The sequence below is a fragment of the Aplidium turbinatum genome, chromosome 7 (assembly GCF_918807975.1).
Source record: "Aplidium turbinatum chromosome 7, kaAplTurb1.1, whole genome shotgun sequence".
NCBI lineage: Eukaryota > Metazoa > Chordata > Ascidiacea > Aplousobranchia > Polyclinidae > Aplidium > Aplidium turbinatum.
In genome coordinates, this window is record NC_137478.1 from 28342639 (window position 1) to 28414165 (window position 71527).

General features: G+C 37.2%; 4 protein-coding genes across 5 annotated transcripts; 1 reads left to right on the forward strand and 3 right to left on the reverse strand.

Annotated features, from left to right (window-relative positions):
• Positions 1-2749: 2749 nt before the first annotated feature.
• LOC145774730 (uncharacterized) lies at positions 2750-12737 on the forward strand. The gene is made up of 12 exons (XM_082586028.1): positions 2750-2883; positions 3638-3828; positions 4504-4679; positions 4904-5025; positions 5354-5544; positions 7218-7299; positions 8596-8686; positions 9043-9114; positions 9493-9583; positions 10299-10353; positions 11361-11545; positions 12214-12737. Exons 1-12 carry the CDS (start codon positions 2752-2754, stop codon positions 12386-12388), a joined length of 1563 nt encoding a protein of 520 aa, XP_082442154.1. The 5' UTR covers positions 2750-2751; the 3' UTR covers positions 12389-12737.
• A 1571-nt stretch (positions 12738-14308) lies between these two features.
• LOC145774066 (trans-L-3-hydroxyproline dehydratase-like) lies at positions 14309-24938 on the reverse strand. 2 transcript variants are annotated; one of them, XM_082585214.1, is made up of 8 exons: positions 24898-24938; positions 22605-22710; positions 22259-22408; positions 21719-21876; positions 20715-20884; positions 17278-17391; positions 16925-17040; positions 14309-15480 (listed from the first exon to the last, which is right to left on the reverse strand). In XM_082585214.1, the coding sequence occupies exons 2-8, from the start codon at positions 22649-22651 to the stop codon at positions 15333-15335; spliced, it is 903 nt and encodes a 300-aa protein (XP_082441340.1). In that variant the 5' UTR covers positions 22652-22710; positions 24898-24938; the 3' UTR covers positions 14309-15332. The 2 variants fall into 2 exon arrangements, with proteins under 2 accessions (XP_082441340.1, XP_082441339.1); XM_082585213.1 differs by lacking the exon at positions 24898-24938 and having other exon boundaries at positions 22605-24713.
• Positions 22782-30016, reverse strand: LOC145774065 (trans-L-3-hydroxyproline dehydratase-like). Its single transcript, XM_082585212.1, has 7 exons — positions 29832-30016; positions 29304-29453; positions 28668-28825; positions 27868-28037; positions 26612-26731; positions 25642-25757; positions 22782-25041 (listed from the first exon to the last, which is right to left on the reverse strand). The coding sequence occupies exons 1-7, from the start codon at positions 29978-29980 to the stop codon at positions 24894-24896; spliced, it is 1011 nt and encodes a 336-aa protein (XP_082441338.1). The 5' UTR covers positions 29981-30016; the 3' UTR covers positions 22782-24893.
• A 14729-nt stretch (positions 30017-44745) lies between these two features.
• Positions 44746-63465, reverse strand: LOC145774097 (ubiquitin carboxyl-terminal hydrolase 2-like). The gene is made up of 17 exons (XM_082585246.1): positions 63331-63465; positions 60747-60824; positions 60497-60553; positions 58070-58139; positions 57163-57466; positions 56782-56877; positions 55244-55344; positions 54188-54241; positions 53653-53776; positions 52533-52641; positions 52002-52112; positions 50755-50923; positions 50389-50475; positions 50178-50256; positions 49169-49282; positions 48523-48649; positions 44746-47643 (listed from the first exon to the last, which is right to left on the reverse strand). The coding sequence occupies exons 1-17, from the start codon at positions 63372-63374 to the stop codon at positions 47532-47534; spliced, it is 1836 nt and encodes a 611-aa protein (XP_082441372.1). The 5' UTR covers positions 63375-63465; the 3' UTR covers positions 44746-47531.
• Between the last annotated feature and the right edge of the window lie 8062 nt (positions 63466-71527).

A 71527-nucleotide genomic window follows, 5' to 3' on the forward strand; every position in this document is an offset into this window, starting at 1 on the left:
ATGACAAACTATTTCTGACTGTGCTATTTTAATGAAATACTTTATTGGTTAAGTGCAATTTAAGTTAAAGCAGCTTAACTTTTTGCATTCGTAAAAGTTATATCGCCATCGGCAAGAAGTAAACAATCAAGAAAAACGTATGCAGATAACAAGATGTTTAAGGAAATACCAAAAGCTAGTCTTATATACTTTTCTACTGATCTATTAGTAGAGTGTGCTTGCCATCGCCTACACAAACGCCATGCCGGATTGCCATAACTAGCCGATCAAAATAATCTCAATCCTTGGATGTAAAAATGAAGGAATCGTCTTTTTTTCTGTTTGGAGACAAACACGTTGCCTTGATTTTGTCTTTCTTAGATAAATTTTTTTTTGATCAAAAACCAAACAACTACACGTTCATATGAACCTTGAAACCAGCTCAGTGGCCAAGTAGTTATCATATTCGGCTTAGTCTCTAACGCTGGTAGATCTGAAATAGATTCCAAGTCAGGTCACCGAAGACTTTAAAAACGGTGCAGATTGTATTCTTTCTTGCATAACGCAGTAAGGATGAGTAGGGTAATTATGTGATTTTTGACATCATAAACCTGATATAAAATCAAAATTGAGCCCTGTCGCTAAAAAACCGTAGTAGTTGTAGAGCGACAATAAATAAAACCATAACATTATTAATTTATTATTATGATTATATGAACCTTAAAGCATTCGTAAAGTTGAGCAAAACTCAAAACATGTTCATTATAAGACACCGCTAACACCAAATATTGAAATTAGAAATGTAGGCTATTTACTTTTCTAGCAATATTTACGACTGCACAAAGAGCTAGAAGGGTTAAGAGCAAAAATGTAAATAAATTTCTGTAGATATAGATGAGAACTTGGTATTTCCAATATTTTAAACTAACTAGACATGTTTGACGTCATTCCCTAGCAAACAGTGTAAATGCAACTTTCCATGACCTGTTAAGATCAAACCATCATTTTTGTTGTTGTTCATGTTAAACTTGTTATGAATTTGTGGGATTACTTCTCATTAGTTTTGAAAGTTTCTAAAGTGCTGACTTAGAGACTAACGTAGGTTTCCAACGAATCGATTGACAAACAGAAACCTTTCTTTTTTCTTTTTTTCTTTTTCGCCAAACAGAAACCAAGTAACGAAAGACAGAATCCAGCTGTCACAAAAATTCAGGTAATTTGTGATGTAAGGATAAAACTAGTTAGTCTATGTGGAACTGTTCTAAATTGAGAAGATATAAATTTTCTTCGAAAGAGAAAAGAGAAGATATCTCAGAAACTTAATGTAAGAAGAAGAAACTACTTGCTCAGTCTTTTTCAGTTGCGAAAGCTACTAATTTTGTTGAAAGGACTTGAAAAGCCACTGGTCCCTAATATGTTTTGAAGTAGCCTACTGAAGCCTGCAAATTATATTTCTAGGGCAATGTTACGGTACTCATATGACGTGGCCTATACATTTGATTGTTTTAAGCATAATCTCTTTCGTATGGTGTTGGAATCCTAGTCTGTTCTGTGAGTTGTGACCAACTTATAAGAAATGGTTGTTAACAAATAAAAACAGATGTTTTTAAAAATTTACGGTTTTATAAAACTTTGTAGAAAATGTTTGGTCTCTCCTTGCACAAAAACGCACTCAGGTGATAATTAAAGGGAAGAGCACAAAACACCATATCTATAATCTGTAAGGAAAAGTTTGTTCTGGCAGGTGTCCCATCCACAACTGTGCGCTTGTTATAGGCAAACCGTTAAACCGCATGTCTTGTGTAAAATGATTTATTTTCAGTCAACTAAGCCATAGTAAACTAGAAACCGATCTCTATGCATACGATATCTTCAGCCAAGTTTGAAGCAAATAATGTTGCTGAGGAAGAGATTTTGGAAACGCTTTAATCAGAGTCTCTCTTAAAAATGTAGTGGTCCGTAAGCGTAATAAATCTGCAAAGGAGATCTATGACGTCAAAACCTTTGCGAGCGACTCTTTACGAAAGTTTTGCAATTGATCTCAGTTAACAAATAAATAGTTAGGCTTAATAGTTAATAGAATGCACGTTTAGATATCCCGTAAATACCGGCAATTATTTTTTAAAAGTCTACTTTTATTCTAATTCTGAGAGGTATTGCAAAAAATGAAATTCTACTCCAAAGTTAACGGCTATGAATAGAAATGTAGCCTACTGTCTGGCAAACGTTAAGTATTTTTTTTTAGTTTAGCTAAATTTGTTAAATACGTCAAATTGTTCGATTGTGTGTAAGAATCTAAAAATAAATTGGAAACTACTCTTCAAAAACATCGTTTTTGAAAAGGAAGCACCATAGGTTAATAATTTACGCTTATTACCTGATGACGTCAACGATTTTGTAATTTTTTAAAACATGTCAAATGACACTTGGTGAAAACGGATTAACAGTTTACTTTTGGAGAATGTGTCTATGAATGCATGTCATTGACAGTTGTAAATTATCTTGTGCATTATCTTTCCAGCTCTGTTGCGAAATTTAAAGGTATACGGACAGTCCATCACGTTGCTTATGAACGAATACACTTTTGAAAAGGAATAAAGAAAGAAAAAATGCATTTGACATTTTGAAAAGCGAATATAAGACGATTATTTTCGTTCATTAAGCTTGTTTAGATTATATAGCTTACAATCAGTTTATTTTTCATTTCACATAAATCATCGTAACTTAAGTTCTACTTAAAGCTCAAATTTTTCGTGGCAGATTATAACAAAGATGTATACAACAAGTAACGATGCATTTACAATACTTTATATTGTTCTTGAAGTGTTGATAGCGTTGATTGTGGTTGCGGGCAACACTGCAGTATGTTACGTGGTTCTACACAGCAGCGTGCTACGCAACAAAGTAAGTAAACCGAAAAAGTTGTTTTCTTATGTTAACCCAGACAGCAAATCTGTCGATTTTTACGTTGATTCAACGTTTGATTTGCTGTCTGGGAAGGGATTTGCAGACTATTTTTTTTATTTATCAGCCAATCCAGAGTTTAATGACTAACTCTTCGGATTTTAGGTTGAGAAAAAATTTGGATTAACTTTGAGTTTTTAAGAACTTTTTAAGTCCATTCTCGTCGTGGGGATGAAAATGGGCTTGTACCCCAAAATATAGGTCTACTTTCAACTCTGGGGTGTGTTGGCTTTTTTAAACTTGCATACAGCAGTTAAGTGTTTCATTAAAGCAAGTACAGGTTTCAGATAGACTTCATTTTCCCTCTCAGCATTGATCTGTAGCCTACATGAATGTCAGTTACTTGCTTGTAAAAGAAAAATTGTTTTTGTGCCTGAGCAAATGTCGTAATTTTATTGGCAGAAATTTACGTGGTGTGCATTAATAATTTAATATTAACGAGCAAAAAAGATGTTTTTCTGTTTTAATTTAACAGAAAATGTAGGGTATGTTATGGTAATCATATTTTCGTAGTCACAAATTCAACATGGCTTGTGGGAGTAAACAGCATTTTATGGATAAATATTTTAGCTATTTTCTTGAATGAATCATTCCCATTACTCTAAAATCCCTTCATTACCGCAACCAAACACATGACCTAATTTTACTGACGTCGGAATATTGTTCATCAAACTTAATTAACTATGTTTTCCAGATCATGTACATGTTTGTGACGTCATTGGCAATGGCTGACCTCAGCGTCGGAGTGATCGTAATTCCCTTAGCAATCCTTACAAAGTTCGGCTTACCCCTCAACTCTCCGAAGCTGTGTATTGTCATGCTGTCCTTCATTGTCATACCAACCCAGATTTCCATATTTAATCTGATGGCGATTTCAGTTGAAAGGTCTTTATAAGGTTTTTGTTACTAAATATATCTTCTTTCTGTGATTTGTGGCCACCTCACAGTCGAAATGTGTCTTTTTTCATATTGATATAACACCTGCAGATGTTGGATCAATGTAAAGAAAGGCTGCTTTGCTGGCTGGGTTATTATCAGAAGACATCGCCACGTTTGTGTAGAATAAAGTAATATATAGTGTACATAGATGAGTTTGTTTGAACTTAAGCTAACTAATGAAGGTACGTTTGCAGCACCGGTTATTTTGGACCCATTTTGCATTGCAGATCAAACGGAGGTTTAGAGATATGTTCCGATATCTTTAACAAAACTGTAAAGAAAAGTTTAAATGGTTAAATCTTGAAGCTTGAATAATTATTATTGACAAATCGTTTAAAACAAAAACTTATAAATTCAAACGGAGATTTAGAGATATGTTCCGATATCTTTAACAAAACTGTAAAGAAAAGTTTAAATGGATAAATCTTGAAGCTTGAATAATTATTATTGACAAATCGTTTAAAACAAAAACAAGAATTTTGATTCAAATAGAAACGATATAATTTCGAAATTGTGAGATATTTTTGTTTCAACCAGCCCTAAAAAAATAGCTGTTGTTTTAACTGCTGTTTTAACCACCAGTTAGTCATTTAAAACTTTTTTTAATCTTGTCTTAAACAGATACCTAGCAATCCGCCATCCAAGAATCCACTATATGAAATTAACCGCGAAACGAGCGTGTACAATTATCGTATTCACCTGGATTGTGTCTGTTCTGATTGGTCTGTTGCCAATGTTGGGTTGGAACGATGTACATGAAGTCTTGTTGAACTACACCGGTGATCACGTGACCCCAGGTTGATACTTTGTCTGTTAGTTTTACGCTGTTTTATTGTTAAAAATGTTGAATTTATATAAATGCTCATAGTACCTGAAACGATGTTTAGTTTAAAGCCACCAGAATTTACAAAAAGCTATTGTTGATCGTAATTTTGTAAACAAACTTTTCTTACGCGTTGGTAAACACTTAGGCCTACGCGCTTTAACAGCGTATCAACAAAGCCGTTTGATCTATTTGCAGATCCCGACAATAAAAACGCTACTACGCCTATGACATCACCAATGGAAATAGCAGATGGTTCGAGTGCATTGGCAACGACACCCTCAACAGATAACACCATGTTGGCGTGCAAATTTGTTGAAGTAAGAATAAAGGAAATATAGACAATAGAATAGTAAAGATTGAATGTAAAAAAACGTTTAGTTTATTAAATGCTTCGCAGTTAAAATGATCTTAAACGCTTGAGATTCATGTCAAAATAATTTCGAAAATATTTTTTTCAACAAATTTATTTTGGTTTTGGGCTGATTAAGCCTATATTTATTGACGGCCATATTTTTCATATTATGCCATATTTTGCTTCGTCAGAAGCAGAGGCAAATAAAATATAGCCGGTAAATTTATTATTACATTTCATGTTTATGAATTTTTTCTGTGAATTAAGACAAATACTTAAAGATTTTTTTACAGGTTATGGATGAGGACTACTTGTTTTTCAACTTTGCCACTTGCGTTTTACCTCCTTTGATAATTTCCGCCATCTTGTATTTTATCATTTTTCTACGATTAACAAAGAGCCCATCTCCCTCGTCAAGTCCTTTGCTGGCTTTGAAGAATCCTGAAAACAACAAAACAAATAAAAACTCTCCTTATCTGAAGAGGTATGAATTATCCACTGTGTAACTTTGAGTGAAATATTCAAGTAGAAATTAAATTAGTCAGCATCTTGAATAGAAAATTGGAATATTTAGGCTAATTATGGAAATTAATGAATACCGTAGGCCGCTTAATTTTGGAATATACTGCTTTCTGAAGAAGTCTTCTATCTAACGTTATACCTTAAATGTCGACTCGAAAATAGAACATAGAATACAAAAAATAAATTATTCTGGATACAAATTCAAAAGTTCCGTATGCAAAGTAAAAAGTCCGGGCTATAAATTCATAACTTTGAGTTTGGCGTTCGGGTTACTCCTTTCGAATTTGAGCTTTTCAGTTTTCATACCGCGCTTGGCAAAGCTACACAGGATATTTCTTTTGCAAAAAAAGGGCTTTTACTTTTGCTGCTTAAAATGTATTTTTACAAAAACCAAACAATGTTACCTTTTCAACGAGGAAATGTGGTTTATTTTGACTTTTTAAATATAGTACATTTAATAAATACTTTTTGTGCACTCAGTTTGTGAATAAATTGTTATAAACTAAAAGAATGTAGTTTTAGATGGCCCAAACACAACTTTACATTTTTTTTTATAAACAACCAACACTTAGTATAGACAAAGTAACATTAAACAACTACTCGAGGTTTTAAATGAAATCATTCTTTAACCAATTTTCCAAGGAACCAACTGGTCTTGCAAAATAATTTTAGAATTCTAGCAAATGCATTGCAACCTTCGAGTTTAGATGCTATAGGATCAATTTTAAGTAGTTTAGTTTTGCTTTTAGCCTACATTTACCGCATCTGGCATTTTACGACATTAATTTTTTGAAGAAATCAAATTTAACTCATTTCGTTGTTTTAAAATGCAACTAATTTTTTAAGTAGAAACATAAATGGAACCTAGAACTTCAAATTTGGTCAACCTCCACACACAGAACTGGAAACACTTCTTACATAATACAGAAAAAATTTTTTTTCTCAGGTTGCAAATCTTCATTTTGTTTCCCCCAACCGTCTTTTGTCAAACAGCAAAATTCGTCATTTTTATAAATATAATATAACGTCTTAATTTTTTTTTTAAATGACGGATTTTGATGTCTTGCTCATAGCTTGTCCGTCCCTTCGCAATACAAATCGATGTCATCTACTCAAGATGCTCGGCCACATAGGCCACACTAAACATTTTAAACCATGTTTGTTTTAATTGATACACTTTTGTCGCGCTCTCAATATATCAAAATATTTTTTGTAAGAAGATTACAAATTCAACAAGTCATAGTTTTGTCAAAAAACACAAACATGTCAAAGTTCACTGTTACCAAAAGATTACACTATTATTGTTATTACAATCTCTGAAGATACAAGAGAATAGATTATGCCTTTTGATAGTGTGTTGAGCAAGTTATCGACATGGTGATGTCAGCTGACAGAACCGTTTGACAGGGTTTTGGCTACTGAGGTGACTTCTCCACTTGAAATTAATTTACAGTGTCTTTTAAGAAGGTTAAAAGTTTAATGGCTTGTTTGAAGTCGTTGGCTGTGTGTGGCTGAATTAGCCAGACAGCAAATCAGTTATTTTTTATATTGATTCAACGTCTGCAGACGTTGAATCATTGTAAAAATGGCTCATTAGGGGAACGGTACCTTATAGTTTAACGTTCTTTTTTTTAGAAAAACAAACTTCATTCAATCAGTCATCAACAATGGGAATAAACAAAACGAAATAATGGATCACGGAAAATCCAATCATCAGGTGAAACGTTATACCCAGTAGCGTTGATGGGAGATTGGGGTCCGGGGGTACTTTTGGACGCGCACCAGGGATATTTTAGGAGTTCCTACCCTTTTGCAAGGGGCCAGAGAACTTGACAAAACCACCGCGTATTGTTTGGATATGGTGCAGTGTTTTTAGAAATGTCTTCATTGGATGCACAAGGATCGTATTGGTACGGGCCCTAATCATCCTCTCAACGGCCCTGAGTATACCTGACCTTAAAATATCTTTATCGTTTTGTTTTGTCGTTTGAGTAAACTTGTCTCAAACAGTTTATCAACATAAACCTGGTTTGTCAATGCAAATGAAAATCGACTTAAATTATTAAGCGTCCGTGTAAATATTAATTTTATTGCTTTACTCGAATTCTCGGAAAGGATCCTTGTCTGAATATAGTATCTTTGTATTGTACTAGTAGGCTACTCTAAGAGGCCTAATAAAAAAATTGACAATAATTTGCTGGAGCCCAAAAAAGTTGAGGCTTGCTTTAATGAATTCAGATTCGATCGACATTTCCTGCTCTATGTGCACATTTTGTCAACCGTATAGGTAGATGTGTTTTCACTCATTGCAGAACAATGTAATGTAGGCGTACCTGCTACTAATATTGTCTTGCATCTGCGTCTAGCGAGACGCCCTAGTTTGAGTAATCTATTTTGTATTGATTTTTTTTATCATTATGTCGTTAGTTTGGGTATTTTTATAACACTAGCAGGAACATTAATTGAATGTTTCTTGTACCGTAAAAAGATAATATATTTCAAATACCGTATGTAGGTTATGTTAAATGCGTTGACTAAATCAAATAGACGACTGTTATGTGGAAATATTTTCAATAAACGAAAAAAGTCAGCAGAAAGTTTTGTAAAAATTGATGGAAAAATGATGAAATTGTTTGTGTAGCGTTTGCCACAGGGTTTCTTATTGCTGCATTTCTGTTTGTATTTTAAGTTGTCATTGAACGTCATGAAGCTAACAGTTTGAAGCAAATATTTATATTCTTGTAGTGAGTTTTAAAAGTGCTATTGAATACGTCTTAAATAATGTATTCTGCTTTAGCAGCAACTCCACACGGCGTAGATGAAGGAAAAATATGTATAGAATGTTGCTTGGATACGTGTTTTTTGCAGTAAAACTTCAACAGCGGATTTTTCAAAATTTGTTGATAAAAACAATATATAAAACAGACTTGTTTTGAAAATTAAAAGCATTACAAAGTATTGAAATAACAGAGGCTGTTAAAAAAAGCGTAAAAACTTCTATTGTTTGCTATAGACATCATTGCTTATCCCTCGTAAGGAAGCATCCACAAATAAAAAAAGAGTCGAGAGTTCAAATGGAGAAGTGCTGGGGAAAGAAATTCTTGGTAATTACTAACTTTTCTTGCCATGCTGTTAGATACATGACACAGGGGGCATGTTTAGGGCAACAAGGAGAAAAATTGTAAGATGGCACATTCTTTATGGAGCTGCATTAACTTAAGAAATGAAAACAAGCCTTTTTTTCTGTACAAAAACTAATGAAGAGTTTGGTCAACCTGTGTCCAATCGAAATGAAAAAGTTAAGATATTTCTCTAAATTCAAACTTAAAAATCTAAAAAAATAAGCCTAAATAGTGGCAAATGCAGCAAAATAACACGTAGCCTATTGCCAATGTGTAGAATTACAGATATCTGTTACTTTTGTTTGTCTCTAAAAACGTAAAAATGCTTTATTTTGAAGATACATCCTCAATACCAACAGTGAATGGCCTGCTTCAGCATACTGACTCTGTTGCAAGACTCAACCAACAGCGTAAGCGAAAAATGAAATAGCCTATGAGCGCGCATGCTGATTAGCAACGCCCGCTACCACTACTTAAGATATTAAGACATCTACAAGGCTTAGGCTACTTCATTTTGGATCGTCGGTTTTAGTTTGTTACATTATGTCAAAGAATGTCAAACTGTACCATCTGAAATGGATCAAAATAGAATATTAAACACTTGGATCTATTTAAACTTAAATTTTTTTTAATTTTGTCAGATTTTTAAGAGTTCCTGTAACCAATCTTTTGGACCGGTCTGCCACCGTATAATGTAGGCTCGTGCAACAACTATAGCTTATGTTTACTATATAAAACTACCACACTACTGCCTGTTATGAAGTAAACTAAATATAATTTACTTGCAGATGGATTTGATGAAAAAGTGCTTCGGGCTAAGCTCAGCATTCTTGCTAACAAGGGAAAATGTGAAAGTAATTCATGTCCATCTCATAACGGGTAAGAAACAATATCAAAATAATTCTATTCTTTCACTTAGAAATGAATAAGTACCAGGCGTGTTGATCCACATGCTATAAGAGCAGCCAAATAACCTACTTTACTAACTTGTGAATATCAATCGCTTTTTGCTTATGATTATGCCAAAGGGTGGGAATACTAATTAGGTCCAAGAAAAACCATTGAGAACATAATTTGAGCCCGGTACTAATAAAATACTCGGGCCTCAAATCAAAGCACTTGTAGAAAAACACGCTAGGCTATATCTAAAGGATATGAGGTGATTTCTTTAAGTTCCCATCCCATTGGAAAGAGGACTAGTCACTAAAATTCTCCCGGGCCCCTGGTCCATAATTACCTCCCCTGTTAACTCTTCTGGGTCCAGGTCTACTTAACTATTCAAGAAGGCAGAAGATCACAAACACTAGACCGACGAGAAAACGACTCCTAAGTTTGCTTGCTAGGTTTGAAGGAGGATTTATGAGTAAAACTTAATTTTATGGAATGAAGAACAGCTTTAATTAGAAATGTCTGACATAATGTTGGGCAAGTGAATACAAAATAACTAAAATGTGACACCTGAGAAAAGCATTTTATCACTGCGCCATTATTTTGCATGGTCCCTATCTCAAACTTAGTTAAATACAGGCCTGCGAATTTTGTTTGTCTAAAAACATATTTTATCACGTAGTAACGAAGGCCTATTTACAATTAGGTCAAAGTTCTCAAAAGAACGGAATACTTGCAGTTCTACCGGGTCTTCCCATTTGGTGAGTCTGGTTAAAGCTATCATGAAAATGCAAGCAACTCCACAATTTTGGTAGAACAAACTTATGCAATTGTACACAATCTGTAATTTGTGTATCAGAAAAGATTATATCTTGTTTGCAATGCTATAGCTATAAGGCTATATGCTATAGTATTGTGGTTTTACTAGCTCAATGTAGGATGTAGTAAATATATTTTTATCTGCGAATTTGTTACAAAGCCTAAGACTTTTTACGGCTTATTTTGTATTGTGACCAAAGCAAAATTTTTTCGTTATCTAAATTTCCGGTCAACATTATTTAACAACGTTGGCGTTGCATCGCTTTTAAGGTTTTCTGATGGTCTGCCACGCATTAGTTTTGCTGTTAGTGTTTAGAAAGTAAAACCAACTGAACTGGGATAGATTTGTTTTATATAATCACACAATGATGTTCATAAAGTGCGCAGTAATATTCAGCAAATGTGAAATTAAACTTGGACATACAAAAAAGGTGACATTAAAAAAATAAAAAGTTTTGAAACGTGGTGTCACCGGAGATGATTACGCATTAGCTGGATGGAAAGAAAAACAATTGAATTTGTTTCCCAACAAATAGACGATAACTGGAATCTAGTTCATAACATCAACCTTGGGAAACCATAATATTTCGAACTCATTGCAAGAAGAACCTCATTAGAAAATATAGTGATGAGTGGGATGGTGCAAGGACAACAAACAAAAGACGACAGAAAATAAAATATTTTGACAACATCAATCAAATTGAGGGAGTGGAAAGCATGCCGAAATTTTTAACAAAAATAAAAGATAGAACCTAAGCCATGGATAGAACCAAAGCAAAGACAGATCATGAGAAAGGTCACAGCTGATCAATCTACTAAAGAATAAGAATATCAATTCCGTTTTGGACTGACCGATACTCGATAAAACCGATTCTCATTAATCTTTTATCGATACTTTTCCTCAAAGCTCATTGTAACCATTTGAAAACACAATTTTACTTTGTTTCAGTCGACGCCCCAACTAATACGGTCAAGGACAGGCACTGATTTGAGTCTGGCCACCAAACGTCGCCTTCACGAAGCACGTCATCTTAAAAGAAAGAAGGAGATGAGAGCGGCAGCTGTCCTTGGCTTAATAGTGCTCGCGTTCGCCATCTGCTGGCTGCCTATTAACATACTGAACACCATAGCGAGGTAAAAGTATGACAAACAAAAAGTTAACCGATGTACGTTCAGCATGAAAACATTCTTTGGACTTATTAATGCAATTGAAGTAAAATTTTAAAGTTTCATTGGTTAATTTCCAAGAATACTGAACGTTTAGCATACCTAAGTAGGCAAGGTTGTTTCAAAATGTCTCAGTGTAAATTTGTAAAATCAACTTGGGCTATTCTCGACTTAATCTTATAATTATGTAAATCAGCTGCTTTTGAAATGAAACTAAAAAATTCGATTTTTCTAGTTACGGCACCTAAAAACTGAATGAACCCAAACAGTTTGGTAACCTAAAGTTTTAAATTTCCTCCCCGTTTGCAAAACTTCATTTCTACCCGGTCTAGCAATGTAAAAATAAGAAACCTTTCTATTTGGGTTGAAAGCTACCACAGCAGTACAAGTGGCTACTTTTGGAGGTGAGATCATTATAGGGGCTTCGAATATTTCCAAGAGGTCTCAAAACTAAAAACAACAACGCATGTTCTTTGCAATTGTTTTGCATTTTTATATGGGAGTCTTGGGCCTCTCATTAGTAAACTACTAGGCCTAAATTGACCTCTTAACGGCATTGGTTAATGCATGCAAACATCTTCTAAACTATAAATAATAGCCTATCTTTGTCACCAGTGCACTTTTCTATGCTTTAGGTTCAACACTGTGACGGAAATTCCAACCTACGCGTATGATATCACAATCCTTTTGTCGCACGCTAACAGCGCTGTCAACTTTATCCTTTATTCATGGAGACTGAAAGCGTTCCGTGATCAACTACACAAAGTTTTTAAGAGAGTGGTTTTATTTAACTGCGTCAACAAGAATTGAAACACTGCATATTTGGTGAAAGAAAGAGGTGATTATAACATTCCACGACATTGAATTTACTGTGGGCCCAAAACCATTGTAGGTCATTTTCAAAACGAGAACAGTCTTTTGTTGTTTTGGCTGATTTTAGGCCTATCAGCCTACGACTTACGTTTGTGATTCTTCTCTCAAATGCTCTACTCCTGCCAGCGATATTTACGTGGAAAGGTATTTTACACCAAACAAAATGTGTTAAAATAGTTCTTTAACGGCTATACGAGCTCCCACGGACAGCAAAAGTTTATCGCCAGTAGCCTAACCACTGTTTCTATTTATAATGCATTATGTATTTTTTTTAATAAAAGCTTTATTGTAAGACGTGGTCACTTTGCACTAAGGGATGTAAGCCAGTAAACTACTAGGCTACTGATCATGCAAGTATGCTATAGTGCATTTAAAGAGGCGAAGGTACGGTAGCTATATAATATTGGACTGCTGACTTTTTTTTCGTTTTATTTTTTATCAATAGACTAAAGAAAATCCCTAAGTTGTATTTCCCGTTCTCCACAAGTTGTGAGGCGATGGAAGTTGCTGAAATGGGACATTGTTGACGAAAGGCACGTGATCTGCCAGTTAAGTTGTTCACTGTAGGCCTTCTCCGTGTTTGCGGCTGGAATCGATTGATTCAACGGCTTCTGTCCAGCGCTCCTTCCTGTTTGAGTCCAGCTTTGCCGAACTGTTGGTGTCATTGCCCTGAGGGGCGTGGAGGAAGTCGAAATAGAGGCCTTTGCACTCCTTATCCCAGCACGGCATGTAGTTCTTTCGCCGGCCGCGGGGATGGAGTAGGCTATTTTGCCGTTGATGCTATTGCATCAGAAAAGTTCTGGTAGGCTTCTTCCACGTTGTTGGTGTGTAGGAATGGGAGATACTGCGTGGCTTCGTTGGTGAGGAGGCTGTAGTATTAGTGAGCCCCGATAGCTCAGTTGGTTAGAGCGTGACTTCGTGCACGAAGAAGCTTCAAGACCAAGCGGCGCTGGTTCGAGTCTCGGGGTGTGCGCTTGAGCAACGCATTTCAGGACTGCTCTCTATTCAGCGGCACCTAATGGATGGATTGGTATCAGCTGCAATGACTATTATTGGCTGACCATGAAGCCAGGATACATGTAAAGGCTTTTGACGGCCGATTACCGAGGTTGGCAGAATGAAGTTTCCGATTGTTGAAATGTTATTGCCGGGAAGTCATTCCATCCACTAGGTGGTGCACTGGTGCTGAATGGAGAGTCCTGAAATGCGTTGCTCAAGCGCACACACCGAGAGCCGCTTGATCTTGAGTCGGGCGCTCAACCACCGAGCTAACGGCTGCACAAAAAAATGCAAACTTTTGCGAAAAGCCTTAAGCGCGGTTTACAGTTCATGCGGCAAACGATAACAGTTTGTCAATAAACAGTAGATTTTACTTGTGCGTTTGGTCGGGCTGCAAGTAGATTTTCTCGTCTCCAACGGCAAACGTTGGAGTTGAAATAGGCCTATTTCAACTTTAGCCTACCGTTTTCTTGGTAATCAGCAAGATAACCTGTCGTTGCCGGCCGGTTGCAGGTCTTCGCCATTAACAAAATTATCGCCATATTACTGAAATTCAAAAATGTACTTTTTGACTCTATAAATGAAAATTCCGTTTTTCTTAAACCGGAAGCTTTTATCACACGAAACTTTACACAAGTCAGTTGGACCAAAATCTTGATCTAAAACCACAAAAACTGAAAGCATGGATTATAAAGGGAAGTAGGCTATAGCGCTGTGGTAGAGGTTCTGCATCTCTCCTCCGTGTGTTGTCCTGACCTCTCTATTCTTCACCTCCGAGATTGAATGTCTTCTTTTTTGTTAGGAAAATTATTTACAAACAGAACTGACTATAAATCACTACACTGGTGCAGAATTCAGTTCTTCCAAGCCTTTACTTCAGTTAAAACATTTCTGTAGGCTCCCACACAAATATGTTAACAGCACAACAGCATTAGAATAGCGAGGTATCTAGAAGGCTACCAATAACAACTGATATGGGTTGCATAACATTGCTCAAATTACACGGCAACCAGAATAAAACCAATGCAAACGTTTTAGGAGCAGCACTGTGACATCATCAAGTAAAATAGGCAAGATGGCTTACAACTGAAGAGCAAGTGGTTAATAAAACCCTTTTTTTACTTAAGACGTCCGGTTTCTGCTTTTTGCTCTATCTTTTAAATGATGCTTTTAGAATTAATTAATTTGTTGTCTATGATCTGTTCACGGCAGCCTACAATTAGTGATTATCTTTCCTTTTCTGCCGGTTACTAGTTAGGCTACAACAGAAATTGTTTTAACAAACCCAAAGCAAGAATAACGAAAATAACTAAGAGTGAAAGAGATTCAGATACGCATGTAGTATAAATGTTAATAATACATTGAGCTTACTAACAAATTAACAACGGACAGCCTGCAAAAACAAACGCAGAGGAAAGCCAAAAATGAGATGGAGAGACGAGATTGACAAAGAATGTGCAACAACAAACTGGTAGGCTACATAAAAACACACGATCGGCTGGATTGGCAAGAAAAGGGGAAGGCCTTCGCTCAGCAGTGGGCTACCACAGGTTAAAAATGATGATGTTGATCACAGATAGGCCTACTGCATACTAAACGTGTGGCAACTGTGGCATGCCGTATTGATAACGTCATCAGGTAAAATCTTTAAAATAAACGAGCAAAAAAGGCAAGTCTTGGTACTTTAGGTAACACACAACGACTGTCCAAATGTAGCGGGAATCTTAAATCGTACCCAGACGACAACACAGGACAAAAGCACATAACTGACAGCAAACGTATGGAACCTATTAACGGCAAGAATGATTTTAAAACAATTTGCGCAAAAGAAATAAGTAGAATTTTCCACGATACATTGAAAAGTATTGAGAATACTGATCATTCACTTTATCTTGAAACCTTCTCGCAATGGATCATGTTTTTCTTGAGTAAATGTAGCGGTTCCCGTGTAATAAGGGTTCCCTTCAACTTCAACAATCACAGAATCGTAATCTCCACATTTGGTGTCTTTGACGACTTTTGCCTTGAATCTGTAGTCATAATTTTAGTAACCAGCTGGGTAGCAGTTCAGGGTATAACACATTTCTCTGGGCAAGAAACTTAACGATAATTGCCTCTACCTAGTGATCGATTTCGAGTAATGGGTAGTAACAAATTTAAGTGATAAGTAAAGTAGACAACCGGAAACAGACATTGCCGTCGGCTGCAGCGTGGGTCAGGTGTATGTCGGAAGGCGTACACCGATGCATAGCGCTCAAGTCCGCTTTCCCGCAATGCAGGATAAAGATAAACAAACACACAAACATTGAATCACACTTGTCGGTAAAACCTTGATTCATTTACGTAAGGGTTTAGTCAGCAGTGTCGTTGAAAGGTTAGGGCAGGAGAGAACGCGGGGTTAACCGGTAGCTCAATGGCTTTATGTATATGCAAATGCAACATTAGTTAACGTAAAAAAATGAAATTGCAGTTTCATCCATGGTCCATATAGGTAAAGGTGAGTCCCATACTTGAATCCAAGCATCGGGGGATGAGAAGATAAGGTTCTCATTATACTAAGCCTTCGGCACTAACGAGAGTAGGGTAGCCAGTTCCTTTCTCTCGGTCACCTTTACTTCAGCAACTATGCCCACCCAAATTATTACACCCTGGGTAGAGGTGAGCGGTGTTTGTCAACAACCAGCGTAAGCCGGGAGTCGAACCAGGATTGCATAATTGGAAAGCGAGCGCCTTACCCGCTGCGCTATCCCACCGCTAGTCCATATATGCACTGCAAAAACTATAACATGAATCAATGAACCTGGTCCAGTGGTTAAGTAGTTGCAACGATGGCCACAAAAATGATAAACGTGAGTTCAATACCCTGTCGGGGCATGCCAATGACCTTCAAATTTAACATTAAAACTTTATGGCACTCGAGATAAGAGTGAATTTAGGGTAGGCCTATTAATTATTGTTATCGGGGTTTGACACTGTCTGCGTTGACGGCATCGTGAATCCGCGATGAGCCAGCGATATACGCAAAAATAAACCTTATTATCGCGACCAAAATATCAAGGTTTAGATAAAAGTGAAAGAGAGATGTCTTTGGCTTGCCGGAAAAAAGTAAGCCCAATTTGGTCCGGTCTGGAATTAGTCTCCTTCATTCTTGTAATAGCAAATGTCTTCCACTTAATAGTAAGGGGGGGGGGGGGGGGGGGAGTGCTTAAAAACTGTTTTTGTGTGAGTAGCCTACATCTGAAAAGTATGCTACAGATCATCAGATAACACACTAAAACAGTTTTATGTGAAAATATTAAAGTTACCCCCCTCTCATTAATAATAGGCCCACCCGCGTATTAAGCCTAAATCGTCCGGTCCCTAGCTGCGACTACTGTAATATAAATCAAAAGAGATCAAGCTTGACATATGCCTCTCTAGGGGTATGGTCCGACCCCTACTCTCTAGGACTTGGTTTAAATCTTAACAACTTACGATGACTTGGTCAGCGGGTTTTCAAACTTCCTGCTTTGATCGATACCAACCAAGCCTTGCGCGTACAGAAGAGCCATTCTTGCTGTTGTACCAGAACCACACGGGCTTCTATCAACCTGGAAAAGTTACGTGAGATTAAAGAGTTGATAAACATATTACCACAGTTACAGTTTACAGCTCAGGCAATAACCACGCAGAAACTTAAAAAAACATGCCAGTGGTAATTTATAAAAGCAAACTATGAAGCTATTGAAAAAAAAACGCAAATGTAAGCTGGTGCACATGTAGGGTTTTGCTAATAATTGGCTGTAACATGTACCACCTACAGTCCTACACACATGCCAATATCATACCTGAGTGTCTGCAAATATAACTGTGTTGAAGTACTTCTCTTCATCACAATTGTCATCGGTGAATATAATCCCGTAGAGAAATGACAATCCGTTGTCTTCCGGATGGGTTGCAACCTTCCCAAAGATTAAAATATGTCGCTTAATGCTTCAAAAATGTTGCAGGTAAAAATCCCCTTTAAGATAAATGTTCCATTCTTAGATAAACAACAAAGATTCGATTTGTAAAACAGAATTTGAATATGGTAAGGAGGTTTTTTATATCTCGAAATTAAGCAGTAATTTTTGTCTAATGAACAATAGTAAACAACAAAATAATACAAGCATTATTTTTATGTCTTTTGTTTACGCACATTAGCCCAGCCATGGCTATGGACCAGAACAATCATAACAGTCAGCACTAAAGGCAACCACGCATGTAATGACGTTTTTAACCTGTACAGTGTACATGCTAATTACAGTGAAATAACTGATAGGGGATTTTATTACTGATAGAGCAGTGCTTTCCAACCGGTGGGTCGCGAATAGAGATGTAAATGCAAAAAAAACGAACCGTTTTTTTTTAAAAAAAACGTGTTTTTTTTCAAAAAAAACTTGAGCCAAAAAAAACACTCGTTTTTTGGTTTTTTTGTTTTTTTTCATATTTTTCTGGAAAAGTTGCAATTTTTTTGCAATTTACAGCTTAGTTTCGTTATAGTGCTCTTGAAAAACATTAAATTACTAAAAATAGTTTTATTGGTGTGCTGAAATTCCTAAGTGTTTGTGTTTGGCAGCATATGTTCTTGCATAGTCCTATGAGGACCTATGTTGTTTCGCCTTCTTCTTCATTCTCTGGCATGTTTGTGGCAGTAGACCTGACAAACATTGAATTAATGAAATTTGATACATGACATAATGTAGATGAGTTAATTTCTTTTTCCTTTTATGGAAGTTAGCCTATGATGTTAGTATACTGTGGTACTGGTTATTCTTGTAATCTTGTACACACTCAATGGGTTGACGAAATTTTGACAAAACAAGGTGGCAGTATTCAGTACACACATTTACCTTGTTTGTGGACGTGATAATTTACTAATGCAAGCTATTGCCAATAGCTTGTTTAAACATGTTTTGTAACTGATAGCTTGCCAACGATGTATATGCTTTATAAATGTTGAAACAGAAGTATTCTTTTCGTGTGTTGTAAGATCTTGGATTGGACACTTCGTCATTGATGCTTCTTGCAGATTATTCGGGACATATAATGCAAGAGACCTTATCACTGATATTTTTAGCTGTCAAAAGTTAGTGCATTTGTCAGAAAAGGTTTAGGTTAATGTTCCTTTCAAATGCCCACCACCCATGTTGACTATTGCTAGTAACTACCATTCTACCAACCTTGAATGAAGAAGTTTTTCCTTTAAAGTGGAGTTTTTCAGCACTGCTCAGTGTTCACATAGTGAATAAATGCTTTATAATGCTTTTCCTGACAAGAATAAAGTTTTACCCATATTCCCACAATGCAGGATAAAGATACAAAACAAACATCAAAGATGAAAACTTATTTTATTTGAGAACTAGGCCTACTGTTTTTTGAGATAAAAAGAAATTGACCTCTTGTCGTTACGCACCAATAAAACCATGATGCAAACTTTAATTTTTTTTATTGGGCAGAGGAAAGATTGACGAAAAGTTAGGCAAAAACAAAAAAAGTGCTAAAGTCTCAAAGTTCTGCAAACTAGTTCAAATTGGATGGATTAAGTGCAACCAATAACCATACTTCTTTTAAACATGTCTATGATAGCACAATGGTGTGATTAAGGGAAAACAAACATGACTATGACGTCACAAAGGATTATTGAATCTCTTCAGGGAAAATAAAAAAACATCAAAACGTTTCCATCTTTCACTACATTTAAATGTGATTTGGGCTAAAAGTTGGGACTTTAGCACTACACTGCTTTTGCCAAACTTGTCATCAATCTTTCTTCTACCCAATTATTATTTTTTTTAATTTACGCACCATGGTTTTATTGGTGCGTAACGACAAGAGGTTAATTTCTTTTTAGCTCAAAAAGTAGTAGCCAAAACTTGTTTTAATATTCATAAACAGATAGCCCACCCCATAAAACATGGGGGTAGAGCTAAAACTTATGTAAATATGTTGAGCGGTTCTTGAGATATGGCCGTTTTTCTATTGCTCCTTATCTATAAAGCCACTTAGTGGCTAAGGTTATTTCACTTATAACTCGAGAACCGCTTGTGTGATTTTCATCACGTTTGCACCAAATGCACATCAACTGGAACAATCTCTTGACGTTGTACTGGTAATGGTGTGGTGTGCTGGTGAAAAGTGCCTTTGTGAAGTAGAGAAACAGGACCCTGACCACCTGGTCTTAACGTAACATGCCCATTAACCAAAATCCCAGGTGGTTTCGAAACTGTACACGAGTGTGGTACTGCATTTAACAACTGGCTGAACCAAATTACAGACAATACTGGAGATGTGCTAACCATAGGACACTGTGTTACTATTTGAGACGATGAGAAACCTTTATGGCTCGCGTGTTGAGACTTGAGAGACATATTGTCTCATTTGAAAGATGTTATACGAGTTATGAGACTATTTTTTTGTTGAAAGAGACGCTATTGCAATGAGTTTACCCTAATTGCTGCATATTGTGACATTTAATAAAAAAATAGGTAAAAAAAACAAAAAAAACAAAAAAAACGAATAAAAAACAAAAAAAACGATAAAAAACAAAAAAAACGAGCTCGTTTTTTTTAAAAACAAAAAAAACCGTTTTTTTACATCTCTAGTCGCGAAGCATTTCTAAATGTTACTGAATGTTAAAATTTTCTGAAAAATACCGACATTACTATGGATCTCACAAGCCGCAGTTTGGTCTTGAACAGTACTGCGCCTTCTCCATTGCTACTCTTATCTTCAATTCATTTGTTAACTTTCCATTTTCATGAATTGTGCACCCTGTTTTCTATTAGATCGGGAAATTATTGCATTTTCATTACGTAACAATTAGATGTGTTGTGTCGCATTAACTATTTCAGTACGTACGTCAGTAGTAAAGATGCCATAATAAAGATGTCATATCTCATTGTGGGTCGCGCAATAAAACTTGCATTAAAAGTGGGTGGCGAACTGAAAAAGGTTGGGAAGCACTGTGATAGAGTATATAGATTAGTAGCCTACTACAGACCAGATGATTGTGCAATACATATGCACATGTCATTACAAACTAAATTACTTGTAGCATCATTGGCAGTTACTTAAAAGCAGCATTTAGTGGCTTTGTAAACCACATTTACGTTTTAAGTGATTTTGCGAACCACAAGATCAATGTGAAACTTCAACAGTGTCTAACACGCAACGTATGTAGGCTACATTAGTTCAAGTGATGTAACATCACGACTAAGAGGGCAATTATTCGAATACATCGTACTTTTTTAGCACAAACAACTTTCTTGATTTCAGCAGCAGCATGTTTTATGCTCTCAATCGGAGATGTAACATCCAATCCAATGCTTTGCAATGGCAGAAACGCATAAAAGGCACCACCATATGAAATGTCAACTTTTATATGACCATAATTAGGGACAAATATGTCCAATCCTGCAGCACAACAAGTCATGATGTTATTCTCCTATAATGACGTTTGCTATACCTTTTATTCATGCAAACAGTAAAATTAATTGTATCTTTATCCTCGGACTGAAAAAGCTTTTTTGAGAGCTTAATCCTGGCAGTTTTGCATATTTGTAGAGGCTTTAACCCACTGACGCAGGCCCAGTCACCGAGTCTACAGCGCATTACGATGATTCTGAAGCCCAACTTGAAGATAGGATCTAATGTTTGCACAATTTTTTAATAAGCTTATGGTTTATTTTTAATCGATTTCCCTGTGACAATCTAGCATATGGTGAAAGAACACGTTTGGGAAGGTAGCCACTTTAACAAGTCGAAATTCTGCCACTGAACTTGACTAGAATGAAACCGCCAACCAATCATAAGCTACGGTTTAAGTGACGTAAAAAATGGCGAAAAGAAGATGATAGAAAGCAAATTAAGTGATGGATTTTTTGTCAGCTAGTTGGCTTCGGGGTTAGGGTTAGGGCTAGAAATAGTCATTTCATTGACGCGTGTTTGATTCTCACCACTGCTATTGCTCTTTTTCTTCTGTAATTACCAAATAAAGTTCAAAACAAGCATTAACTCTCTGGATGAGTGCTAGAAGAGTCACAATTGGACGGTAGCCTCTTATAACACGTTCTGATTGGTTGGCGGTTGCATTGTAGTCAATTTCAGTGGCAGAATTTCGACTTGTTAAAGTGGCTACCGTTTGGGAACCAGTGAAATAAATCCAGATTAAAAAAATATAAGTCATTCAATAGCAAAAAATAAAATGCTAAAAAATTGCCTGGTGGTGATTGTATTTTTAAGGCATACCGAGCTTTGCCACAAAAGCAGGAACACTGTGGAACCTGACAGAATCACTTATTCCATCGCAGCACTTGACCCAAGCACGAACCAACCCACAAGGACATTGTATGTTAATCTTGGCTTCAGGTTCTTTGTATTCTGCAATCTTGTTGTCAACGCAGTAACTGGAGAATAAAACTGGTAGTGAAAATCTCGTAAGATGCCATAGTTGCCTTTGTTGTTTAGAAAGTTGACCATTTTCGATGTCAAGATTGACTGTAAAATCATAAACTCAGGACTTATATAATGGTTTAAGTGTATTTCACACTGATTACATCGCCTTTGAAACCTTTTTTTGAAGAAAAACGCTGGCAACGATTGCAAAAATGACTTCCACATCTAACCATACAGTAGATCTACCCAAATGATTTGAGCAAACTAGGTCTAAAATCCTAACATTTAAAATACAGGAACTCCTGGTTAGCAGTGATATTATAGCTAAGCTCTGTAATACATACTACAGTAAGTACTAATTGAAACAATGGATTAATCTTATTGATTCCCCACCGTGCGACCGCGATCAGACCATGACCACACATTGTGCTGTACCCTTCAGTATCCATGAATAGCACAGCAGCATCGGCTTCAGGTATATCTGGTTCAACTAAAATGGCGCCATACATATCATTATGACCTCGTGGCTCAAGCATAAGAAATCTGAAACAACGTTGGTTTGATAGATATTAAAAAAAAATAGTTTTAACTAAATGACTCTTATTTCTGGACTCAAAATGTTGTAGTGTACCATACTTCTAATCGTTGCTTCTTAAGAAACTCTATCACAGTAGGCTACGAAGAAATATTGATGATAAAAATACTTTTCAAATTAGATTTACTGATGTAGCCTACCCACTTTCTATAGGTGTCCAAATTCTTTCTGGTATAGGCTCGCTTCTCCATGATAGTCTCCCCTTCAATCTTGGGAAATCCTGAAACAACGACTCTCACAGGCCCACCACCTGTGTGCATTCCCACAGTACCAATTTGTACATCACCCATCATTTAGTTTCTAACTAAGGCAATTACGTCACTGAAAAATGAGAGCATCAATTTATGTGTTTAATTCTGTGATCAAATTGCACACGTCTCAATCAAACTATTTGCCTTGTCATGGCAAGTAACAATGATTTGCATTTAAAGGTACAATGATTACAACATTAATACAGTTGATCGTGAGTATTATTATACTACAATTACTTGAAATTTCATAGTGATCAATTGCACTAAGTTGCTCAATATGCAAATACAGCTACCGTATGGCTCCTTCAAATTTCAAAGCACTTGATTATGATTACAAAATTTGAAATGAATACGGCAGTATCAACATGCTTTAGCAATTCCTGCAAATACAGATTACTGTAGTTTGACTACGAATTTGATAACAATTACATGTGTATTTTTGTGCAAGCAATCAATTACAATGTTATGAAAAAAATGTGATCAATTACACATTATGATCTGATTACCGTACCTAGCGTTTACTTGTAGATTATTGCTATTATGCTGTATCAAAAACAACACAGCAGAGGCCACTTTAATAGTCTTTGACCATATTGGAATCTGACCATTTTGATAATAACCGAACCAGCTAGACACAAGCCGAGATCGACAACGTTAGCTTGATAATTATAAATTTATCATGTCCACCGTTCAAGTAGTAGCCTATGAGTGAACTTCGGGATTTTTTTTTAAATTTTGCAAGTTGTTTAGATTAAATACGTACAGCAGTTTCGTAAGCAAACAGCCCAGTAATGTCTCCCTTCAACACACCTAAACTATGTTATCGCGCAGTCATAAACAGGCATACCGTAAGCATGTGTTGAAAAAATGCAAAGTAAGAAGTGATATGTGCGACTTTAAAACTAAAAGTCGCATTAACGCCGCAATACAAGGAAGGTATGATTGAAAAATGCAGCAGACTTGCAGTGTGTCATCTTTCAGTTGTGATGTCATCATCGTTTTTCAAGTTAGTCAATATATTACCACCTTATTTGGTGTCAGCTTAATGAGAGTTTGGGATCAGGCCTCCAAACTCTTTTTTTTTTCAGCGAACAAGCATGGCCCACCAGAGCTTCGTGTCCGCCAAAACAAAAATTCCGTCATTACAAGAAAAAGCGGTTTGCCGCACCCAAAAGACCTGATTTGGTTTCTCACACGTAGCCTACTAGACCTACGCGATTCACCACTCAAAGTGTTCCGAATGAATAAATAATACACTACACAGAATATAGCATAATTGAACAAGTACGTAAGGAAATGCTTATTGTAATAATTAATAAAAATCTTTTTTGCGTGCACTAAGGTAAAAACAATGCAAATAAGGCTGTGAAAAATATTTGCAGAAGAATTATATCCTGCCTTGTAATTGGTCAATAAACCTCATCTGCTGCAGTAAACTGCAGGTTACAAATACGCCGATGGTCAGCCTTTTTTGCAAAACTTTTCTCAGCAATATTTCTCGTCGCCGTGTGAAAGATTTTGTCTTGTTTGTGAAAAAAGATTTATGTCTTCCAGTGGTTTTGGTAAAAAATTGCAAATTACACACTGTTAAATTCCTAATTCATTTGGTTTTTAGTGATTTGTTGTTTTTAAACCCAATATGCGACAGTAGGAGCTCCCGAGATTGGGTTGTTGTGAAAAATGGAGGCAAATGTATGTGAAGAGAAAAAGTTTCACATACAAACAAGAGTGGAGAATTTTTTTTAAATACCAACGCAAGTGAAAAAATGTTGGCTTGTGGAAGCCGGCGACCAAACGTGGCCTGTCAGCGCGGTAGTTTCAGAGACCATTTAACGAATTTTCGGCGGCCATGTCTGTCGGGAAATTAGAGGCCTGGGCTCATTGTTTTATAACTTGGTGGCACTGAACGAGAAAAAAAAATGGACCAACACTTGAGTAGGCTAAGGAACTAGGTTAGTAAGGATTTTATGGCATGTTAAAACAACTCATTATCAAAAATAGGAACATTTCGAGAAGCAGAAATAATATAATTATTAACGAATGGTAGACGTTTGGCAGATAAAACATCACAGTAAAAACGCATTGATTTTACAATCACTCGTTTTAATGCAAAAGCGCAGTAAGAAGTAAAATTTATTCCAAGAAGCAGAGTAGGGAAGCACAGACTGATATCGTCGTTCGTTTACTTAATCAAAAATCCTCCTCGCAATGGATCATGTTGTTCTTGGGTAAATGTAGCAGTTCCCGTGTAATAAGCATTCCCTTCGACTTCAACAACCACAGAGTCGTAATGTCCACATTTGGTGTCCTTGACTACTTTTGCATTGAATCTGAATGATTTTGTTATGTTTAACAAACTGGCCAGCTACAACAAGCAAAATCAACAGTACCAAATTGTACCAGCACAAGCCCACTTAAAACAACAAGCTAAGTGCACCAAATCAATTTCAACGGCATTAGGCCACCAAGCGTCGATTGTTGAAAAATGGATTCTACTTTTCGTTGTGCACAGCGCATGCAAATCACTTAAGAACTCATAATTTCCATGCAAGAAGCTTGAAGAATATCTATGGCTTTCGCAGTCACATATCAAATGTTAGCGGTTGGACACTATTTTGGCTTTCGGTGGCTATGTAACAAAGTCAAAGCAACATTTGCTTAAAAACAATAAAATTATTCCTTAGACAATAGTGACGGTCCCTACTTTAACAATTAAGCTGCAGGGACAGCAATGCCAAAAGTTTGTACCATGCCAAGAGACAAAAAGTGACCCGATGAACTTACTCTATGGCCTAAATGTATTTTTGGCGCAATTATAAAATGGGAACAGTTTGGTATGTAGCTTGCAAGGCGGAAACTATCCATTCCACATCCCACTCAGTCAGCTAAGCCCTTTAATTTGGTTTGAATCTTAAGGAACAACAACTTACGATGACTTGGTCAGCGGGTTTTCAAACCTCCTGCTTTGATCGACACCAACCAAGCCTTGTGCGTACAGAAGAGCCATCCTTGCTGTTGTACCAGAACCACATGGGCTTCTATCAACCTTCAAGAATTTACATTAAGTTAAAATCTGGCTTAAATACGTTAAAGTAACAAGACTTTACGTGCAGTTTGTGGTGTATTTTTTTTTCAATTTACCTTTACCAACCTTTATGGGGAGCTGTTCGATAAGATTACTTTTTTTAAATACGATTTTAAACCAATAAACTCATGTCATTAATATAAACGACTCAAAAACCGTATTGTCAATCACGAGCACAATATTGACCCAATAAATGTTTGCAAACTAAGGCTACAATTTTCAAAAAATCTTCTTGGGCTGCAGAGTCTGATTTGCAGTTGGTAGGCTACATGAAATGTAAATGGCTTCGCACAAAAACATAAGTTAAAATCTTACGTAGGCCTATGTGGCTGGCTACTGAATAAATAAACAAGAAAACAACGCATTTCAGTTCAGTAAAAACAACTGAAATGCGTTGTTTTCTTATTTATTTATTCAGTAACCAGCCACATAGGTAAGATTTTAACTTCTTGTGTTTTCGAACGAAGCCATTTACATTTTATGTACGTACATGCATTGCCAATTCTTTTGGTCCGTAAAACAGTCGATCAAAAACGGATAAAACAGTCTACCCGATAGCTCAGTTAGTTAAGCTCCCGACTTTATGAACAAAGAAACGGCAAGATCAAGTAATGCTGGTTCGACTCTGAGAATGTGCGCTTAAGCAACGCCAATTAAACGACTAATTTGCCCACAAATGTTGAATCAATATAATAAACGTCTAATTTGCTGTCAGGGAGCATCAGTCCGACATCCATTGATGCAGAGCGGTGCAAAAACGTAAGACAACGTTTTTTTTCAATTTTAAGGCAAGTTGCTACGTTCAAGCACCATACCTCATTGTCCGCAAATATGGTTAGGTTAAAGTAGTTGTTCTCATGACCATGTTGGTCGTTATCAGTGAATATAATCCCGTACAAACACGACAAGTCTTTGTCTTCTGGATGAGTTGTAACCTTTTGTAAAGATAAAAAATTTAAACATGAATTTTTGCCTTGTTCAAAAAAAGTGAATTACTTGATTCGTGAGTCCTCAGCCCACAGTGCAGCAAGCTTTTGTTTTAATTTTCTTTTGTACTTTTTGCTTCATTTTGTCGTGTTGACCATTCCGGAAAAGTCAGTATTGAACTAAATTGTTTTCTGAAGTAATCGCATTATCACTGCAGTATTTCTGCAATTGTCATTGGAAACAATGTTCCTCGTTTTTTTTCATGGCGCCGTTCAGACAAAGCGAATAGAGGAAAGAGAAATTAAATTAAAAGCTGTCATGAATTATAGTTGCGATCACGAAAACGACAATAGTTGTCTTACGCACAGCATGAGCGACTGTCTCGGATGAAAATTGTTATCATACGCACTTTAGGGCCACTCCTGATGGAAATAATTTTGTTATCAAGAATTTTTTTATCCAAAACGCAGTAAATTTCATCAGGATTCTGAATATGGTAAAGTTTTGAGTCTATTTAATGTCTTTGTGTGTCAAAACTTGCAGTGGTAAATGTGAGTAATATATCTTGTGTTATCCTCGGTCTATGTTTCAAGACGGGTCGCATGGGCGACCTCGCGCTGCCGCGGACCCCGAGCGGGTGTTTTTCAAATGCTGTTTTCTTTGATGTTTTCAACTAGGTACTCAATCTACAACTACTTATTAATTTCTTGTTAGAATGGCATGAAATTTTGCAGACATAATCAAAATATACTGGAGAAGTGATCTATGAGAGGATTTTTTCTATGTCTGTGTAGCTTCATTTAAAAATAAAAAAACAATTGCAAATATATCAAGTTTTTTAGTACGGTACATAAGTTCAAAATTCGTTTATTTTATAAATATACACCTGTGGAAGAAAATCTCTCATCATTATACAGGTAACGAATGGCGACAATGCCAGCGAAAAGTTAGGAATGATATAAATTCTCCCTTGAGGCTTATTAAATTTTTTATCGGCGGTAAAAACTAAAAAAAAACTAAAAACTTTTGCATTTCTTTTGACATTTTTTTTTCTTTACAGAAACTTTTTTCATCTATTTAAGTGCCATATTTGGATTATGATTTTCATACTCTTTCCATTATATTTAACTATAGGGTAGCATACTTCTTTCTCACGGAGAACTTTCTTGATTTCAGCAGCAGCTTGTTTTATGCTCTCAATCGGAGATGTAACATCCAATCCAATACTTTGCAATGGCAGAAACGCATAAAAGGCACCACCATATGAAATGTCAACTTTTATGTGACCATAGTTAGGAACAAATACGTCCAATCCTGTAGCACAACAAGTCATGTATGCATGTTTGTACGATCTGCCCTGCCACAATTTTCACAGTTAATTGTAAGCCCTATCCCTTTACTGTTAGATGTATTCATCATTACTCAGGCAGCAAAATCCGTCATTTTTATACTGATTTATCGTCTGTAGAGGCAGGCGCGGATTTATGGGGGGGGCCCGGGCCCCCCCGAAATTTTGTGAAAAATTGTATGTTTCTGCATCAAATGGTTTGATATGCTTCTAAACAGCTGATATTAGTCCCTCGGCATCGCAATTGATGAAAATGGTTGTTTTAATGTCTATTTTCTATAGCATATCGTATATGTCGTAGTATCATTGTTCATATCTGTTTAGCTTTTTCTTTCTTTTTAATTGATTTTCAAATTTTCTGGCCCCCCCAAAAAAAAACTCTTAGATTCGCGCCTGTGTAGAGGTCTACAGACGTTGAATCAATATAACCATGACGGATTTTGCTGTCTGAATAGTCTATCAAAAAATGTTATGCATGACAGACTATGAAGTACAATATACCTAAAAAAATATTATGCTAATAATTAATACTAATAGTGACACCATTATGGATCGACAAGAATTGCTTTTATCATATTATATACAGCATAGCCTACCAAGTTTTGCCACAAAAGCAGGAACACTGTGGAACCTGACAGAATCACTTATTCCATCGCAGCACTTGACCCAAGCACGAACCAACCCACAAGGACATTGTATATTAATCTTGGCTTCAGGTTCTTTGTATTCTGCAATCTTGTTGTCAACGCAGTAACTAGAAAATAGAGCTGGCAATAAAATAAGTTGAAATGATAAGGGTCCAGACATGAGTGAAGATAAAACCCAACAGCTGATTGATAGTATTGATACATACAGTATATTATCAAAAACTAAACCAGAAGTGTGAAAAATAGTAATTTCATGAATTAATTCAAAAAAAGCTTGTGACTTTATTATTTTCATAAATTCAAATTGAAGACAAGGTAGTGGCAAATTTTCTGACAGAACTCACTGTAGACATCTACTGAGACAAAGCTGATCGTTTTCTAGTCATGTTACTAAGAATAGCAATACAAATTTATAAACAACCCACTCAAAAAGTTTCTATATACAAGAATTCAGTATATATATACAAAAATGCATTGCATAAGTTAGAGTCAGGCTGTAAAATCATTACTGGTGGTATCATAATTATCATACCTTCAAAAAAATTCCAAAGATAGCCTACACATCTATATGTTTGGTTATCTCACCGACCAAGTGCAATCACGCCATGACCACACATTGTGCTGTAACCTTCATTGTGCATGAATAGCACAGCAGTATCAGCTTCAGGTATATCTGGTTCAACTAAAATAGCACCATACATATCATAGTGACCTCGTGGCTCAAACATGATGAATCTGAAACAAGAAAGGATTGTATCGCTTTACCAGTTGGTTTCAAATAAAACTTTAAGATCAACAAAATGACATTCTGGAGGTCTTTAAGTTTCATATGCAATTATGCATCACAAAAAAGTTTAAAATCAAATAGTTATTGCAGAATTTCAGGTTCACCACATATTCCAGTTCAAACTTTCATGCAGAACCAAAGCTTAGGTCACCAAGTGACAACTTAGAATATTCATTGAGCAGCACTTCTTTTTATAGTTATATACATACTTTAATAGTCATTTAAAAAAAAACTGAAAGATAAGCTATTTTACCCACATGGAGTTGTTGAGAACATTGGTAATAAAAAGTACCGGTAGCCTACCATACTTTTACAAATTAACTTACTTTCTAAAGTAGTCCAAATTGTTTTTCAAATATCGCCGCTTTTCCATGATTGTTTTTCCTTCTATTTTAGGATATGCAGATACAACTATTCTGAGAGGTTCACCACCTGTGTGCATTTCTACAGTGCTGATTTTTATGTTATCCATCATTTAAGTTGCACACACCAGTCTAGCCAAAGTGATGAACAGTTATTGACAGTAGCCTATTCAAAAGAAACATGCAGTAACATCACTTGTAAAGCATCTTGCCTTGCATAACGGCATATTCTTGATGCCTCCACCATGTAGCTGTAACAGTCAGTCAGTCTGTTTATTTATTTGTCACAAACACAAAAATGAAAATACAAAACATGCAATGATCTGTTGTGACTTGTGTGTCATATGACGAGGAGACTGCGAAAGACCAACCGGTAACACAAATAAAAACAGTGTGTTTTGTATTGATTTTTTCGCTAAGGTAGCCTACATTAAACCGATGAGTTCTAAACATGAAAAAATTTATTTGCAAATTGACACTGAACTGCTCAAGGCGATCGTCTGGGAACTGCTCCAGACCAGATCTGAATATCAAAAATTCCCCTTCAAGGGGAGAATCTTTGATTGACGTCACGGTGAGAAATTAAACGTAGCCTATCTATCGATTTACGAAGCAAAAGCGGAAAAAAAATAAAGTGTCGTTTACGAAAATAAAATAATTAAAAAGACTATTTTCTCCAATGCTAGTCTCTCTTTTTGTTTTATTGTTTCTATAAACGACTCTCCTTTTTTCCTCACCGTTCATGCTTTTCTTTCTTAGATCTATGAACATGTTCGAACTTTGAACAAAGATTGCATTGCCAGCTATACAAAGTTTAATTTTCTATCACACAGAATCTGAAAAACTTCCAAAAACAAATTGAAAAATTCATACAATGTTTCAAAGATGCTTCAGCACGTAAAAAAGGAAAAGCAATGTTGAGCATAAAAATGCGACCACGTTCAAGTGTAGCCTATAGACTAGAGAAAGAGACTATGATCACTGATCAGGTATGCTCCAATTGGCTCATTCAAAGACATAGGGACAATTCCACGTTAAATATAGGCTACTCTCGTGATGAAAAAAACAAAATTAAAAAGGAGAGTAAAAAAAGTTTTAATTAGTAGGCTACTGGACACTATAAACTTTAATGAAAACAAGTGTTCATAACCTTCTGTCTCCAAAATAATGTTTTTGGTGCCTCTACTAACATACCTTGAAAGATCTAAAAAAAAAAAAATTAAAGTAAATTTTCAAATAGGAAGTGGCTACGTTTACGGCGCCGTAAATACAGCCGTTCCATGCCCTTTTTTTAATCTTTACGTTGCTTTTATTGCGCATGCGCGCTGGTGCGTATTTTTTCTTTTTTCACCTTCTCTTTGAAAGAAAAAGTGATATATAACTTCTAAATTCAACCGCCTTTGCCAAGTGAGTCAGTGGCGCGTGCGATTTTTGGGTCCACGTCTTTTAGGCGCTGACAGTTAGGCGCTGGTCTAATAGGCGCGCACACTGTGGCGTCTGGATATTTAGGCGCGGAGCACTGTGGCGCCCGGTCATTTAGGTGCTATTCCTAGTAAAGTCTGCAGATTGTATCAGCTTGGCAGGTAGGGGCGTAGGGCAATGCTTTTCACACAAAATATATTGTTTTGTTAATGCGTGTGCGTTGTTGGTCCTGGCTTCAGTGAGTGAAGTTGCTTAAACCGGCAATGCTTTTTCACACAAAATGTTATGTTCAACAGAAAAAATGTATGGGTGAAGCTGCTTAAACCGACAATGCTTTTCACACAAAATGTTATATTGAACAGAAAAATATGTCATGGCTTCCGTGAGTGAAGCTGTTGAAACCGGCAATGATTTTCACATAAAATGTTGTATTGAACAGAAAAATATATTGTATTTTAATGCGGCGTGCGCGTGTTCGGCATTTATTTGTTGTTAGTCCAGGTTTGCGTCGGCGACAGCTTTATCAATAAATTATTCAAGTTTCCGAACATTATTGAGTTCACTTTTAGTTAGGTCAAATAATAACTACACTAAACATCAGTAAAAAATGTACCGTAAGCCTGTATTCAAGCGGGCGGTAGGCTTGAGTGAAGAGTAACTTAGTTTTCCGTCAAAACCCGACTATAGGTTTAATAACGAGCGAAGTTTCACCATTATGCTTGCAACTTGTAGCCAGGGTGTAGCCTATATGCCCTGTAGAAATGTATTCATATCAACAGTAGTAGAGCGTCTTACGCGTTCTCGTCACATGGCCAATTCATCCCGAACAGAAGTAATTGCGAAAGATAACAGATTAAGTAAAGTTCCATCTGGCTGCAACTTGTGTTCAGGATGCATTGCAATTTGCAAATGTCCTGTAGAGATGTGCTAATATCAAGAGTAGTAGAGCGTTTTCCCGCACCTCATCTCGACACGATCTATCCGTCTCAAGTAGAAGTAATTATTAAAGGTAACAGATTGCACAAAGCTGCGCCTTTAAACCGGCAACTTCTACTCCAGAAGTACGTGTCCTGTGGAGATCAGGTGGTCTACTGCTATAATTGCCCTGCATATAAGCCGACATAGGGTCTGAGCACTGCATGTGTGCACAGAAAAGTTTGGTAATTTTCTACTCCAGAAGTACGTGTCCTGTGGAGATCAGGTCGTCTACTGCTCGAATTGCTCTGCATATAAGCCGATGTTGGATCTGAGCACTTCATTTGCACCGAAAAGTTTGGTAAGTTTGCTACATCGTAAAGCAAAGATTGATATGGCAGCTTCGACTATTTCAACTTCACGTAATCGTGAAAAAATTGCTGCTGATGGCTTCATGTATACATTTGAAAAAACGAGTGTCGATAAAACTAAGAAGTTTTGGCGTTGTGTTGGTCGAAACGACGGATGCAAAGTTCGAATTCACACGGATACTACAACAAACGAGGTAATATGGCGTGGGCTACGTAACTATTATTAAACAAAACAAAGTCTTGTCGATGTTGCACTTTTCTCGCTAGAAATTATTCTTGAAAAGGCACTGAAAGTTGATTCGTATCAACAAAGATATTTTAAGCTAAGCAGTAGGCCTACCACTAAATAAATTGCTGTGAACATAGATTAGCCTATTAGCAAGAAGACATGTAGGCCTAGCAATCGTAGGCTACAAGGATTTCTAGTAGTAGGCTACGGGATGCGAAATTGCCTTCTAGGAGTAGGCAGCGCTAAGTAATAGTGCATTCAGGTATTTTTCAACATAAATGCTTTTCTTGACTAGGTCAATAGTAAACCGGTGCTTGTTTGTATGACTTTCAAAATGTTTAAAAGTGCACAACTTTGATTAATTAATGCTATAGTTTGTACAAACTTGAGACGTCCAAAGCGATTAAGCTACAGCCTGAAAAACTGTAGCCTACATTAAAAACTATTAGATAGATTTTCCTATTAGTTTAAATGTAATATTTTTTTACACGTGAAGTTATAAAAGTGGTTTTTAAGAAAGTTGTAATTGGTCGAGTGATCTGTCGGGCTACAGTGCACAGTTTGTGCAACTATAAGTTAATGGGCCTACCTTTAGTGTTGCCTCGTGATACTCTGCAGTTAGCAAAGCGGACTGAAAAAACGTAAGATTTGTTTTCAGATCATCAAACAAATCAATCGACACAACCACGATTCCAGTGCCATGACTGTGGAGGTTGAAACGGTGAAGCATCATGTCAGGGACCGCGCCGTGGCAACCTTAGAACAACCTGCCCAAATGATCAACGAAGTCATGGCTTCCGTGAGTGAAGCTGCTTTAACCGGTATAAGGAAAGCTAGTTTAAAGCGAACAATACAAAGAAAGAGAAATATTGCTAACGGCGTGCCGCCCAATCCGCAAACACTAGAGGAACTTGTTATACCTCAGCAATACCGGTCTTACTGTCCAGCTTCTGGGTAAGGTAAGTAAGCTTGCGGTCTAAAGCAATAGGCCCATAATTTATAGCTTATCACTAGGGCCATTTTTATTTTGAGCTAAAAAAAGATTTTTTTGACTTTATTTTTATCAAATTTTGACTTTAGTTTGACCTAACGAAATTGCTTATTTGTAGAGGCCACAGTTCTTCCTTGAATTGATACCAGTTACCCAAACATAATATTTTGTCGATTTCAGACCCAAACGTAATATTTTGTCGAAAAGTCAACGTTTTTATGGATTATAAAAAGTGCGTCGTGTTTTTCGGTGATAGGAAAATCTCCACAAATCTGTCTAAACTTTGCTGAAGGCGATTTAGCTTGGCTGTTCCTAAAATCCAAACTGTACATTTTCGAAAAGACTACGTTTGTGAAGAGGGAGCATTTTATAAAAATTATTTAAATACAATAATCTTTAATATGTTAAACTTGATAACGTTGCTCGGCTTCGTATGCCTATGGTTCAACAAGACAAACTCTCTACCGAAGCTGTATTATTTAAATACGTAACAATGAATAAACAATGGACAATTTGCGATAAAAGTTACTGCTGATCCAAAAGCGCATTGTGACATATTTCCTGCTTTTATGGGTTAATATGGTTTAATTGTGTCGCAGTTCCTGATTTACAATGCTTCTACGAGAATTTTGACAAAAATTACTCTCAAGAAACACAAAAAATTGTCAAAAGCCATAATTTGACAAATTTTGACTTTATTGAAAATTTTGACTTTATTGTCAATTTTGACTTGATTTTGACCTATAAACTGCTTAGAAACAGTCTCTTAGGTGCTGAAAACAACTTTATTCTTGGATTCGTGGATAGACGAGGTCCTTAAAAAATTTTGACCTAATTGACTTTTGCGGGCCCTACTTATCACTTCATGTCTTGGGCGATTTGCCAACGCAAGCAGTTGTAAATGGTGTATTTTCAGAAGAAAACTTTTTACTGCACGACACGGGTGCCGCCACAGGAAGCCGGAGAATACTAGTTTTCGGAAGGGAAAGCAATCTGACATGGGCAAGCAACCCAACTGATGCGAATCACCTGTTTATGGATGGAACGTTTAGCATCACACCACCTCTGTACAACCAAGGGCAGGTAAAATTAAATTACGCGATTGTTATGTCAATGTTGCGTTGTCCAGAACATCAGATTTTGAAAAATCACATTATTAAATCCTTACCTTTTTTATGGTTTCATAGCTCTACGTAGTTCTTGTAAAGAGACAAGGTTGGGTGCTGCCTCTGCTGTACGCCTTACTACCGAATAAAAGCAGACGGACTTATCAAGCTTTCTTCGAAATAATGCGTCATTTGATGCCAACACTAAAAGTAAGTCCAATGAATTGCCTTATTGCAGCTTTTACTGATTTTTACGTTACCACCAGTTGGCTTTACGCTCATGCACAGTTGTAGACTGCAGTTGCAAATTTACGCTTAGACCTTATTGACGTCTTTTGTAGCCAATGGGAATTTCAATGGATTTCGAAACAGCGGCGTTCCAGGCAGCCAAGGACACATTTCCATCAACGCAAATATTCGGGTGCTTGTATCATCTCACCCATAACATGCAAAAGCACCTCAACTCAATACCAGGAGCTATTCGGCGTTACTGCAATGACTCCGAGTACGCGCTCCATTGCAAAACATTAGTGGCGGTGGCTTTCGTTCCAATTGCACGCGTGGAAGAAGCATTGATAGCTTTGGAAAACTACTTGCCGCAAGAATTGCAATTTCTGATCGATTGGTTAGAAGACAACTATGTAGGTGAGCATTGAGCTGCTTCAGGTTTGAGCTTTGATTATCTAATTTATTGCATAGCCTATGCTTGCAAACTGCTTGTACTAAAATACATTTAGTTTAAGTTAACCTTTGTCAGGCTTTAATAAGCTAGTTACAAACTTAATTCTATGGAACATAAAATAGAATGATAATAAAAGATGCGCTCATACTAAACAGCATGCAACGTTTTCTAGCCACTGCACTACAGTGTGAGTAGCAGACTCATCGAGTAAGCAGAGTCACGTAGCAATCTACCAGCCACAAGCACAGTAAAGGAAACACGCTAGCAATAATGGCAACGCAATAATAACGCAATTTTAGGACACTGCTTCTTCGATTAGTCTAACTTACTTGATGTTACAGCTTAATTCACGTTAACCATTGCTTGCTTTGTTTAGGGCGACGACGAAACGGTGGCGGGAGACAAAACCCCATGTTTCCATTGGAAATGTGGAACGTTCACGACCGAGTGCTTCATGACCAGGTAGGCTACACTGACCGCTGAACCAGATATGATTCGCCGTTTAGGCACAGACTTATGCAGAAGAATGCGTCCTGCCTTGGTGTAGAGTAGCTTACGTTACTTTACAATAGGTTGCTATGACTCATCATTCATACTATGGTAATGCAGTGTTGGTTTTTAGGATCGAACAAACAACCATGCCGAAGTCGCACACAGGAGAATCCAAAGTGAGCTGGGAATGGACCACCCAACACTTTGGAAATTGATCGACAGTTTGCGGAAGGTGCAAAAATCTCGTGACCTGGAGTACGAGCAAATGATTGCTGGATATGCTCCGCCAGCAAAGCGTAGAAAGTACAGAGATGCAGACGAAAGGCTGTTAACTGTGGTGAATCGCTTCATCGGGAGAAGTGGCGGCCCCAGTCAAACAATGTGGGAGTTTCTAAGAGGAGTGAGCCACAACTTCCACATGGGACCTTAACAGTTCAAATTACCTTTCTTATGTTCATTGTGTTTTATTATTTATTTGCAGTGTTTGATTGCGCATTTTCCGTATTTATTAATTGTTTAATAAAAATCGTTATCCTTCCACCTCGTGTAGCCTACCTTCTCAAACAAAAGAACTTGCTGTGGGTTCTTTGCTGTAGCCTAGGCTGCTTGCAAAATCAGGCACTGCACACCAAAATTTTAACCACCCGCTTCAATATAGGCTACGGTATGATTTTACTGATGTTTAGTGTAGTTATTATATGACTTAATTGTTTCGCAACCACCGAGGTCAAGACGTTTAATCTAAATAACCAGACATTTTTCACACAAATCTGTTGTATTTACGCCGTAAAAACATCTCATGTGATCGACGTAGACGCACAATCTTGACATCAAATGAAAGCATACATCTTCAGCTATCCGAAGATGCAAAGCTTTGCAATAAAATTTAAAACGTTCAATGTACAACTAGCAACTTTCCAAACGGTATTTTTTCTAATTTCTAAAAAAATTGGCAGAAAAGTGTGCTTCATTATAATCTTTACTACCCAAGCATGATACAATAATATGAAAATATATGTAGTTTAATCGTATGCCAAAACAATTCTGCACATGAGAAAAATTGTACTTTGTTTCTGCGCGCAATGCTTTAGGAGGTACAGCAGAATGATTATGGAGAAATTTGGAAAATTCTAAGCAAAAAGTTTACGTAATTCAGCCTACAGTCTTTTTGATCGAGAAATTCCAAAGTAAGGGGTTGCCTAGCCTGTTTTGACTGCCAATTCCAATGAGTGAAAGAAAAAAAAAAATCCACTGTGTCCCCATCTTTAAGAAGTCCTCATCTGATAACTGCACCGCTAAAATAATTTTTTTTTGATTAGCCAAAAAAGGTCAGGCAAAGACTATGGATCTGCCATCATTTACATTTTTTTTGCTTGAATTAGGCTACCTTTTAACCTTGGACGTAGGGATACTTCCTTGGTCATCATTGCAAAAATCTCAAGACGTGTGTATAGCCTACGTCCGTGGTTGCGAAAGAGTTAACTAAAAATGAACTCAATAATGTTCGGAAGCTTGAATAATTTATTGATAAAGCTTTCACCAACGCAAACCTGGACTAACAACAAATAAAACAATAATAAATCAATATTTTGTGTGAAAAGCATTGCCCTACGCCCCTACCTGCCAAGCTGATACAAACCTGATACAATCTGCAGACTTTACTAGGAATAGCACCTAAGTGACCGGGCGCCACAGTGCTCCGCGCCTAAATATCCAGACGCCCCAGTGTGCGCGCCTATTAGACCAGCGCCTAACTGTCAGCGCCTAAAAGACTTGCTCCCCGATTTTTGTCTGACTCTTACTCCCAAGGATATGAGTTCGATACCACCAGGAGGTGATTCTTTTTTTAAACTAAATTCTAACCCAAAGTGACTCAATCGTTAGGCTACGCATTTTTGTGGCCGTTCAGTTTAGTTTGTTTTTAGTTCTGACCATCACAACGAAAAAACAGTATATGATTAACACAGCAGAGGTCTAGAAAAAGTAGAAGCGACAAAAAGCGGACGTTATAGGCTAGCGTGCATGATACCGAAACAGGACAATCAGTTTAAAATATGGCACGGCCGTAAGCCCGTAACACCTTAGCTTCTTCTAACACCCGGCCAAGCTTCTTTAACAACATGGATTAACTGTCGAAAATATGTAGTATCAAAGAGTGACGCAAAATTAGGTCAGCGAGTCATAATCGCCACTGTTGCATTGTGCGGGGACATTTGTTATGGATGAAATATATCCATCTGCGATCACCAGCGCTGTAAGTCTTGTTTGTAATATATATGTTTATTTTAACAAAGTCTTAATCCGAAGTGCTAATTTACATCGGCTGGCAATATTGTCGTTTTTATGTCGATTCGATGTTGTTGGACATTGAATCGTTGTTAAAAAGGAGAACTAGGTTAGTTGACATCCAAGGGGAAAACATTTTTTGATCATATTTTGCAAAAATTATGCTTCTTTTAGTAATGTCCTTCACATCATTGAAATACTTATTTTATTACCTCGCCGTCATCGTCAACACAATCATGTCGAGCGTTGTTTTTCGTTGCTAAAAAGAATTCTAGGGAGTGGCAAACTTCTTTAAAATCAGCCACATTGGAGACTCTCGTGCGAGTGTCGTTAGATGGTCCCGCAGTAATTCGTTGTCGTTCTCTTCAATTCATTAAATATTTGGCCCCCCCAAATTTTTTTTCTGGCTACGCCACTGGTTATAGCGTGCATGATAGCAAAGCAGGACAATCAGTTTAAAATATGGCACGGTCGTAACACCCAAAAATTTTATGAATTTAGAAAAAATCACTAGCTTTTTTTCCTCTTCGTTCTAAATTTATAAAATTTTTATTAAGGTGTTACGGCCGTGCCATATTTAAAACTGATTGTCCTGTTTCGGTATCATGCACGCTAGCCTATAACGTCCGTTCTTTGTCGCTTCTACCTTTTTCTAGACCTCTGCTGTGTTTGTCATATACTGTTTTTTTGTTGTGATGGTCAGAACTAAAAACAAACTAAACGGAACGGCCACAAAAATGCGTAGCCTAACGATTGAGTCACTTCGGCAGCGGTGGCTGAGTGGTTAGCACGTTGGGCTCGTAGTCGAGAGTCTGCATGTTCGACTCCAGCCACCCGCACTTGCTGTTGTTTCTCTGAGCAAGAAACTTTACGATAATTGCCTCTACCTAGTGATCGATTTTGAGTAATGGGTAGTACCAAATTTAAGTCATAAGTAGAGTAGAAAACCGGAAACAGACATTGCCGTCGGCTGCAGCGTGGGTCAGGTGTATGTCGGAAGGCGTACACTGATGCATAGCGCTTAAGTCCGCTTTCCCGCAATGCAGGATAAAGATAAATAAACAAACAAACTTCGGGTTAGAATTTAGTTTAAAAAAAGAATCACCTCCTGGTGGTATCGAACTCACATCCTTGGGAGTAAGAGCCAGACAAAAATCGCACGTACCACTGACTCACTTGGCAAAGGCGGTTGAATTTAGAAGTTATATATTCACTTTTTCTTTCAAAGAGAAGGTGAAAAAAGAAAAAATACGCACCAGCGCGCATGCGCAGTAAAAGCAACGTAAAGATTAAAAAAAAAGGCATGGAACGGCTGTATTTACGGTGCCGTAAACGTAGCCACTTCCTTTCAAATAATCCGAAATAGGCATCAACAAATATTTGTAATCTGATACGCTTATTAAGCAAAGCTAATGTTCTTTCAAAGATTTAGGCTACACTGTTAAATTAGTTAAAAACAGTTTCATGATTTATCTTTGACTGTTCAAAGTAGGCAACATCTTAAACTTTTTCAACATCATAGGGGAAGGTGGGGATGGTTCGGACACTTTTTTGAAATTTAGCCGAAAATTTTTTTAAACTTTTTTGAAGCTTAAATTTTATGTTAACTTATAGCTATGTCTTTCTTGAAAAAAGGGTGCACAGCATAGATTTCTCAACATTTGTTTTCTTATTAATTTTCCTAAAATGCTGACATCACTGAATTGTCCGAATCTACCCCAATGAGGGTGTAGGTTCGGACAAGGTATGGGGCTATGTCGAACAAACCAAAATATGGTTGAAAATAGTCTTGAATAACATGTATTGTACCTATAATATTTACAAAGAAATCCTGCAATTGTTTCATGTTGAAGGGAATAACAAAATATCAAAAAAATTACAGAAGGTCTATAGCCTAGGGGATACCCCGGACACTTAGATATTTATGTCCGCGGTATCCCCATGGTCACGTGTAGCAAACAATGGCGGATTTCTACTAGTACAAAATGCTCTGCTAGAAAACTCTTTTGATGGAAAGTACCTGCTATCTACAACATATATACTACACTAAAGGTTAAAAGCTTTACTGCACAAACTTTTTTATAAAAGCTTACGACGTTCACTGAAAATATTACGTCTTTGAGAAAAAAATCTAAACTTCTAAATATGAACAACTGAAGTTCATAAAGTAGTCCTAACGCAGCTGGCAACTTTGGGCAGTTGGCGTGCAAACTAGAGATGCAGCGAACCCAAAATTTTTATCCGCACACCGCACCGCAACTGAATCACCTATCCGCACACCGCAATTTATCTGGAAATTTAACACCGCACCGCACACCGCAAATTACAACATTTTCAAAAAATGTTTTACGCGTTATTTTTTAGAAAGTCAATTGTGGCAAAAAGTACCCAGGGCATATAACTGGTACCAGTAACCTACCAGTACAGTTGTGCACTATAATGACTTGGCTAACCAGATCATATTCTCTAACCAGCAATGCATTTAAGTTCTAAGACATCATGCTTTTTCAAATAGAATGTTCCTGGATCCAGTATCAGGACTTTTGAACAGTTTTTGTAAGCAATAATGCAATTTTAATGTCAGTGGCTGTATGAACTACACAGACAGACAAGATGTCAAGAGTAAAACTTATAGCCTGAACTCACTAGGCTAACTGTTACAGTAACTAATGCGGTAGTTGCGCTAGGCCTATAGCCTGGTAACTGAGCTTATCAGCTAGGCCAGGGGTCGGCAACCTTTCTTCAGTCGCGGGCCAAAACAAAACTGCGCAGATGTCAACGGGCCGTACAAGTTTTCCATTTGCACTTCCGTTTTCTTATTAGAAAAATAGAAAATTAGTAACAATTGGTAACGAAAAACACCAAGTACTTTATTCATTGACAGCACAACATTAATGTGATATTTGATGTTGTTTCCTGCTAGAAAGTTTCTGAAGGTCAGGTGATAGGTTGGATGAGGCAAGAATCATAACATCTTGCAAGTGGTCATCAGTAAGTTGTGTTCTCAACTTGCCGTTAAATATACGGTTAATTGACTATTACTAACGCAACTCATGTAGCCTGCAACTAGCATGCAGTAAATAGGCTAATATAACCGGACTTCAAGGTGAAACTGCCAAGTACCTTGATGCTACCTTCTGCAAGCTTAAGCTAAATTTTGCCCCAAACCTAGTTTACTATAACAAAGCGACCCGTGATCGATAGGTCGCGGGTACAAAGGCGCTTTGTGATAATTTCCTATGCTTGGTGGATTCTAACAAGCAGCAAATTCTTCAAAGACAAGAATCACTTGTTGAAAAAAACGGAAAAATGGAACTGGGAGTAAATTATAACTCTAAAAAATAAAGTAATTTAAAAGTCTGGACCGGCTGTCACTAAAAAGGCCAATTCCTGCTTCCTAAGCTACACATATTTCTAAATTATCAACCTTCAAACAAACTAATTCTTAAAACTTCAAATCTATCAAACTATCTGTCAGGCCTGCAACGTCGCTCTCTCTAAAATGCAGTTCGCAGAGAAAGAATATCAAGGAAATTCAAAATGGCGACAATGCCCTAACTAAGCATTGTTGCGGCATAAGTACACAGGCTACGTGATTACAAGTGAGCGTTACGGATAAATATGGAAAAGTAAAAATTGCGAAAGTTTTACATAACATTTAGTAATCTTAATTCTGTTATGTAAAACCAAATGGCAGCATAAAATAATGGGATGTTCGTTTTGGCTCGCCAACTACAATTTGCAAAAATGCTGCGGGCCGGATAATTTTGCTTGGCGGGCCGGATCCGGCCCGCGGGCCGTAGGTTGCCGACCCCTGAGCTAGGCTATTAATCAATAAGCGGCCGCGCACGCGGCGCGGTTTGCATCACTAGTGCAAACTGCGTGGCGATGTGAAAATTAAACCGGAAGTTGCTTGTCCGGGGTATCCCCTACTCCAGGTTATCAAAAAGCAAGTTACTTCAAAGACAAAAATAATGAAAAAGGCAATATAACGCAAGAGAACAACTGCACGCCCAGCAAGCTGATGCAAGAGAGAGGCCCAATTACGGATCCATAGGATGCACTGCCAAATAATTATAAATTCAAGACAAATGTACGACTAGTCCAATTGATGTCAAGTTATCTTGTTGTGTATCGCGATTTCGAAAAGACGTTTTTCAAAAAAAGTACTTCAAAGACGTTTTTCATTTTTTTTTTCTGGAAAAATTAATTGTACAGTAGGTAGGCTTCACCTATATTTTATCAAAGACATGTTGTCCCATTAGTCACAAAATTTATTGCGGTAGGAGTGTGATTTGAGCATACTGGAAAGGGACACTATGCAAAAGCAATGCGGTTGTCAAATGATTTGACATAAACCAAAGTTTTTGTCATTCTATCCCTTGATCCCAACAAGACGGTGATGTAGGCTAAAGCTGCTACATAGCCTACGTGAAGTGATAGACCCTCAAGTCAAATTGAAAATAAATAAATCGCTTCTTCTCTACCGTGGTTAAGCCAAAAGTATCATGCTCAAATAGACTGGAGTTATTTGCAAAATTACATGGAAAAGGTTTTGTCGATGGAATTGGTGGCACCATTTAGTGACAAGCATCTTATTGGGTTAGACAAAGATAAACTATTGTAAAAGAAAGAAAGTAAGTAGACGCTGATATCTCTCAACCTTTGTTTCGGATTCCTTTGAGGATGAAAAGTTATTCAAAGATCATTCATTTAGGATGCAACCGAACGATCAAATATAACAAGTGAATAAAATCAGCCAGGTTTGGAAACTTATATAATTCATTGATGGAGCTTTCTTGGCCGTAGGCTGCTTTTTCAGTATCTTATTCAAATTGAAGATATTTTGAAACTGTTACCAATAGTTATTAAGCCTATCACTTTTTCTTCATTATATTGATGCGAATAAAATTGCAGCTTTAGTTCAGAAAATCTTGATGATACCTATTGCTATAGTAATGACCGACATAAAAAATATCACCACTTATTTGTTTCTGCTGACAGTGTTAACAAAGGTCTTTTGTCTCCCGGTCGACCGGCATTGGAGCCCAACCATCTTCATGACTCCAAGATCTCTGCTCATTCAAACGAGCACCCCCGTCGATTGAAAAATAATGACACCCTTTCGTTCCAGCTGCTGCTCAGTAAAAAGCTGATGGCGAAAACATTTCTGTGGCTGATCATAAATGAAAGTGAAGCACCACCAGACTGCATTCGATTATCCCTGACGCCGAAACCCCCTAGAAATGCTTCTTACCTCTAAAAATCGAACAGTGTTCTAAAAACCAAAGTCAAACCAAGTAAAAAAATGCAAGTTTTCTCGATTTTGGCAGAAATTTCCACATTGGTATTTCGTCACTCTGTCAGCGACGCAACGTGCGCGGTTGCAATCAACGTTGCTCAGTGGGCTCAATCAATATTTTATATGAGTGGGACCGAGGAAAATAGCCTATAGATAGGCTGTCAAAAATAACTTTAGCCTACGCTATGACTTGAAAAAAAAAAAAACACAAATTGGGAAGATTTCGGCTTACATCCAGCCCAGTAGGCCTATGCTCATGATAGAAAATGGGATCCACTAGAAAGGATAGCTACAATATTACGCAAAACGGTTCAAACATTTGAAAAAACTGCTTTACAGTGCTCAAACACGAAATGAAAGAGAATAAATTACGCAGCCAAACAGATCCTGGAGGAAAATGCTTAAATAAAAAATGCAGAGAATAGAAATAGCCTACTTGTCAAGACTTAAGCACACCACGCGATAAATTACCGTAATTTAATTATCAGTTTTTTAATTAAGCCATAGCGGCAAAAAACTGCTTTTGCGTAGGCTACGGTTTAAAAAAGTAGGCTATGGGAACGTTCAAATATTACGTAACGCTTTTTTTCCGAATTTTTGACCCCCCCCCCCTCCCCCATGTAACGCCAACGTAACGCTTTTTTCAATCCCCCCTCCCCCATGTAACGCTTTTTCACTACAAATTCAGCACAAAAAACTACCATTCCGTACTCGAACGCGTTACGTAACGTTTTGCTTGAACCCCCTCCCCCCCGATGTGACGCTAACGTAACGCTTTGCATAAACCCCCCCTCCCCCTCGAAGGCGTTACGTAATATTTGAACGTTCCCTATAGTAACTTTTCTATCGAATTGTACGTTTGCGCTGTTTTTAGCTTTTCTATTTCCTCCAAAGCAGAAATTAAAAGATAAGACCCCTTGCGTCACTATGAGTAGGCTACAAGCTCTAGGCAAAACTCTTTTCAGGAATGGCGCAAGCTGTACAACTGCAATTCCGCATTTTCCAACCAAAATTGAGCCGTTCCGATATGAGCCTATGTAATTTTAAATACATTTATTCATTTATTATAAAACGACATCAGATATCACAAATAGCCTAACTCAGTAAAAGTTTATTAGCATATTTATCAGCATCAAAATAAATATGAAAAATGTAGCCGAGGTTTAAAACTACGCAGAATAATAAGCTATAAATTGTTTTAAAGAGCTTTCCAGGGTTACAACTTACAAAAGAGGTGGGGGCAAAGTACATGTTAAAGTCGTTGTCAGTGAGCACCCTAAGCTACATTTGGACTCCCTGGAATAACCTTAATAGCACCACTCGGGAATATTTTATTCCTACACACATTAATAATACAGTAGTACCAACAACCTACAATGCATTTTGCCATTTCAACATGTTTAGCACCAAAACGTTCACGTAAGGTTTGCAACATTGAAATAATATAATACTGATGTGTTGTGCAATTAATTTAAATTGTCTTTGCATTTGTCAGCACACGGAATTGTCAGGAATTAGGCTGGATTGCTTAACTTTCGCCAAAAATCGCGTCAATGGGTAATAGCCTACATGATTCTGCTAGCACCCAAAACGCTGACATGACAACGCAAGCTGCTGTTCCACCGTTGAATGCATCTTCTGTATGGGTGTTATTCGGAACAGTAGCTAGATAGCTTTGCCTATGGAGGTCAATAATTTAATAGAAGGAATGGCAACAAGACCGGTCACGTTGGCCACAAATCGAAAAACGTGCCCATGCGTATCATCAGCATAATTCGTACAAGGAAGGGCAAAACAGTTATAAAAGGTTTCGCTCGCCACTGGCCAGGTACGCGCTAGTGTAGTCTGGTGAAAAACGACTTGCACGTTTGTGACTTTTTAGGTTGAAAATTCCAACGAGAGTTGACACAACGATCATTAGAAAACCCAAATCCACAAAAACATGTTTTAATGAAAAAAACATGGAAATCATAAAACGACAAAAGAAATATGCAAAGCAAAACCCAGGCTCAGAAGAAAATGTGTGGAAAGTCAGGAAAAGGTTTTGGACCAATGGGAAAAAAACGGTGAAAGACCAGTTTAAAAATCGACAAATTAGGTAAATGCGAACACTGATTAGTGATTAGGTCCATTGACAACCAGATAACCTACAAAATATAAGGAAATGGGCTGTATTAGTGCTTAATCAAGCTATATCATTTCGACTACACCAAGACGCAAAATTGTCCAAAACCGCATGTTTGTCAGTCAAGCTGGTAGCACGGCTGGACAAGTACAATTCCTGACTATAAAAACTTGCAAAAGTACGTGCAAAACTGTGAAAACCTGTCATAACGCTAACTACAGGCTTCGCAAGGAAGAATAAAGTACTGTACTTTTACCAAGTTGTCAACGAGGTTGTATCACAGGATGTATATAGTAGGTCTTTACAAACACACAATAAAATCTGTACTAATAAAATCTAAAAACATCACGTTAGATACCATCAATTGCTTAAAATTAAAAAAATAATGAAATTTTTCTTTCACTACAAATCACAAAACGCCAAACACAAAAATTCATATTTATTCATACAAACTAATAAAATAGGGGATGGCAACATATGGTCAAAGGGCTGAATCATAGATGCCATGACCACGTAGTATTGGTACGTAAGTTTAACTACTTCAGAATCTCTAGAAATCGGCGATTGTGTAACTGTTCGCCTCTTCCAACCTTGCAGGGTGCTGATAAACATCTACATACTTCTTGCATAATATTATCCTCTGTGCAAGAAAAACATAAGATTGCAAATGAAACCCTTTTTAGGGAGTAAAATGGTTGAAACGCTTGGTCAATCTGATCAAACTATGAAAAGCCCAAAATGTGGATACTAATGTTCAGCAAACGTTTCGAAAACAAGTGTTTTCTTCTTCCGTGCTATAAATGCATTTATAGCACTGAAGATAGTATAGTTTACGAAACGTTATGCTGAGGATGAGTTTAGTATCTACACTTGGGGCTCTTTTATTTTTTGATCAGATAAACTCTTCTTCTCTTTAACAAGTAAAAAAAATCACGATTTTTATTTCATTATAGGAAGCTGCTCAACTAAAATTGAAATAACACACAATGCCTACAAGGGGCAACAGCTTCGTGTAGTTATTAAAAGGTCCGATTGTGACTTTTAATGTTTTCATTTTCATAGCAAGTTTACCGACACGCAACACTGCTTCAGCTTGTGAAGGAAGCGTTTTCTCTGACTATCAGCACAAGGTTGAGTACTCACTAGTACAGCGAGCAATTGCGATTCGCTCACTATAACGGTATAGCTTCCACGCTAGCCATTTAGACCATTCAATCAAGGATATGTTTCTCGGCAGCTGATTTAGCAAGAATTGACAACGATAGACACCGTGTTTCGTCCATGAGACTGGGCTCGTCAGTATCGCACCACTAATTCTGCAACAGACTATCAACCACCAACTTTACTAGTGTCTCTCGCTGTCAATTCTTGCTACAATCGCTTGCCCAGAAACATACTGCTACAGCTTATTGATTAATTAAACAAGGAGAAAATCGCTGCAAGAAGAAAATGGACCAATCTCACCTGAGAAGGGATAATGAAATAATGTAAAGTAACGAGATCATCCTCCATCAGGTAATAGCAACCTAACTGTCTCCCTGCGCCCCAAACAGAAAATCAGTCGTTGTTTACATTGATTCAACGTCTGCAGACGTTGAATCAATGTAAAAAAAAGACTGATTTGTTATTTGGGGCGGTTTACTTAAAAGAGTCACGCCATCGTCAGTGGGGAGTTGCTTTCAGAGACCTGAGTACCTTCAAATTGTTGTGAAAATGCATAGATGTAGGTGGATGGAGACAGACTTAAAGACGAGAAGATTTTTCGATGTAATTCGTGCTTTGTGAAGCACTTTGTGCGTAGAAAAGCACATACGCTTCTTTTGTGCAAATCGAAGACGTACTGATGGGGAAAACTCTGAAAAGCAAAAGTTAGGAAATACGTTTCGGGCTTTCAAAGAGGCCATTAAAATGATTTTCCAGGTTCAACATTTTTTCAAGAAATTCCCTAAGTATTCTTTTCACTCATAGGGTTAGGTCAATCAAATTGATAGATATTTATTGTGAAGTTCTATTTAAAAAAAAAAACCGGAACCAATCCGTTCCCAGAAAATAAATAGCGGAAAATACTCCGTTGCAAGATTAAGATGGAGTAGACGAAACGGAAAAGTAAACTAATCTCCAGGTCCAAGTTTGTTCTTGCCGAGACCGAGGTGGCTTACTTGCTCTCAATGGGTGTCGAACCGGCGCCCTTTCCAACGTCAGTAAGATACTTTAAAGACTAAGTGAATCGATTAAGACAAGACCATACCAAAAGAGATCATTAGGTATTGTAGGCGTGAACAAGAAACGTGACATACCATGTTCTATCTTAAAGATTCAACTTATCATTTGGTCATAAATAACTTATAAGTACCAAAGACAGGCAAGACACAACAATGCAACAGGGTTGAGCATTATAACAATATATTTTACATATTTAAGAATAGTTTAAACAGTCGAAAGTTTTCAGCTTAACGTGCGACTGTTAAAACTATTTGTAAATGTGTAAAATGTATTTTTTTTGTCTTGCCTGTCTTTGGTACAAGAAAGCAAACCCTCTCCGAAACTATACAAACTTAAAAGTGGACTCAAACTACGGTGGTTTTGCAAATTCATGCAGCAAATAGATTACAGTAAGTTTAATATCAGCACATTGATGCAGGCTACAGCAAAATCACCAAGAATGTAAGATACGAGGTACAAATTCTTGGCGAAAAAAATATTTGATAAGTTAGTTACTTTAACACTGTATTACCTGGAGTCGTTATATTGGTACCATTCTCTGAGATGCGGGTTATGACAATAAGCAGTATAGTGGCCACCATAGCACGATCCACAGTGGTTTGACACCGCGTACAAGTCATAGGTTGATAAGCGTTTTTCTGTCGTAAACGTTTGAGTTGTAGTTAGTGACTTCATGTAGTTTTTGCATTAAAACAACTGGTGGGTAAGGCGCTCGACTTCTAATCCTACGAACCTTGTTCGGCACCCAATAAAGTTGGATGCTTAATTGATTATATCCATCAGTTCTTCCCAGGGTGTAATAGATTGGGCAGACGTAGATGATGAAACGCCCACAAGAAAAAACACTTGTCACCTTATTTCTGTATAACTAACTCATGAGAGCCGTAATCTACACGCAGCGAGTCATACGTTCTTGGTTATGGAACATGGGATGATGGAACCACTTATGTTGCACCTACATGGGTTCAGTTTAATTCATTTTTTATGTTTATTTTATATTCATACCAAGAGGTACCAGCCAAACACAGTTTATGGTGCTATCGGTTACAAAATCATCATTAAACTTCTCCGTTATTTTTCTACAGGCAGCACTATATTTATTCGCATGATTGAGGGAACAAAAAGCGTGTTTAAATGCAATTTTGAAGAAACACCACCTTCGCTAGTTTCTGTGGAATAACCAGCCAGCTTCAGTTGTTTCTCAACAGGGAAGGTCACCAAGTTAGAGAGCTTCTGCCTATATCGGCTTCCTTCATTGAAGCGCTTCAGATCTGCAAATGCAAGAAGCCAACTGCAATGATCTACAAGAAGCCAACTGCAAGCCTTAACCGATCATACATTTTGTGAGATTTTGAACTGATGAGATTGTTAGGATATCACACGATGTGGTTGGCGGTACACGAGTTAATGTCGCGGTTCGAATGACACGAAAAGGAATGACGCGACCCCTAGGCCACAAAGCACGAATAACGCATTTATGACCTGAATGCCGCAATGCATACATGAAGCGATAATACTTTCGTTTGAATAAAAAATAAAAATTGAAATTGCTATGTATTTAAAGGAACAATTATTTAGCACTAAATAATCAAATTTTGCGTCATTCGGGTCTTGCGTCAATCGTGCCTTGCGCCGAGTGATCGCGTCATGAAGTCGTGTATCCGTGGCTGGTGCCTAAAATTCAGACGCAAACATAAGTGATATAGCTCGTGGATCCGCAAAAGATTGAGCTGTCTGCCATAAAAGCTTACATTGAAGGCTGCAGCTATGCCTGGTGTATATTGGTCTCGGAATGACTTGCTTCTATTGGTCGAGGTGGAAGGAATGTAAGCAAACAAGGGATTGACACGAGAACATGAGGCTTAGTATGATGAAAGTTTCGTTTTGTTGGAAATGAAAGCGTAAACTGTACCAGTTATACCAAGCGATATATTATCAAGGCAATCAGCTGGGGGTAACAACTTTGAAAGGGTTAGCCTAGGACACGCAGCATAGTAGCTTGTTTACATAGTAAGGTATGTTTCTGCAGCTTGCACCGCGAAAAACGAATTAAATTTCGTAGTTTTCTGTGTGCTGAAAAGAGATCTTTACAAAACTACGAAATTTAAATGACCAACAGTCCAAAATAAATCAAATAGATTTGAAACAAAATGAGTAAAGTCTTACGTATGACAAGGATTTTTGGAAAACGATGGATCGAAAGCCTTTTCTTCATTCTTCGTCGCGCTCTACAACTTTCACACATCTGAAAGACACGAAAAGTATCTTCTTCAACTTTTAAGAATAAACCCTTAAACATTGACAATTGGATGGGGAAAAAGATGTTTATGGCGATGGTCAGACAATTACAATCAAATAGACAGAAATGTCATTTTACCGGTTTTTCGTCCCCATCAAGTACTTCTTCCTTAGTAAAACTTTTGATGCAATCATCTAATGTTGTAGAGCCGGTGGAGGAATAATTCTGCGATGAACAATCATTGGTGTAAGAGTTTTTCAACGGAAACACTTTGTGGCATGCAAACACAATTACTACAATGAACCTTAACTCACAAATTAAGAAACGTTGATCTAATTTCTGAACAGACAAAATTAGCGCTACACATTCAAATATCCTCTGGTTAAGCACAAAGATGATTCTCATTTGATACAAATTCACTGAGTGTCTTAAACGTTTGTGGAATTTTTTAGAAAACTGAATGCAAAGCTGCATGAAAACTATCCGTTTAAAACACCATTTCACCTTCGAAATCGGAAGCGACAAGTCCCAAAAGGGGTCATAGGTCAAGGATACGTAACCGCATTTCAAACACACCAATCTTGACTCCAACTGACCAACGAAGAGGTCAAAGATGAAACTTTTGTCTTTTCTTTCATACCACTTCCATGTTTCCCGAGCGATTTCCTGGGGACTGAAAAAGAAATTAGTTCATCGAACACAAACCCACTATGCAAGGTAAAAAGAGCAAGTCGTGGTTTAGTCGTATTCCCATCGAGTAACCGAGTTTGCAAAACGCGTATTTTGTACATTGATTCAACGTTTGCAGATACGCATGCTCTTGACCGGTATCGCACCGGCATCCCTTCCAGTGCCGTACCATCCTGGCTACGCGGGTAAGCAGTCGACTCTTCAGTGACGTTGAACAAACGTAAACAGCACCGGCCACGTTAGGCCAAGTACTTTCATTTTACCACGCAAAGATAGAGAGGCGAAGGCAATTAGTTAAAGTGTTGTCATTGGTAGTCATACATTATGCATTGTAACAAAAACCGGAGACTAGGTTTACGCGGATAAATGTCAGTTTACACATCTCTAATGTGCCGTGCTAAGAAAGGGTCACTGAGAAAGAAACTTTCTACTATTTCTTTAAATCTGAAATTAAAAAAATATATCAGTAGAACTCGGTTAATCCGGATTCGATTTGACCGGCGATTCCATCCGGATTAGGCGAAGATCCGGATTAACCGATGACGGTTCTATCAAGACTTGTGCATTTGTACTTCCAGTTTTATCCGCATTAGGCGAAGATCCGGATTATCCGAATCCGGATTAACCGAGTTCTACTATATACAGTATATGAAACGCTTTTTAACGCTGACTTATGGTTAGGAAGTGTCCAGTAAATTTACCTTAATTTGAAATAGTCAACCATCATTAAAACGTTGACGTTTGTTTGTACGTTACACCAATTGAAAGCGTCGTTTCGCAAACATCGCATTGCATCTGATGAACGTAAACTAGAAGACAAACTCAATTATCACTGGCTTTTTTCCAAATGCATCTACTTACAAGAATTCTCAGATACACAACACAGAAGTTACACCACTTTTAAAACCCATGACACAGATAAGATGTCAGTTAAACACAGAGATCCATAACACAGGATTGCTCATCAACTTTGTAACGAAACCTCTTCATTCTGTGAACTTCCTAACGTGATAAAAGAAGTTGTAAGGCTGGCTTAGCCTCGGACTAGATACCAGTCTCACCTTATATTGGTCATATCTTTAAGAGGTTCGGGTGATTTCTTATGGACTTGATTGATGTCTTCATGCAGACCTTCTAAGAGAAAGCGCAAAAATTCCTGGCTGTCTTGTTGCCTGCGTGATGAAATACTCAAGTGTTGAAAGTTGACCGAAAAATTTCTTATGAGCAATACACAATTGAATTTATCAACAAAGTCACCAGTTATGGTTTCATTCAAAGCAGATTCCTTATTCATTCAGCAAAGGTGGAGTTAGACTAGCTTAAACTAATGAATAAATATTAAATATGCTAGTTCTGTTATATGTAAAATTCAGCGCTTCTTACATCTGCAAGTCAGTTGCCACATTTCTTTTTTGTTACATTCAAATTTTCTGTTGTTTTGTTCACAAAAACTAATGCGAAGTGGGCACCACTGAAAAAATTGTCAGTGTGCAGTAAACCCAGACTAGTACTGATGAAAAAGTAACAGCGGAAACTTCTGGTGTCATTTTTGAAAACAAAGGTTAGATTGATACACAAAGTACAGCGCTTACTCGTATCCCATGAAGCGAGGAGAAAATTTCTGAATCTGAGCCTTGAAGTTGCCCGGAGTGACAGAAGTTGATAACCCAGACCACAATTCCGCGATAAGCTCCGAGAAGGCTGCACGAATGAAGACAAGTCAGATACAGTCAACAAAACAGTGGATTCTTTTGTTATACAGATTCAACGTCTGCAGACGTAAAGTCAATGCACCAAACGACCGATTTGCTGGTTATGTAAATTGAAGACCACAGAAAACGGGATTTGTTTGAACTTTGACACTATAATTACCTTTGCAAGGGAGGCATGAAACGTCAAACTTAACATTGGCTGTGGAATATATACCCCCATGCTGGAATGCATGGTTTTGGTATCAAAACCGCCTCGTGGCTGTTTAAGTTTAACCCAAAATTGAGTCAAGGTCAACCAGTGCCCCAGGTTGATGATTTCTAGCACAGTCATCAAAGAGCCACTTTTATCAATTTACATGAGTAGCGAATTAAATTCATTCTAAGTAATTGTCGAATGGTTATAATCCTTCATTCGATTTTTTCGTACACTTACAGTTGATACCAGGAAGTTAATAAATAATAAATTATTTGGCAACCCTAGTAGACTCTTGATCTTTACACCAGTCATCGACCGACCATGTGCGAGAAACTCGTACTGAAAAGGACATCAGCATTAGAAACCAGCGGCTATGTGAGCAGTGAGCAGTTCACATTTTCACCAAAACAAGCCTCAAGACGGATAAAAGAGGTTTGCACAACTAATCGTGCAAAAATCGCAATCACTGCCGTCCATGGTTAGAGCAAGAGATACAAACATGACCATTTTTTATCTTTTATGAAATTAAAATTGTATAGGGACAGGTTTTAGCATCACATGCAAAAAACGTTGCTACCCATAGCAACACATATCCACTATCCAGTTTGTGGAAACCTGATCTTGAGAATACGCCACATAAGCAAACAGGTTCTTGGAGCAATATATTTTTATAGATCTATAGGACATTGTTTAGACTAAGAAACGTACCGGTAAATCGGTAGGGATTACGCCGGACTATGTAGTTTCGTTAGTGGAACTTTTGGAGTGCACTACTGGTATTAATTTTAAAAAGCAAAAATATACCTCTTATAAGCCTCCCCTTCATAGATGAAGAATGGTTCAGCTGTTCGCGATACTCAGAACTGAGGCAATAGTTTCGAAGGGATTTGGTGTTGGACAAGCATTGCAGGATGGAATTCATGAAACACTAAGACACAACAATGCATTATAAAGTAAAAGCTAAAACGTCGTGGCGATATTATGAATAAAAAAAATTACTATTGAAACTACAAGTTCATTAACAAAATAATTTGTTCTAAGAAAGATTGTGATTAGTCTAGTACTCTAGTTTTATATGATATTTTTCATATTTTTGTAAAGGTCGCTTCTTTCAAATTATTGCTTTCTCAATGAATAAAGCATCAGCAATAAATTTATCGACTTATCATTTGCATTCAACATGCTGGTTTGACAAACATTCTAATCTCTCAACACATTTAGTGGTTGAAGAATCGGTTGCGTGATTCTAATAACATTTTCAGATCATCAAAATAGACTTGAAGACTTAACATAAGAATAAAGTAGCATATTCCAAGAATAGTAATGATATAGTAAATACCGTATTTCCGATGTTCTTCAGTCCGGTAGTGCCATCCCCATCAATTTTAAACCCCTGATCAAAGTAACATACAATTTAACCTGGCTAAGTGTAAACGGGTTCAGGCCCATCATCAGACGATTTCAGCACGTTTTTACGGGGTTACGGCGTGGCCACCCCGTAACCCCGTAAGTCGGCGCCAGTGGTTACCAAGGTTATCAGAGATTCAGCAACATAAAGTGAAGTCAATAACCCAGGCAGCAATTTAACCGTTTTTTTTTACAGCGATTTAACGTCTGCAAGCGTTTGCAGACGTTAAATCACTGTAAAAAACGGTTAATTTGCCGTCTGCAAAGCGACCATATTACGGAATGGCCCGTTTCGGTGAGTCCGATCCCTATTCGGTGATTTTTTCAATTTTTTTTTAAAATTATTGGGTACCGTAGCCTAATTATCATTGCCATTTTAGGGTTAGGGGTTAGAGGTTAGGAACTCACCGAATCGGACTCACCGAATAGTAGCAGACCCACCATATTACTGCAGTCTCATAGAGAACGCGTTTAATTGAATGTAAATCGAATGCTAGAGTCGGCCGTCTATTTTCGTGTAGAAAAACATGCAATTAAATCGAAAACCGGTTTTGGATCATAATGTAATTTTGCTTAAACAGTGAAATACATGCTTGGAAGCCCACAATGCATCACATTACTATCATTAAACTGATGCAGAAAACTCTCAAAAATTGTTTTATTGCACACACTTAATACGACCGTTTTAAAAATAGATTGGATTTTGTTGCTCTACGACTTTTCAGAGGTTTTACTGAAACAGCGCTGATGAGTCCTAGTGGTTAGAGCGTTTGACTATAGCAGTACACCTCAGTTCGATTCTAAATAAAATCAATAACAAAAGCTTTGACATCTGCCCCTATCCTAAACATATTGCTGACAAGGCATAGTGCATACTTCCTGTGGATGAATGTTGAACCCTTCAGGCACCATCCAACTGCGCATAAAAAAAAATGCAATTCAGTCTGAATTAAGTCACCAAACTTAACGACGAATCCAGCACACTGACCTGAACAGGTGACTTAAGGGGCTGTTTAGGGCTTGGTGTTCGGATGCTTCGGTCAATGAAAGATGGTTGGTAGGTTGTGCCTTTGTAAGGTGGACTTTCAACTTAAAGCAAATAAACATAATTAACATTGCGGCCAAGTTCTGTTCCAAGAGCTTAGCTAAAGAGGTTAGGACCAAAACTGGGACAGAGCAACACCATTGCGTTTAAGATTGTATGAGACTTCAGTGTTTAGTGTTCACCAGGCATCTAGCTTAAACATAATGAGGTATTGTCTTGTGACGTTAAGTACTTGGAATCATTAATTTTAAAATAACATTATGTTAGGAAGAAGCCCTAAATTGGGTGTATTAAAACTATGTGTTGAAATACACGCTATATATTGGTCCAATTCAGTCACACCTTCCAGAATGCAACAAATTACCAGGAAAGCTACCTGAAAGCTGGAACTGCATTAGGCAGTTGAACTAGTTTCTAAATGCGACAGCACATCTTATCTTATTACACCATTGCGCTTAATGTATGAGACTGTTCAAGTGTTCATCTAGCTTAAACAGCATGAGGTATTCATTGTGATGTTAAGATAAGTGCTAAAAGAACTGTTTCTAAAAGCGACAGCACATCTTATAAATATGATTAAAATGTGTTGCAACAGGGGTTTTCAACCTGGGGGTCGTGACCACTGTGGGGCTCGCGAGTCGTTTTTTGGGGGGTCACGACACGCTTGAAAATCCAATGTATCGTTTTAAATTCTTTTTTTGCCAGAAAAGATTAAAAACTGTATTTCTTCGCAAGTAACCATTCCTCGACCTGAGGTTATACTGTTGCTTAAGCTTTCAGACGTTGCAAAGGCTTTAACAATAGAAAAGTATTCTATATTGTGCACCTAGTTCTTGTGCGTTGCTTTGTGCAGACTAAAGTTAACCACATAACCAGTAACCACGCTATGTCAAAAACGCGAGATGATTTGGAATCCTACCATGTCAAATATGGATTTGTCAGTAGCGTTTCCAATGGCATTGAAAAATTTCAGTGTACAGGCTATTTAGTTCGAAAGTTCTTTCAGCAACAGTTTCACGCATTAACAAGCTTGTTAAAAAAATGCGAGTCCAACCATCTCAATAAAGCTGATTTCAATAAATCCATAAAAGATTGCAATAAATTTAACCGGTGAAAATGCAGATTATATAATTATATTCATTAATTTTTCTCCTATAATCTAGCCAAGCTTGTAATCGGAGGAAATGTAATAAAGTTATAATAACATCGCGAAAGGACATTTTTAGTTTCAGAAGTTTGCATTAAAACACCGGAACGAGACATAGACTGGATGTCGTAGTGAATCAAATTTGGTTAAATATGCTTTTTTGAATATTTTTATAGGCTACGTTGTTCGCTCTGAGCGGGTTGCGGGGCAAAAAAGGTTGAAAACCCCTGCGCTACAAGGTTCAACCTAAATATGACTTCCATTAAACCTCTGTTGAGTTAAGAAAAAAATAAAAGAGTTGGTTAAGTTTTATAGTTGTTTTCATAACTCTTACTTGAAATTTCCTTCTTGGGCTTGGATGAAAATGAGGTAGTTTTATGCGCAGTTATTGTAGAGTTTCTTGGTGGTATTCCCAAAGATTTATCTGTCACTGAAGAAAAATAAAAACAGTCTTGATTGTGGTAAAGCAATGCCAAAAATGCATGCTTTCAAACTGACATCATAAATATATATTAGCAGAAAGTAGTAGTTTAGTTTTTCAATGTTGGTCGAGCCATCACTTCAATCACTGCATCAGTAAACTGTATGTATATATAGTTTGTTTTAACAGTTGTGCGATGGAAGTATTGATCATGTGTGCCAATCAGAAAAAGCCGTGCCGTATAATCTACATTTTGAAAGCAGTAAAATGAAACAATCACTGAATAAAACCTACCACGATTATTGCTCACTGGTGAGGTCGCAAGGCCACTAGAATTGATAATTCTCTTATTGACGGAAGGTGAACGACGACGACTATGAGATAAAGAACCTTCTCGGGGTCTACGGTTTGCAGTATTTGTTGACGGCGACCTTGGCTTTATTGTAGTTGGTGAGTTGACAGAGATGATGGAACTATTGTTCGGTCGACTTGTTCTGTCTCTCATTGGAGGCCGAACCATATAACGATCAGTAGGAGAGGAAGAGCTGTGGTACATGTAACTTTCGCGTGGTGGCGATGCCCTTCGTGTGTTTGAATTCTGTAAAATAGTTTATTCTTAACGGCAAAGAAACACATTGTTGAAAAGGAACGATCTTCCTGGCGTTAACACTACCTGACTACAGAGGTAGTTTTAGCACTTAGGCTACGAAGCACTACCTGGCGTCAGCAAAGGTAAGAATTCAATTGACTGACAAAACAAGCGGTTGAGAACTATCCCAGTCTCATGGGCGAAACACGTGTCTACTGTCTATCGCTGAGTTCTTGCTGCACTCGACTGCCGAGAAACAAAGAAACACATTCTTGGTTCCAGTTCCAGCAAACATTTTAATGCTATAATAACAACTAACAAGAAAAAGTTGTGTGCTACCTAAAGGTTCCATGTTAGACAATCTTCATGTGCAAACAAAAATAAATAGGAAAAAATAGAGTCCCTACTATCTGGTAATAAGCCTATAGCCAAAACGAAAAGCTAAAGATATTACAGGTGTTGTACAATGTACATCAGTACATGTGTAATGAAATGATACCTTATTTACGAAGCCGCACATAACAATCACACCAACCAGTGCAAATTTTATGTGCTGCACGACAGTTAGAAATGAAACTCAACAAACCATGCACTTTATGTAAAATCACTTACATACGACTCAGACAAGTGACTTTGTGGCTGATACCTAGATGAGTGGAAACTGCTGCCGACGGCAGATGTTCTAAAAATAAAAATAAATTTTAAAAAACGGAAGAAGAATTCCGTTTATTATATACAAACATGTCAAAACGTTGCGTACAGACAACAGAATGCGAGTGTATTTTGAAAACAAATACCAGCACATTACGGTATAGATTTTTAACATTATTTTCTATATTATACTGTTAATTGTTGCTAATATCTAATAGTGTACTATTTATTGTTGTTATTGTGTAGCCTACTGTTATTGCTACTTTACCAACATTAATGTGAGAAAAGGGGATGTGAAAAGTTGCAGTGCATATAGAGGTGTAAAACTACTAGAGCATGGAATGAAAATTGTGGAGCGAATACTAGAAAAAAGGTTGAGAACATTGGTGAAATTAAATGATATGCAGTTTGGATTTATGCCAGGAAAAGGTACAGTGGATGCTCTGTTTATATTGAGAAGAATGCAGGAGGAATACCGAGAGAAGCAGAGAAAACTATATATGTGTTTCGTCGACTTAGAAAAGGCATTTGACAGAGTACCAAGGAAAGTGATGGAGTGGGCAATGAGGAAAAGAGGTATACCGGAGGTAGTAGTGAGAGCTGTGATGTCTATGTATGGTATGAGGATGCAAGAACAAAAGTGAGAGTTGGATCAAATTATTCAAACGAGTTTTTTGTGAAGGTTGGTGTACACCAAGGATCAGTTTTGTCACCTCTGATATTTGCTATTGTGGTTGACGTTGTAACTGAAGGAGTGAGGGATGGCTTATTGAGTGAAATTTTGTATGCAGACGACCTGGTCTTGACAAGTAATAGTATGGAGGGACTGGAGAGAAAGTTTGAGAAATGGAAAGAAGCATTTGAAACCAAGGGTATGAAGGTGAATCTTGAAAAAACTAAAGTGATGGTGAGTGGAGCAGAAGGAACAGTTGTTGAGAACAAAGTAGATCCCTGTGGAATATGTGGTAAGAGAGTGATGAGAAATTCAATGCAATGCAAGGAATGTGGAAAGTGGGTACATGCAAGATGTGCTAATGTCAAGAGAGCCGCAACAAGATTGGCGAAGTGTTTTGTTTGTGGGGAAATGCAGTAAAGGAAGGAATGAAGTGAAAGGCCACGATGATGAGTTCTGCCATGGCATCGAAACAGTGACAGACTTCTGTTATCTGGGTGATCGGATAAATGCAAGTGGTGGATGTGAAGCAGCGGTGACAACAAGGGCAAGATTGGGCTGAGCAAAGTTCAGGGAATGTGGGAAATGTTGCATGGCAGAAAATTTTCACTAAGGATGAAAGGAAAAGTATATCGGAGCTGTGTGCGGCCTGCAATGCTATATGCTAGCGAGACATGGGTATTGAGAGAGAGTGAACTGGCAATCCTGAGAAGAACGGAAAGGTCAATGGTGAGAGTAATGTGTGGGGTGAAAACGAGAAGGGAAAAAAGGACTAAAGAATTGTTGGATATGCTAGAGATGAGAGAGACCATAGACCAACTGGCAAGGGCAAATGGAGTAAGATGGTATGGACATGTGATAAGGAGGGAGGAAGGAAGTTTTCTTAGAAAGGCACTAGATCTAAAGGTGGATGGGAAGAGGAAACGCGGTCGTCCAAGAAGAACGTGGAAACAACAAGTGAAGGATGAATTTAAAAAAGTCGGACTGAAGGAGGAAGATGCAAGGGACAGGGTGAAATGGAGAAAAGGGATTAAAACAATTGCTGCGCGGAAACAATCGGCCACCCCCACTAGTGGGGAACAAACCGACGATGGATTATGATGATGAATGTCCAATTGCATTGTTAGCATTGAGCATTCTAGCAGTCACTGTTTGAATGATGCATACCAGTATTGCTTTAGTTTGAGAAAAAACTTTTGGTACGGTATTGCTTTTGTGTGTCTTATGTTTTTGCCTACAGTACTCACACTGATATTGCATAGCAGTTTATTTTTGCATGCGCAGCACCGTTGACTTTGATACTGTTAATATTTTCATCAATTTGTTTACTGTATGTTATTGAAAGATGAATAAGCACCATGCTTTACAACATCTCATATGTTATCCGGTATATTGTTTACAACATTCTTATATGCCACTTGTGGGGAGCTATGACTAAAAAAACCTCAAACTTAGATGCCATGCTGCACTGTATATAAAACTTGTAGCAAACAAGGTAAAACATTCCTTGCAGTCAAAAAAAAAACTAAAATAAGAAAATCGGTACTTTTAAATGCATTTTCATATCTTTCTCGCAACCAATGTGTCAAAACAAGAACACGAGAAAAAGATTGTAAATGAAACATGGCCAGCTCTGTGCAGTGAGGTCACAAAAAATGGCATCTAAAGACAGTTCTATCTGAAAATACTTGCATGGAATCTAAAACAAAACATACTTTTTTGAATCCCATCTCACATCTTTTGAAGGCAAAATTTCAGCACCATATCCGGATCTACAAAATAAACAACTCAATTTAGATTAATTGTTTGTAATGTAGTGATACAGATCACTTTAGTAAATTATTTGAAACATATCACGTTATAACCTAATTTCAAGTATGTGCTACTTCAAATGTAAAAATGTTTTGCCTACATTATATTTTTATGTTGTCTATACAAATGAATAAACGATGTATATATAACTACTTTGATTTTGAGGATATATGGTTGGATGAAGGACCATATACTCGACGACTGTCAAATCCATTATTTGCACTGCCAGCACTGCAATACAAAAGAACTGATTATTATCATAGATTATTTAATCATTTTCATGTTGAATCTTCACACTTTCGCTGCTGCAACGCTGTGTGTGAGTTATGTGGTAGTGTTTTTGCTGCCTAATTGTTTTGTCAGTCTGAGAAGCGGAGCACGTCCTTTAGGTGTCCAAGCCTTAAAGCAGCCGGCGGCCATGACCGCCGGTGCTACCTCCTCAGTCGGCCAATTTGGCCGCTGGTTTTTTTAGCTAATTATTTAATTTCACAATACAATGATCGTGGATAACTGTCGAAAATATCTAGCACCAATGAATGACGCAGAATTAGGTCAGCGCGTCATAATCACCACTGTTGCATTGTGCGGAAACATTTGCTATTGTATGGAAAATATCCAGCTGCGATCACCAGCTATAACTCTTGTTTGTAATTCCCGAGGTTTATTTTAACAAAGTATTAATCCGAAGTGCTAATTTACATCGGCTGGCAATATTGTCGTTTTTTTGTATTTTGGCCTCCAAGCACGCAGATTTGGCCGCCGAGAAGGAGCTCTCGGTAGGCCACGATGGCTGCCGGAAAAAAACACGAGTTTTAAGGCCTGGGTGTCTGCCAAATAAGTGTGCACACTGTGGCATCAAGATTCAAGATATTTATGTGCAGCACCTGGTCATTTAGGTTCTATTCCTAGTAAAGTATATTTCATTAGGTGCTTGATGGTAATACTGCAGATAGTGGCGTACGCAGGATTACCTCAGTCCTTAGAGGAGCATCAAACAAACACAAATTACAAAAAATGCCCATTTGCTAATTATAACTCGCAATCCCGCATGTTTGTTATATTGTATAAGATTAGCCAACCATACTCAGCTTAGATTGACAATATTTTGTTCAGTTTGGAACAGCTAAGTGTAATATTTCTGATAAATGATCATGAGTGTAATTTGACACACCGAATTAGCAAGTAAATGACCAGGTACCACAGAGCGGAATGGCCCGTTTCGGTGAGTCCGATTCCTTAACGGGGGATTTTTTCAATTTTTTTTTTTAATTATTGGGTACCGTAGCCTAATTATCATTGCCATTTTAGGGTTAGGGGTTAGGAGTTAGGGGTTAGAGGATAGGAACTCACCGAGTCAGACTCACCGAATCGGACTCACCGAATAGTAGCAGACCCACCACAGAGAGCCGTGCCTAAATATGTTGGGTCTGCTACTATTCGGCGAGAGCCTTTTTCGGCAATTTTTTTAATTTTTTTTTTAAATTATCGGGTACTGTAGCCTAATTATCATTGCCGCTTTTACATCGTCTTAACGACGCTAAACGTTAAAATAAGACCCTAACCCCCAACCTCTAACCCCAACCCTAACCCCTAACCTCAACCCCTAAAACGGCAATGATGATTAGGCAACGGTACCCAATAATTTTTAAAAAAATTCAAAAAATCGCCGAATAGAAACTCGCCGAAAAGGTTTCTCGCCAAATAGGGCACTCGCCGAATTGAATTTTAGAAAGTAATAACTACATTTGATGTAGGTTTAAAGTCATATTTACAAAGAAATCCAAGAAATTAATTTGTTTTGGATTGAAAATGACTCTTAATTGTAATGATATAACAAAAGGTTTAAAACTCTACAAAATAAAAGGAAAATACTGGGAATGGACCAACTCAATCAAAATATTTCTTTGAATGGTAATCACCAAGGAAACGCAATTTTGCAGTAGAACTTTGTGTTTAAGCAAATGCCTTTTTTGGATAGTTTACAAACACACTAGTAGGCCTACTAGGGATATTCTTTAATGTTGACGATTAATTGGTTATGTGGTGAGATTTGAAACAACCCAGGCATAAACTCGATTTAAAGGATCAAATGTTGACCTTGATGATGTACTATCATCTTCTTCGTCACTGAATTTCTCATGGTAATGACTTTTCCGACACATCTTTAAAATTAGTTATATTATACATAGAACTCATGTAATAATAATAATGGTGTTGCAAGCACAGTACTGCTTTTTCACCTTCGTGATAAGTTAAGTAGCAAAAATAACCTAGTACAAAAAACGAAATAGAATACCAACAAGGAAGTCATAAACAAGAGAAAAATGCAATGTTAAGTTAAAAGTATGACCTTGCACTGTTGCACATTTAGCCTTAAGTGAAAAATATGGGCATTGGTAGTTAGCAATAAATTCCCAAAGGGCTATAACACGTCTTCCTGCAAGATCAACAAATCTACATTTCTAGGTGAGCTATTGATAGCAAACGAAGGAGTGTTATGCATGTAAAAGTTGTGTGGATAAGCTCTGCAGATCAACAGAAATTTACAGCATAAATCTACGTTCTCACATCGTCCAACGTAGACCAATTTCTAAAAATGTAGATTTACATGGTTCCGCATCTTGTGTGTAATACTCAACAAGGTAGATCTACGTGAGACCGCCGCGAAAGTGTTAAATAGATAAAAATATTTTCTGAAACAAAAGTAACAGGCAAACCATATTTCATTAACAATCACCTTAAATGTCTGCTGTAGTATTTAGGAATGGCACTGGTATTCATTGTTCATGGAAATAGTCCACTCATGAGCCACTGATGAAATTTTCAAACATCACAATCTCGACATAGTTATAAAAGTGGCCAAATTAAAAATAAAGATTATCCTGTAAACAGTTTTCTAATTATTTGTAAAATTTATATTTCAAAACACCCTAGTACCAAATGTTATTCTTATGCATATTACAAGACAAAAGTTCTTTACACAGGAAAGCATTAATGAATCATTCCCGGTGTAGCAGTCGTTGGGGTTGCATCACCGTTTCTTAAACAAAGGTCATATGAGTTTTAACATTTTATTATAACTAGTTTAACAGTTTTAACTAGGCCTTTAATGAAAACTTAATTTTAAGATATAACAATATCCTTTTGCTTGTAATGGATATCAAGATGACTTGGTCTTAAAACCAAGCGGAATTAGAATAGTTACAGAAGTGACAGTAGATCACAAAATATAGATATAAAAACACTTTTATGACTAAAATTCACTTGCACATTTAATTTTACTTGGACTGATCCATTTTTATTTTCATTAGGCTACAAAGTACGAAGTAGCAAACAGTATAGGTTGTGCTTACCTCCTATGGCAATTGCAACGCCTTATCCTATAGCTTATTGTACTAGAAACCAACTCTGATCAAAATTGCAAGTCTACCTAAATTCTACCAGGCTTACAGTTCAGGAATAGGCTATCTAAAGAAGGGGATATGAAGGCTCACAGCGATTGCCTTATTTTCACAACACTAGAAAGGCAGTACCGTATTTAAATATTTACTTGATTGTAAGCCGCGGCTTATAAAGTTTTTTTTTCCATCATGTTTGCGGCTTAAATTCAAGGGCGGCTTACATTTTTTCTTTTTTGTTTTTGTCTTTTTCCTTGTCGACTTTGCCATAGGTGTTTTGCCGTACTGCGTTGTCTGATGCCGACAATTGTGAAGTTGTGACGTGCATTTTAAATTGTCACATGCATTTATGACGTGCATTCGAAAGAAAAAGTTAAAATAAACCTGTGAGAGTTAGAGTTAAAATAAACCTGTAAACAGTTTCAGCTTTGCGTGTAAACAGTATTTGCGGCTTACATTCAAGGGCGGCTTACATTAAATTTTTAACACTATCACATGCGGCTTACAATCAAGGGCGGCTTACAATCAAGCGCGGCTTACCATCAAGTAAATACGATAGTTGGTACCATGTTGGTACCAGTAGTTGGTACCAACATGCAGTCCTGTTTTAAATGAAAGTGGCTATTTTTCCACACTCAATGCCATGGTTACAATCAGGTGTTGCCAAAGTTAGGACTAAAGTTAGGAAGGGTTAAGCAGGCCTTGAAATTTGTACTTTTTTCCAGCGGTCAAGCATGTCCTACTGGACTGGCGCTTTCAGCGGACATTTAATATCTCAACCGGACATATTTTTGCATGTAGATTTTGCACAAAATCACACTACAGTATTGTGTAGTTGTGTTTGTAGAAGAAGATTTTCTACAACAGAATAACTCTGCAATGGTTGATGGCTTAATTAACCGACCCTGAAGTATACTGGAGCAGATTAAGCGTGAATAAAGTCACCACATTCACCTAAGCACAAGCTAAACCCAGCTGAAACTTGATTCTCTGTGACGTTTCTTTTTAACAAACTATCAATGTAACGCATTAATCCTCATTGTTAAAATTAGAATACATATCCTGCCGAAAAGTTCAGACAACTTTATGTCAAGGCAACATCGCAAGGCATTGAAATGATGTAAAAATGGCTACTTTTGCGATCAGCTCGTTAACTCTAATGTGATCTTTAAAGCAATTGCCTGTACTATTATTGTTTCAGCTCCGTGTTTGTTCGCGTTAAACAAACAATTGTAACAATTCAAATTTCAAATATATTTTTGCTGCATTAGCTCTATTTTTGTCAAGAATTTTGCGGCGGTCATTTATGACTGACCAATGAGTCGGCTTCGGCAGACATTCGAGGTCATTTCGGAGGTCATGTCCGCTGTGACCGCCGGATATTTCGAGGCCTGGTTAAGGTAAGGAATGAGATTAGGGTTTTGATCTTTGCCCAGGACTAAAAAAAAGATTCCAAAATACAAGTATTTGTTTTCTACAGCTTTAAACTTTTCTCAAAATTAGGGCAGAATTTCTTATCTGGTAACACTATTGAGGCTATTATTACACTATATGTTATGTATAGTGTAAATATAGCCACAGTCTTTCTAAATTGCAAAAAGTTTTGCGGTGCAGTTGATACAGTCAGCTACAGAAGACAGTCAGAAAATGTTATGCAGAGCATATTTAAAGAATACAGGTGCAACCTAATTCGTACCATGAACAATTCGTACCGTCAGTTCGTACCTTGAAAAGGTCGAGAGAAAAAATTAAAAAAGCCGAAGTCGCTGATTGAAGTTTCCGAAAGGTTAGGGTCTCGGAGAATCGGTAGTTAGAGTTAAGGTATCGGAGTATCGGTTAGGTATCGGAATCCACAAACAAACAAACTGAAAAGATCGAGAGAAAAAAATAGAACATCGCTGATCGCAGTTTCCGTTTTTCCGCAGTTTCCGCAAACATTTTAAAATTTCTGGCAATGAACCTAAGAGTTTGCCGAAGTCGATGAACGCAGTTTCCGCAAACATTTTAAAAGGTTGATCAGAGTTTCCGCAAACATTTTAAAAGGGTTAGGGTGTCTCCGCAAACAAACAAACTGAAAAGATTGAGAGAAAAAAATAGAACAAAGCCGAAGTCGCTGATTGCAGTTTCCGCAAACATTTTATCTATTTTAAAATTTCCGGTAATGATCCTAAGAGTTTGCCGATTGCAGTTTCCGCAAACATTTTAAAAGGGTTAAGGTTAATCGGAGTTTCCGCAAACATTTTAATAGGGTTAGGGTTGATCGGAGTTTTCGCAGGCATTATAAAAAATTTCTGGTAATGATCCTAAGAACTTTTGTTTGTTTGCGAAAAATTTTAAAATGTTTGCGGAAACTGCAATCAGCAACTTCGTTTTTTTTTAATTTTTTCTCTCGATCTTTTCAAGGTACAAACTGACGGTACGAATTAGGTTGCATCCAAAGAATACTTGGTATTCCACTGTTAATGTATTACGGTATGTAACGTGCTGGTATTGTGCTATATTGTTAATGTTCTTAATTTTGGGTCTTTTGTTTAAATGTTTGGGTGGCAGCTGACTTTGGTCTTTCGCTGCCATCCTTGTTGTGCAAATTATTTGTGTTTACCAGGGATGCCAGCGACAAATTTCCAATAAACCTAGATTGTGTGCTAAAAAAAACTCAGATGAGGCAAAAAAAAACCAGGTCCAGAAAATATGTAGTAAAAAAACCTACATCTGCTTTTAGCACCACTTTAAATCATTACACAGAAGCCTTAGAAAGCTGCAAATAATAACACGTATATATAGTTATACAGTATAGGGCATCAACAACATCCATTTACAACAACATCAATAAAGGGCATCAACAACATCCATTTTATTTTGGTCAAAGTATCGTACTACAATAGCCAAAACTTGAGTAACAGAAATGTCAGTGCTTTCATCAATAATTATGGAAAACTTTTGATTTCGACATCATCAATAGCCAACTTTTCATGGTAAGCTAAACCATCTTGGATAGTGTATGAAAGCTTGGTGCGTTTCATATATTTTTTTTTGAAATTGCATTATCAGGAAATGCTTTCCTACAAACATCAACAAGATGATTAATGTGAGCGAATGGTACATGATGCTCAGAAAAATAACCAGCAAGCAATGCTTCTGCTTTGGCAATTTGATCTGAATGCGTGGCTAAATTTTGTGTTAAAAAGGTATTGAGACTTTGCAGCACTGTATCACATGGGTCATTCCATTATAATTCAACAAGTGAAGGCAACCCGCCCCTCTTGGAATTTTTTTGTTTCTAAATATGTTGATGTGCATGAAATTCTGAATGCAACAAAAAAAAAATTATGAAAATTGATCAACCGGTTCACTAGATATGCCATTTTGAAATTTGTTGATCACTTGGTGGCGCTGATGAGTTCTCAAACATAAAAATGTCATTTATTGCGCCCCCTGATGATAAAGAGGTGATCAAACATTCAATTTCACTATTTTTAAAGGTGAGGATTCCAAAAATGCAAGTGTTTTCTGTGTATTACTATCACAAAAAAAGTTATAGCAACTTCTATTGTTTTTAGGTGGTCGCAAAAAGACACCCAAAAAGCCTTGTGGGAATCCACGTAGAGTGAAAATTTTTGTTTTGTAAGATAATCAAAGATGTATTTTATTATAAAAAAGAAAAAAATTAGAGGTGTTTTTTGTTATTTTTTTTTAAATTTAATTTTAAAGTAAAGGATGGTTTTCACAGAATTTGTCCATTTCCAAGCCTTACATTGTTGTTCTTGTGTCATGTAATAATAGGCACACCAATGACATCATAATGGTTATTATTTCTTAACAATCAGTCTGTTAGTTGAGGTTCAAAATGGCTGCTTTTTTAAACCTGACTGCTTCCCTATTGTGTTTTCTATCTGAGAACACCCTGTGTAGGTTAGTTAGTGGGTGTTGTGAGTAGAAGGTATTGAGATGGAGGACTGCACTGTTAAAAAAAAAAGTAGTAGTACTTGTCATTTGAAATGGTATAGCCGTAAGGACAGCTACATAGCTTTGTCTGACCTTTCTGAAACTGAAACAAAGTTAGTTCTATGGAGATCTGGGATTGAACTTGAAAAAGAGGAACTGCCAATGTCAACAATTTGCAATCATCATTTGCTTACTTTCTGAAAAAATATTCGAATCATTAAATATTGATTTAAAATGACAAGTATAATACTACTACTTTTTTTCCAACAGTGCAATCCTCCATCTCAATACCTTCTACTCACAACACCCACTAACTAACCTACACAGGGTGTTCTCAGATAGAAAACACAATAGGGAAGCAGTCAGGTTTAAAAGAGCAGCCCTTTTGAACGTCAACTAACAGGCTGATTGTTAAGAAATAATAACCATTATGATGTCATTGGTGTGCCTATTATTACATGACACAAGAGCAACAATGTAAAGGTGCGTCTACACGAGAAAGTGTTCTTGCTTAGAAATTCTTGCTTAAGCTAGTGATTAAGCTCGTTTCGTCTACACTGACAACCTCGACGAAGATTTTGCTCGCTTGAATCGCGGTCACGTGAGTATCTAATCCCCAATGACGTCACGTTTTAAAAAGTTCGCGCCAAAGCATAGCAGTTCGCGCTAAAGTACAGCAGAGTAGACCAAGCAACTGACTGTTCTTTAACCATTTGAAGTTGTTGCAGTCTTTCAGTCATGGCTTCCCAGAAGTTGTGTAAAAAATGCTGCAAAAAGCGAAGGATGCAAACCCGCAATTTACTGCTTATTGAAGCATTCAGACACCTCAGTGAGGTTGAAATGTTGGAAACAGAATTTCGTGTCAGCGTGGGTGACTGGTAACAACCAGCAAGATCATTCCTCCGCTATTTTTATTACCCAGTGTACAATGGCAATGGTTTTCTGCTGAGATCCTGTTTTAGATTTGAAATTGGAAAATATTGTGCTTTCTATGGGCTATTTCGAGTACGGTCACCGCCAGTTCAGCCCGCAACATTAATAAGAACGGGTTGGGATCAAAACTTAACGAAATCCTTTAACGATACCGCCCTGCCCTGCCTGGATACTGAGCTGAGAGGAGACCTGAGATTTTGGCGGGAAAAAACATTTCTAAGCAAGAGAACTCACTTAAGCGCCCAGTTTTTCGCTCTGGAGCGTATTTTTTCTCGACGGCTTGCTTACTCGCCCATTTTCTTAAAAGTAAGCGGCACAAACTGCGATTAACTTAAAGAAACAAGAAGTTTGGCTAGTTTAAGCAAGAAAACAGTCGTCGTGTAGACGCACCTTAAGGCTTGGAAATGGACAAATTCTGTGAAAACCATACTTTACTTTAAAATTAAATTTAAAACAAAATAACAAAAAACACCTCTAATTTTTTTCTTTTTTCTAACAAAATACATCTTTGATTATCTTACAAAAAAAAAATTTTTACTCTACGTGGATTCCCACAAGGCTTTTTGGGCGTCTTTTTGCGACCACCTAAAAACAATAGAAGTTGCTATAACTTTTTTTGTGATAGTAACACACAGAAAACACTTGCGTTTTTGGAATCCTCATCCTTAAAAATAGTGAAATTGAATGTTTGATCACCTCTTTATCATCAGGGGGCGCAACAAATGACATTTTTATGTTTGTGAACTCATCAGCGCCACCAAGTGATCAACAAATTTCAAAATGGCATATCTAGTGAACCGGTTGATCAATTTTCATAATTTTTTTTTGTTGCATTCAGAATTTCATGCACATCAACATATTTAAAAACAAAAAAATTCCAAGAGGGGCGGGTTGACTTTTTGAAGAAAATCTGTTGAATTATAATGGAATGACTCACATGAGACTTTGCAGCACTGTAGTTTTGTTTGTGCTTTTCAGTCTTGCTGTGAGCTAACAACATTGATTTATTAGCATTTTTCAGTATGGCTTTGCAACATTTACAATAACTGTTGATTTTATTTGAAGCATCTTCTTTCATTTGCAACCAATCTTTGAATTCAAGTACTTTTAGCCAGTCTTTGTCTTTTTTAAATGATTGTCCATATCACAATTTTTGCTTCTTTTTGGGTGTTTCATTTTCATCACTCATTTTTCTAAGAATACCGATACTGCAGAAGAGTTCAGTTAAGTTTATAACATTAGGTCTACACTAACAGTCATATTTGAGTCTTGTAGCTTATGCAGCCTAATACCAATACCCCCGAGAAGCGTAATAAATGATGACAAACATAATGTATCAATTAAAACCTGCTCACAACAACTCACTAGACTACTGTATACCAGCTGTACCTTACTGACGAACTACAGTAGCTAATGCAAAAAACATTACCTTATAATTTTTGTGTTGCAGTGTGGACCATTTACCGAGGTTCCCAGTGCCTTAATACCGTGCAAGCTCTGTACAAAGTTAAAAACCCAAAAAACCTAGATTTACCTAAATTTGAAAAAAAAAAACTCAAAACCCAGATGTGGTCAAAAAAACCCAGATCTAGGTGGAAAAACCAAGCTCTGGCATCCTTGGTGTTTACTGTGTTTTTGTATATATATATATTTTTTTTTTCTTTCTTTTTCGCTAACAAAACAAAAATAAACTGAACTGGAAAGATAATTGAAAGGTTACCAGTAGCCTAAGCAGGGCTGCAATTTTTTCTTACTTGTCGAACAACCAAAAATTCTGCGTTTGTTTGTTGAATAGTAATATGACGTCATAAAAGTCAGATTATAAGCGTTTGGCCGCGAATTACCGCACAAGTTGTGTGGTATCAGAGTCACTTACTTAAGTTTTTAATCGCACGCTGGTTGAGTGATTGCAAAGGAGTATCAAGTGCTAAGTTATGTACCTACCGGACATGTATATTATATATTTGTTTTGCTCCATGAAGAGAATTGTTGCAAATGCGAAACTGAGGATCGCAAAAGAAAAAATCCCTTAGGCTATACACCTAGCGTAGCCTACTGTGAGAATTTTTCGTTTGGCATCTCTTTAGTCTCGCTTAGTACGTAAATGGTTAGGCACGTACCCGCACGCAAACACAGTTAGGAGCGAAATATGCAAGTTACCAAGAAACACAGCGAAGATATAGCGAAAAATGAACTGCAGATAAAAGAAAACGGAACAATACTACGATAATACGAAACAACAGCGTAATGTTAGAGCATTTAAGGTGTGCCGACATGGCAAACAAGCCCCTTTGACCTTCGTACAACATTGCAACTTCAAACCGAAACCCAGATCTTTCGATTGTTAGTGGTACCGGTACTTCAACATGAGAGGTCGTTTCAACTTCCTAATGACCTTGAACATCTAGTGAAGCCGTGCTATTGCCAGGGCCTGACCTTGTATTTGCAGATGGTAGCTCACCGACCGAACTGCTTGTGCAAACTCAGAAACGTCATCACTGTCTCGTCGAGAAAAGAATGTAGGCTATCGATGCGTTGTTCCTTATGCACTTGAACGGGCTTATCTATAAAATTTTATTGTTGAAAAGTGAAAACGTAGTAAGCGCATTTTACTAAGCATGCTTTTGTTTACCACTATTAAATTAAACATGTTCAAAA

What these genes read in the sequence shown, in the direction of transcription:
- LOC145774066 (XM_082585213.1), bottom strand. Translation starts at nt 22,753, where the DNA reads ATGATGGGTGATGTACAAATTGGTACTGTGGGAATGCACACAGGTGGT. An exon ending in AAGTTGTTTGTGCTAAAAAA is followed by an intron (nt 17,392 to 20,714) that starts GTACGATGTATT and finishes ATCTTTGGGAAG; the next exon opens with GTTGCAACCCATCCGGAAGA. An exon ending in TTATATTTGCAGACACTCAG is followed by an intron (nt 17,041 to 17,277) that starts GTATGATATTGG and finishes TAACTTTTCCAG; the next exon opens with GTTGATAGAAGCCCGTGTGG.
- LOC145774065 (XM_082585212.1), bottom strand. Translation starts at nt 29,980, where the DNA reads ATGATGGATAACATAAAAATCAGCACTGTAGAAATGCACACAGGTGGT. An exon ending in TGCTTTTGTGGCAAAACTTG is followed by an intron (nt 28,038 to 28,667) that starts GTAGGCTATGCT and finishes GTTGTGCTACAG; the next exon opens with GATTGGACGTATTTGTTCCT. An exon ending in CCATATTTGCGGACAATGAG is followed by an intron (nt 25,758 to 26,611) that starts GTATGGTGCTTG and finishes AAATTCTTGAAG; the next exon opens with GTTGATAGAAGCCCATGTGG.
- LOC145774097 (XM_082585246.1), bottom strand. Translation starts at nt 63,374, where the DNA reads ATGAATACCAGTGCCATTCCTAAATACTACAGCAGACATTTAAG. An exon ending in GCCCAAGAAGGAAATTTCAA is followed by an intron (nt 55,345 to 56,781) that starts GTAAGAGTTATG and finishes ATTTGCTTTAAG; the next exon opens with TTGAAAGTCCACCTTACAAA. An exon ending in AAAGATATGACCAATATAAG is followed by an intron (nt 50,924 to 52,001) that starts GTGAGACTGGTA and finishes TTTCTTTTTCAG; the next exon opens with TCCCCAGGAAATCGCTCGGG.
- LOC145774730 (XM_082586028.1), top strand. Translation starts at nt 2,752, where the DNA reads ATGTATACAACAAGTAACGATGCATTTACAATACTTTATATTGTTCTT. An exon ending in TGCAAGACTCAACCAACAGC is followed by an intron (nt 9,115 to 9,492) that starts GTAAGCGAAAAA and finishes ATTTACTTGCAG; the next exon opens with ATGGATTTGATGAAAAAGTG. An exon ending in ATACTGAACACCATAGCGAG is followed by an intron (nt 11,546 to 12,213) that starts GTAAAAGTATGA and finishes TCTATGCTTTAG; the next exon opens with GTTCAACACTGTGACGGAAA.